The 60,948-nt window shown below is 35.3% G+C and overlaps 4 protein-coding genes across 6 annotated transcripts; 3 read left to right on the plus strand and 1 right to left on the minus strand.

Annotated features, from left to right (window-relative positions):
- Positions 1–8,650: 8,650 nt before the first annotated feature.
- On the plus strand, positions 8,651–12,089 carry LOC121252012 (peroxiredoxin-2). Its single transcript, XM_041151459.1, has 3 exons — positions 8,651–8,949; positions 9,236–9,315; positions 11,621–12,089. The coding sequence occupies exons 1-3, from the start codon at positions 8,795–8,797 to the stop codon at positions 11,872–11,874; spliced, it is 489 nt and encodes a 162-aa protein (XP_041007393.1). The 5' UTR covers positions 8,651–8,794; the 3' UTR covers positions 11,875–12,089.
- Positions 12,090–28,314: 16,225 nt separating this feature from the next.
- Positions 28,315–31,514, plus strand: LOC121253665 (rac-like GTP-binding protein ARAC7). Its single transcript, XM_041153668.1, has 8 exons — positions 28,315–28,648; positions 28,835–28,922; positions 29,096–29,205; positions 29,502–29,565; positions 29,647–29,711; positions 29,798–29,863; positions 29,953–30,059; positions 31,178–31,514. The coding sequence occupies exons 1-8, from the start codon at positions 28,547–28,549 to the stop codon at positions 31,206–31,208; spliced, it is 633 nt and encodes a 210-aa protein (XP_041009602.1). The 5' UTR covers positions 28,315–28,546; the 3' UTR covers positions 31,209–31,514.
- Positions 31,515–36,249: 4,735 nt separating this feature from the next.
- On the plus strand, positions 36,250–37,032 carry LOC121253550 (cyclin-dependent kinase F-1-like). The gene is made up of 3 exons (XM_041153553.1): positions 36,250–36,267; positions 36,372–36,635; positions 36,745–37,032. Exons 1-3 carry the CDS (start codon positions 36,250–36,252, stop codon positions 37,030–37,032), a joined length of 570 nt encoding a protein of 189 aa, XP_041009487.1.
- A 3,373-nt stretch (positions 37,033–40,405) lies between these two features.
- LOC121252592 (probable plastidic glucose transporter 2) lies at positions 40,406–47,892 on the minus strand. Of its 3 annotated transcripts, none has more exons than XM_041152306.1 (14): positions 47,589–47,892; positions 46,560–46,683; positions 45,981–46,092; positions 45,779–45,846; positions 45,544–45,676; positions 44,859–44,958; positions 44,641–44,753; positions 44,467–44,560; positions 42,306–42,459; positions 42,001–42,144; positions 41,838–41,911; positions 41,382–41,470; positions 41,114–41,228; positions 40,406–40,955 (listed from the first exon to the last, which is right to left on the minus strand). In XM_041152306.1, exons 2-14 carry the CDS (start codon positions 46,648–46,650, stop codon positions 40,773–40,775), a joined length of 1,470 nt encoding a protein of 489 aa, XP_041008240.1. In that variant the 5' UTR covers positions 46,651–46,683; positions 47,589–47,892; the 3' UTR covers positions 40,406–40,772. The 3 variants fall into 3 exon arrangements, with proteins under 3 accessions (XP_041008240.1, XP_041008239.1, XP_041008241.1); XM_041152305.1 differs by having other exon boundaries at positions 46,560–46,726; XM_041152307.1 differs by lacking the exon at positions 42,001–42,144 and having other exon boundaries at positions 46,560–46,726.
- Positions 47,893–60,948: the final 13,056 nt, after the last annotated feature.

The following is a 60,948-nucleotide window of genomic DNA, read 5'->3' on the forward strand; positions in this document are numbered from 1 at the left end:
GATATATGAGAAACAATAGAATATTACAACACTTCATTCTCGATAGGAACTTTTTACAAACACTTGTTGCCCATGGTCATTTGATAATTAATATTTGAGTTTGCTTCATGATTATGATAATGTTGCATGGTCCTTTGACAATCTCGATGTACATTATGCCTCAATTTGGATCTGTGTTATGATCTTCCTCTAAGAGGCATCAATTCTAATGCAACTCAAAAAATTAGGGACTTTGTGGGGCTAGTTGAAGATATGGATTGTAACACTCAGGCCCAAGGCCTAGGTCTAGATGAAGCCCAGCCTGGAGGACCCTAAACGGCATCGTTTTTGGTAAGTCCCCTACCCTTTTGTATTTCCTTCTTCCCCCCGACAGTTTTTTTTCTTCCTTCTTTTTCTCTCATTTCCTTCCCAGTTGCTCTAGTTTTCGAAAATCCCTCCATCCCGTGCACCTGCTCCCCACGTCTCCACGATTTATGTTTCGTTTTCACACATGAAATTTTTCCCTCACCACATTTTTGAACTACTCAGACTCTTCTTTCCTCTTACACAAATCTTAGTTCATCCTTGCGAGCACTGCAAATTCCTCTTCCTTCCGTGTGTCCTCGGAAACTGGTCGCTGTTGACTAGGTTCCTCGAAGGTGAGCCATCGTTCTCTTTCTTGTTCTCTGTTTCTCTTCGCCTCACAAACGTTTTCATGATTTTTCTTTGGGTATTGGCACTGTTCAACTTCCTGGTGGGTCTCGAAATCTTAGTGCCGTCATCGAGTCCTCTCATCGGGAGTACTTTTGTCGGTAACTATCCCTCCCACTCAATGATCTCACTCTTAATTTTTTTATTTCTATCCTCTGCTTTTGCACACACAGACCCTCTTTTACTTTATTTTCTTCGATTTGTTTTTCGCACACATCCACTCTATCTTGGCTTGCCGTGCACACACTTAAACCCTCAATCCTTCTTTGTGCAGACCATTATCTTCTTCACTAGAGATTTCTGTGAATTTTGGGTGTAGACTTCAGTGGGTTGCTTTGATTCGAGGTGGTTCGAAGCTTTTGTGACTCTTTTAGGTAAGTCTCTTCAGAAGCTTTTGGTAGTATTTGGATATTATATAGTTGGATTTTGAAATATGGATAAAGTGTTGTTGATATGGTGGTAGTGTGGAATTTTTAATTACTTGGCGGATGGGGAATAGCAGTGATCAAGGGTGGAGTGGAAATTTTTGTTGTTGGCTGTTTTCTTTTGATTAAATGCATGTCACCAAGAGATGAGATGTAGGAGTTGTATTAGCTACTGCGTGGGGATTTTAGTGGCTGTGTTGGGGTCTAAATGCTAATGGTTTGAGGAGGGGACTATTCGGGTTTAATTTTTATGTTAGTTATTGTGTTAAAAGGGACTGTTTTGGATTATTACACAATAAATAATAGCTTTCTAGATTGGTTTATTAAATGTTGGGTATATGTTTTGTTTAGGTGGTATTACTACTAGAGTTCCAACTCAAGGCATTGATAATACACGGAAGTCAGGTAAGCGGGGTTCATATATTAGTTTTGCATAAGAAATGAAATGAAGTTGCGTTTGAAATAAGCATGTTTGTTTTTTAAAAGAAATCTGAAAACGACCTCAGATGTTTATTCTGCATATGCATAAATTCTATATAAGAGAATGCATTTTCTATCATGACTGGTGTAGACATTAGCTAATTTTGTGCGTTTTTATTTCTGAACTATGCAAAAGAGCGAATATGAAAATCTAAAAGTTTTTGTTATGAATAACTGAAAATATTTTGATTCTGTCTATTTCGAACATGTGAAATGATTTGAAGCTATTCAGTATTTTGTTTTAATATGATGTGTCATCTGAAAATCTTGGCATGAAGTTCTGATTCTATATCTGAATGTGATATGATTTCGATAATGTTCCGTTCTGTTTTTGTTTAAGGCCCAACCACGGGTATAATGGTGGTTTATAACCCTACCACGGGGTGAAACATGGTATACGGCTCAGCCACGGGTATAATGGTGATTTATAATTCTACCACTGGGGGTTAAACATGGTATTTGTCCCGACATGATGCTATAAGATGATATGAGTATATTGTTTCAGTTTGGATATGCTAAATGATTTTTTTTTTTGGAACAAGTCTGTTTTGTTGTTCTGAAAATTTCGCTCTAATATTTTGTACCAAGTTTTGTTTGTGTATTTTGAAAGTAAATATGTTGTTTTTGCATTCTGATCGTAAATGTGTTGTTTTGCATATCGAACTTTATAAATGCTCATGTTTACATGCTAGTATATGCTCTCTGCTTGCTGACTTGTTGATAATTCACCCCTTAATCTTCATAATATTTTTAAATGATATTGATGGTTCAGCTGAGGATCAGTATTAGAGTTTGTGGATAAGATTAGCTGTGAATAGTTATTAGGTATCTCACGGTATTAGTGCTACATTTGGATGTTATTTATTTATTAAGTTGATTTCAATGGATTTAGACGGTTTATGGAGACTTATGTCAATTTTATTTTATTCTAGTTGGTTATTTAAGGCATGAAGAAAAGTTGATATTTTATTTGGGTTGTTGTATTGAGGATTTGATATGTGAGTATGTATGATTTATTAATTTGAAGTATTTACGTTTGATTTGAAGTTTTGGAAGTATATATTCTTGGATTTGGAAATATATTAGTATTGTTGGAGTTGATTATCAGGTTATATAAGTTAACTTTCTGGACCCTTGGGGTCGGGGCATTACATGGATCTTGGAGATGAGAAAGGAGTTTGGTGTGAGTATTTACTTATCCTGGTTTGGTAAAAAGATCTCATTGGGGACTATAATCGTATTTGAATTTGATAGATTAGATTTTGGATGTGATTTGCTGAGGTTGATGGAGTCATTTTTTTCCACCTCAATGCTTTGGTTGCTTATAGATTGAAGAAAGTAAAAAAGCGTTTGAACTATTCTCAAACACTAAATTTCGTTTTTAGGATTATTGCAATTTCCTCTTATGGTTCGGCAAGTAAAAAATCTCTGATACTCGTCTTTGCGGTCTCTTTTGCTTGTTGTTTTTGTTGTGTTGTTGAGTATAGTATGCTTAACAGCTCCCCTCAAAATAATATGTTATTTAATATTTATCTATCTATCGATACCTTTGTTTTGGGGTTTACCTAGACACTGCAGAGTATAGTATGTTTTACCATTTGGTTGGTTATAAATTAATGGATTGAATATATAATAAGTAGCTTATAAATTAATGGATCGAATTATTTTTGCAGCAATATGGAAATTAGTGGAGGAGACACCATATTTAGTTTACGGTCTATGAGGGTAGGAGATGAAAGAATCTCGAGAAAAAGATCGTTATGTTATTGCGGCATTCCCTCCAAAATGCGGACATCAGGCAATCCAAGAAGTTTTGGTCGACGGTTTTTCAATTGTCCAAATTATAAGGATAAAAAACAGTGTAGTTTTTTTGAATGGATTGATCTTGAAATGGAACTACCAGATTGTTGTAAACGAACCTTGAAATTAGCACACTGAAGAAATGAAAGGATAGTATCTGAACGTGCAAGAATTGAACACATGAAATTTCAATCGATGAAGAAGAAATACAAATGTGCTTTGATTGCATCTTGGATTGTATTTATTGCGTTATTTCTTAGTTTGAAATTTAATGAGCCTTCATGCTCTGTAAATCATTTAATGTTACATTAAGATGTACTTGGCTTATCGGAGCAAGCTGTATTTATATTGTTTTTTTATGAATATTATTTGTTGAATGGAGTGCATTTTTTGTGATTCAAATATTAAGTATTATTGTTATATGGAGTCCATTGGAATGTTGCGGCTAGCTTGCAAATTAGGAAGAAAATTAAATACCAACAAATCAGATGGGAATTGCCAACCACAAACGCGGGGTTGAGGGCATTCTGCCTTAACCAAAGCCAAAATCCATTTTGAAGGCATGTTATTTACAACATTGATCTATACAGAATCACAGATACCCTAAAAACCCAACCCTACATCCATTTTAAGGACATATAGAAGAATTGTTGGAGCCACTGACAATTTAGTGCATCCTTCTGTAAGCCATCCTTCAATTCCTTAACTTGTTGGAGGACCTCCTTGAAATTCATTTTGTCTCATGGGAGATCAGAGAACTCTTTCAAAAATCGGTGAGCTCGTGCAGCACCTCTAGAGATCTCATCAGGATCATTCTCCCTCTTTCGTTTTGATCCCACCTGTGGATCATAAAAACATATTTAAATGTAACAAGAGGCAAATAAATTACAGTCAACCACAAAAGTGTCACGGCTACAAAAGTGAATGGAACAAAAAAAATTTCAAGATGCCCAATAATTAATTATAAGCTGCTTCTGAAAAGTGAAAATTCCAAGATGCCCAAAAAATATCATGGTTACATACAGCCAACTTACAACCAACATATGGCTACAAAAAAATATTATGGCTACATGTAGCCAACATATAGCTACAAAAAATATTGAATGTCAACAAAATATTGTCTACAATGCTCCATCTAAAAAGTGAAAATTCTACGATGTTCCATACTCTTCATCTTGTGATATTGTTGGAAATTGCATAGTCCTACAAACCAAGATAAATTTTCAATTATGAGATGACAATAAATGACCAAATTAAACATTTAAATATAAAATAAATAAGATAAGATTAGCATTCATACATATCAAATGTTGTGGACATAGTTGCCGGGTTTGGTGGTAATGTAGTTGAACTTGGTTCACCCATACCACTATAAAAAAAATATATTTCATCAAGTAAAAAGCTCTACACAAGAAACATGCGATATAATTAGAAACATAATTAAATCATTGCAAGTACCTATGTGATGAACGTTTAGTTTTAACATACACTTCTTATTTACAAATGTTGCATCGTCGCTTCTTTGTTGGCATATTTTCCTTTGGATTCTTTTGTCATAATGTTGAGTCTTCATATAGAAACAATGATTGGATGATCTTGCAATGAAAAGTTTGAGACTATTTGGCTCTGGACCGCACTTCCCTCCGTGTTATTTATTGCATCATCATCATCATCACTCATCAAGAGAAGCACTTGATGAATAGTCTCTACTCCCTGTGAAACATACTCATATTTCTTAATAGATAGTAACCTTGTCTCATAAACTATATAAAATTGTCTCATCAAACGATATTTCTTATCAAATGCAGGTGAGATTGTCTCTAATGGCCTCTCATCGACACATATCCCATGTACCATGCAATTCTTTGCATTGATCGTCTACCTCTCTAACACATGATTGCAGTACATGATTCAAAATATTTTTTCTTATCAAAACTTGTAGGATGTGCCAGTATAGAAAGCCAATAAATTCAAACTTAAGACATGTGCAAGACACAACATTTTTATCGTTCTCAAGTGTTACTTCATATGCAGGCTTTTCTCTCCCAGGAATGACCACCAAATAAATTTCCCTTCCATCTTCCTCGTGTGTTTTGTGTGCCTTGAACCGTTGGCTACTAGGTAACTCTTCTTAAAAGATTAAAAAAAAAAAAAAAGATTTCTTATATAGAGCTTGGCCACTTCCTTTTCAATACTGTAAAAAGTTTTCATAATTGGCCTCAATGTTTTTGTCTTAACATCATCTTTCTCACTTAGATAACGGACATTCAAAACTTTATCATATTGATGGACGAAATCACTTACCATCGTACTTGAACGAACATAGTCTTTACAAAACTTGTTCATACTCTCACTTCATTGAGTTGTGGACATTCCAGGGCAAAATGTAGATCTCAAGTAAGCGGGCACCCATTTTTCTCTCTTGACATAAATAGTTTGCAACCAACTGTTTTCTTCCAACTTGTACTTCACTAACATTTCAGTCCACTCCAACTCAAACTCCTCAATTGTGACCATGTGATGAATATAGTGGTTAAAATCATATTTAAATTATGGATATCTGTTATAAACATGAGCTAGATGTTTAGGGACTTTTTGTAGGATATGCCATAAGCTTAATTTGTGAGTTTTATTGGACAATATCTTCACGATGGCCTTAGCCATTGAAGTGTCATAATCAATTATGATTGTAGAGGAAGCACGACCAAGCATCGCTTCTAGCCATGTTTTCAATAACCATGTGTAAGAATTGGCTGTCTCATTTATCAATAATGCAAATCCAAACATCACATATTGATGATGATGGTTAACTCCAATGAATGGAACAAAGGGCATCTTGTAGCAATTTATTAGGTATGTAGCGTTAAACGTAACGACATTTCCAAAATATTGATATGTATCTCTTAATCTACCATCTGCCCAAAAGTAATTTTTCATCGACCATCTGCATCAACTTGGATCGAATATACAAAACTTGGATTATTACATTCACTTTCCAAAAAAATACTTATATAACTTTTGTACGTCTCCCTCTTCGAGAACTTGTTTCTTTCGATTGCCCAAATAATTATGAATGTCCTTAGGAATGCGACAAATATATAATCACCACCTTGCTCCTTGCTCAACACGAACATTATTTTCTGTGTTGGTATTCCCGACTCATTTAACGTGTCTATCAAATTTTTTTGTCCACGGAGCAAACTTATACTTCTAGGTGTCATCAGCTCATGATTATGTTGAAGTACAAACTTGTACACAATCCATTTGTCTCCATTCTTCTTTATTGTATCATTACCTTACAACCACACTTTGTTTCAGGAGCCTCGGGTCTTGCTCTCTCTTTAAGTTTTAGATTATACCGACAGAATTCTTCTTTCGAACACACATACTCTACACAAATTAATAATTTGTCTATGCCTGACAACTACGTATGATTTGTTCGAATGCTAAAATCAGTTCGTTTAGAGAAGGCTTTATAGCAATTAAGTGCATTCTCTACATCGTCAAACTCTAACCCCACATACAGCTCCACATATGAAAATGACGTTGTATGGCCTTCCTTGGACATGTTCATATCGAGTTCAACCTCACCATCCTCTTCAATCATCTCAACTTCATTGGCGCTAGAATTAGAACTATCTAAAATCTCAACATGATCTTTTGATGTACTCATCATTCATGCAACCTGATATCATTTACACGACAACGATATCTCAATAAACAATCAAAGAAAAGAACTTTCACCAACTATAACACATATAAAGACAATTTGGTGTTCACATGCTTATTTATTGCTTAGAAGTAAAAGAATGGGCGGCTCTCTATATGAGCAATAATACCATCTGTTTGATGTCACTTTCACTAAATTTGACTTTAAAAAAAAATTGTAGAAACGCAAACTTAACAAGAACTCTACTGGGAACTAATGAAAATTAATAGCCGCTTGACAAAATGAAGAACTTAATAGCCGGAATAATGAAAGATGACCAATGACCAATGACTTAATAGCTGGATCAATGACTTATCAAAAAAAAAATGGTTGATTTATTAAAGCAAACCATTCTCTCCTATATGGACCTTGTCAAAGCAATAAACATACACTGCCAAAGCCCACGAAAAATCAATGACAAGCACCATAAAAACTCTGTATTGTGGGGCTTCCGTCAGCTTGAGGAAGGGAGAGGGAGAGAACTGGCGTCACGTCTGGGTTGGTTGGCTTGAGGAAGAGAGAGGGAGAGAACGTCTGGGTTGGTAGCGTTTCTGTGGGAGAGGAAGGGAGAGGGAGAGAATGAAGAGAACGTTGGTGCAGGTGTAGGTTTGATGTAGTGAGAGGGAGAAAACGGAAGGGAGGGGGAGAGGTTTACGTGTGGAGAAAGGAAATAGAAGAGGGGATCGGGTGTTTTGAGATGCAGCTTCTCTTTTCTTGGATGGCTTACGTGTCGCGCTACAATTGGCTGGTGTGAAAAAAGATTTTAAACCCATCTGGCTGAAAGCTTTTCCCTTTGAAAAATGAGAGAAAAAAAAGTTCAACAAAAAATATTATAAAATTAAAATATTTTTAAAATATAGTTTTAAAATATTATTTTATTTAAGAATTTAAAAAAGTTGAATTATTTTTTATTTTTTATTTGAAAGTTTAGAAAAGTTGTAATAACTAATTTGAAAAAGTTATAATTATAATTATTTTAAAAATTTTATATTTAAAGAGTTTTGCTACACAACCTCTACCACACTCCACATTTTTTTTAAATTTTAAAATTTTTTAATATTTTTTTAATTTTTTTTTTTGAGTTTAATCTTTTTAAATTATTTCAAATTTTTTATTTATTATTCATATAATAAATATTTGATAAAAGAAAAAAATAATAAAAATTAAAAAAAAATATGGAGTGTTTGGAGGATGTAAAGATTTAGGCTTTGTTTAGATCTTCAACTCTTCTTAACTCATCTCAACTTATCATTACAACTTTTTCAAATTTCAATACAAAATATAATAAACAATTCAACTTTTTTAAATTTCAAAATGATAATAATATTAAAAAATAATATTCTAATAATATTTTATCATCTCAATTCAACTCAACTCATTTCAACATCTAAACGCACTATTATTCTTTTTACATACAATACTCTACGTGAGATTAGTTGGCACAATGGAGGGTAATTCCGTACTTTCACGTGGCGAACTTTTAACCTACTGCACGCGTGGCACGATTTAATAAGCAACGAGCCGGACACCACCGGACTCCAAGGTTTTCATCAAATCCAGCTAATAAACCGATCGGCCTATGTCTCTTCTATATATGCGGCTACCGCACCAGTTCGACACCGCACCGCTCTCTATCAGTGTCTGATTTCTCCCCATCGGTTGTCCCCACCACTGTCGATCGTTAACCGCTATGGCTCCTATCTCCGTCGGCGATGCGTTACCGGATGGTACGGTCTCCTACTTTGACGACGAGGACAACCTCCAATCGGTCTCCGTACACTCCCTCGCCGCTGGTAAGAAGGTCATCCTATTCGGTGTCCCCGGTGCCTTCACCACCACTTGCAGGTGATCATTCTCATTTTCAGTTTTTCAAAAACTTGTTTTAGGTTAACATGTCAACTGGCTATCAAGAATTAAGGAAAAAAAACTACCATGAACTGGAATCAATAGCACTAGATTTATTTTGTTGGCCCAATATAGTATGATGATGAACTCACATGAAATTGCTGCTGAATTGGTATAGTTATGAACTGTTTCATAAAAATAAGATAGTTGATAAAAATGAGTGGTGATAAATATTGCTTTAATCAATATTTAAAGTTGATTGCTTTTGTCTGTGGGCGTTACACAGCTTGAAGCATGTGCCGGGGTTCGTTGAAAAAGCAGAAGAGCTGAAATCAAAGGGCGTTGAAGATATTCTCTTAATTAGTGGTATTATTCATAATCTCTAATCTAAGTCTAAATATGTTCCCAAATCCGATGTTTATATTCTATTTTTCTTGTGGACAATTGAGTCGAAACGTAAATAGGTTTTGTAAATTTCGGTAGGTGTTTTGACTTGAATTTCTAAACGAATGTTGGAAGGAAGGTTGACAGTGGAAACCATAATTCCATACGTTGTTTGTTGCTATTTGCCATGGGGACACACCCATTTTTGTGGCTTCCAACTTCATGTCGAAGACTGAGGAGATGCTTCCATTTGTGTTTCCTAAAGTTCGTATTGATTGAGATCATTATTTAAGCGGACTAGGACGTGTATTCTTCCAGGATTTGTTAATCTTAATTGATCTACCCGATATAAAGTCCCTTCAAATTCTTATCATGTCTTGAAGAAATAAATCTTACATAATTTTATGAGCCTCTCCAGCTCTTGGTTTAAGTTTCTTTCGTTAACACCAAGTAACAAGTATGGTACAAGTTTAGCATTTCCTTGGGATATAAAAATGATAAAGGCCCTCCTATTACACAACTCTTGCACAGCTACCTAATTTTTAATTTTTTTAAATTTTCTTGACTTTGATGTGTTTGGATAAAAAATATATTATTTTATTATGGAAATATGAAATAGTTGTGAATTGATTGTATTTATATCACTTCTCGGATATTCATAAGTGTGTGACTGCTTGATTCCCCTTGAGGCTAGACCATCTCTTGTCTTGTTTTCAGTGATTTTTATGAGATAATAAACTCCTAGGGTTTGCTCAAGTGGTAAGAGTCTTGTTCTTAGTGGTATGCTCCATCCAAGTCTAAGGTTTCGAATCCTTGGGTGCAAACAATTTCTAAGGGCCATTGAAGTGGGAAAATTTCCTCTTGAATTACCAAGGTGCATTTGTGGGTTCCTCCTTGCTAAGGAGCTTCTAAACCCCTGGGATTAGTCGGGAGTTTATTCTTGAACACCTGGCTGCCAATCGAAACAAAGTTTTTGTCAGACAATAACTGTCATATCAACACTGTTAAGAATTGAGAGAATGATATTTTTATTACACTTGATTTACTTTGATAAAATGGTGATATAAATAGATGCAAAGAATTAGTGGATGCTTGATTTGTGGAAGGATTTATGGATATGTTATTGTGGAAGACAAACTTGCTTGATTTGTGGAAGGATTTGTTGAAGTGATGTGGAAGACAAACTTGGACGTGATTGTGTTGCTGCAAGGAGGATAACTCATGCTTGAGATGCTAAATTCTAGCATTGTTGCCATGACAAAAACGTGATTGAAGATCAAGCCACTCTTCTTGGGGATCGGTATGAAATTCAAGGGAGTTGGCTATGGAGGGGCTGATGGAATTAAGGAGCCAAGTATGAACCATATCTTTTGTTTGGTTCCATTGGGTATAATCGATAGAGGTGGGTTCGGGTGGAGTAAGAGTGTCATCAACAAAAGCGATTTTGTTTTTGGCGTTAAGTGCATGGGTCATGGAGGAGGTATGGGGAGGAAGGAGGGTTTGAGAAAGAGGCCACGGGAACCTGAGGTAGAGGGACCGGTTTGCTCTGATGCCATGTTAAAAATTGAAAGAATGATATTTCTATTACACTTGATTTACATTGATAAAATGGTGATATAAATAGATACAAAGAATCAGTGGATGCTTGATTTGTGGAAGGATTTGTGGAAGTGCTATGTTATTGTGGAAGACCAAGCTTGATTTGTGGAAGGGATATGTCAATAAATACTTCCCTTGTAACTGGAACATCTCCAAATATTAGACTGATTTGAGACGATATTACTACTATTATGCAAGCAATTTCATATATGTATATCTTGATTGATTTTGTGATAATTTCCTGTGACTTTTTTCTTCCTTTTAGGACATAGGACATAGATTCATACGTGATCTAGTTGTTGAATGAAATTTGAAATCCATTTTGCACTTTAATTCCCATGACAGTGTTTGGAAAGAGTAGAAGTTGAGCATGTACACCTCTAAAATTTGATCTCAAAGTTCTTGAAATCATACTGGTATTAACAAAACCTTTTCTTGTCCTTTTTTCGCTAAAATGTAAGACTTCTGAAATGATTTTAAATCTCGGTGACTGAAGCAAAACAAGTTTTGTATGCATCTTATTCCCTTTTTCCGAGGGATTAAGCAAAATCGCTGATGGTTTCAAGGTGTGAGGGAATATGTTGCATTGGATAATTTTGTTGACTCTCAAAATATGTAGAGGCTGGACAAACTCAATTTTCTTTCAAAATTGGATATTTGACTTTCTGTTAATGTTTCACATTTGCAGTCAATGACCCCTTCGTGATGAAGGCGTGGGCCAAAACTTACCCTGAGAACAAGCATGTCAAGTTCCTTGCTGATGGCTCGGCAAAATACACTCATGCTCTTGGGCTTGAGCTTGACCTTGCAGAGAAAGGACTTGGCACTCGTTCTAGGAGGTTTGCTCTCTTGGTCGACAATCTCAAAGTGAAGGTTGCAAACATTGAATCTGGGGGTGAATTCACGGTCTCCAGTGCCGATGATATCCTCAAGGCACTTTGAATATCCTTTTTCAGGATATGCTCCCTTTAGCCCCGAACTCTCTTTCTGCTCGCTTAGGTTGGGTCTAAAGTAGAATGTGATGGGAGCAAAAATAAAGATGTTTGTTGCTACTTTTTGTTGTTGATTTTGGATCATTATGCTTAATATCATTACTCGTGTCTGTAGATTATGCCTACGTGATGGATGTGGAATTAAACATGTGGTTTGGTTGTGAATCTTGGAATCATGAAGATGCTAGAATGATGTTAGTAACAGCGATGGCTAAGCTAATGCAATATCACTGCAAGAATCCTAGACAAAACTCCCGTGCACTCTGCCAGACCAAAACCTCCTTTTAATGAAATGTATTGGCCTTGAATATCCTTATTGCGCCACCAGCAAGAAATAGACATGCACTTAGTCCTTAGATTGTTTTCACAACTTATCCCATTTAATTATTACAATTTTTTTAAATTTTCACACAAAATAAAATAAATAATTTAACTTTTTCAAATTTTAAAATAAATATAATATTAAAAAAAAATTTAATAATATTTTATTTAATTTTTAATTTTAATCTAAATTTATTTCATCTCATCTGTGAAAGCAAACAAAATCTAAAGTTCTTGCTCGATTTTAAAGTGGAAGAGAAATAGATATAAAATAGGATTTATACAGTATTTATCATTGTGTAAATTTTTCAATCAATATTAAATACTAAACAAATATTATACGATTTTATGTATCTATCTCTATCCTATTTTAGATTCTAAAATTTGGACAAAAATACTAGGGAATTCGAATCCTGAATTTTCAGACTTTTCGGTTGAGGAAAAAAGATTTAGTTATGTAATTTTATATTAATAATATATGAGAGTTAATACAATTAATTTTCAAATTTGCCCTAATTTAGAGGTTTTCTAAGACAAGTGCGTTTTGCATGAATGGGAAAGGAATGTACAAGCTACCATGTGGCATGTTGCCACGACAAGTCGGAGGAGATATTGAAATTGTAATTCACGTCAATTGAGCATTGCTTTAATCGATTGTCGCTGGGGAGCAAAAAATAGAGGAGAGATGAGAAGATTTATCCAAGAAATTGGTTTGCTAAGGCAGCACAAGGGAGTCAAACAACCCTCATGGACTAACGGCTCCGTTTGATTATTAGATTTAACTGAGATCAATTTAATTTAGTCTAATTTTAAGCTGAATCTAACATTCAAACACTCAACTCTCAAATTATTAAATTCATCTTAACTCAAAACCTATTTATACGTGAGACCTATAACTTTTCTCAATTCAACACTTATTTACACGCGAGACCCACAATATTTTTTAACTTTCAGTAAATACATCTAAACTTATCTTAACATCCAAACATATTTAAATTCATTTTAGGTGGACTCCACAAAACTCACTCCACCATCTCAACTTACTGCTATTTATAAAAAAAATCAACTCAACTCAACATGCAAACATAGCCGAATGGCTAGTAATAAATAAAGTAGAGAAAGTCAAGGAAATAAGAAAGTAGAAAATAAAATAGGGTAATTAAGCTAAAGCATGAAAATTAATTTAGGCACCTACTTGAACTCAATTTAGGCATCTAAAGTAAAGAAGATCTAGCTATGCAAATATCATATTAGTAATAAATGAGAGTTAATACACTTAATTGTCAAATTTGCCCTAATTTAGAGTTTTTCTTTATGAGCTAAAAGTCCAAAGGCAAGTTATTTCGGCATAAATTAAGATAATGTTGTCACAACGAGTTGGGACTACACAGAGATCCTGAAAATATAAGTCGGCCTAAAAAAGAAAAAGAAATTATAAATCATGTCAATTATGCATTGCAACAATAGATTGTTGTTGGGAATTAGCCACAATTAGAGAAACTTTTAGAAGATGTGTCTTCAAAATTGGTTTGAAGGCTGAGGTTGCACGGGAGAGTTGTGTAAATGAAGTTGCTAGCTGCAACAGTAGATATGGAAGGGCAATTCTTAGGCTGTGTTTGGCAAGCAGTTCACAAATTACTTTTTTTTTTAATTACTGTTTATTACTTTTTCACTACTATTCATAAATTATTTAGATCAACTCAACATCTAAACGTAATCTTAAAGGGAATGAATCAAGGTTGCGTGATGGCCAGTAATAGTTGAAAGGATCCTCATTTATAAATAATTTAGAGAGCTAAGAAAATAAAATAGTGTAAGCTAACTATCTTGAAAATAGCACTACTTAGCTTAGGCAAATATTTAATAGTACTCAATTTAGGCATCTAAAGCAATGAAGATCTAGCTGCGCAAATATTACATTAGTAATATACTAAGAATAAATACAACTAAGAGTTCTGCTACATTTAGTGATTTTTGCATACTTTTTATGCACTCTACTGTGTGACTAGCCAAAACAATTATTTTATATTAAAAAAAATATTGTAACCAATCACATTAATAGAGTGTGTAATGAATACGTAAAATTGACTGTAGATAAAGTTTTTGTGTCAAATTTGTTCTAATTATTAAGAGTTTTTCTTAATGAACTGAAAGTCCAAGACGTACAAATACTTCTATCATTAATGGAAAATGAATGTTTAGGAAACAATGTTGCCACCATGAGTTGGGATCATACAAAGAGATATTAAAATTGCAATTCATGTCAATTGTGCATTTCGACAATATGTTATTCTTGAGAACTAGCATTAAAAAAAAAAAATGATAAAATGTGAGAAGACTTAATTTTGAAAGTTCATTTACAGGCTAAGGCGGCACGAGAGTCATCGATCTGACCCTCACGCCCCAACTGAAGTTGATGCAAAAACCGTAGATATGGAAGAGCAGTTCTAGAAGATGATAAATCTAGGGAACGTGATGGCTACTAATAGTTAAAAAGAATGAGATGTACAAAATAAAGTAGAGAGAGCGAGGGAATTAAGAAAGAAGAAAATAAAACTAATAGGGTAAGCTACCAGCATGAAAATAGCCTTGCTTAGCTTAGGCACATACTTGTACTCAATTTAGGCATTAAAGTAAAGAATGATTTTCTATGCAAATATTATATTAGTAATATACTGAAAGTTAATACAATTAATTGTCAAACTTGCCCTAAGTAAGAGCTTTTCATAATGAGCTTCAAGTCCAAGACAACTACTTCAGGCATGAATGTTGAGAAATGAATGTACATGCAGGCCGAGATAACATTGCCACGATGAGTTGGGACCATGCAAATAGACACTGAATTGAAGTTCTTATGAATTGTGCATTTCAACATTAGATTGTTGTTGGACATTAGCAAAAAATAGAGAAAATGTGAGAAGACTTATCTTGGAAGTATAGAAAAAGGAGAGTTTGAGAATTTTGTCTCACGATGATGAGAATAGAGAGAGATCTTGTATTGCATATGTAGAGAAGATACAAGGTTGAATTTACATGTAAAAGAAAGAGTGTCATGTACATGCCTAAAATAGGAGATTACAGAGGATTTCTAGGGATATAATGAGCAGAGTATGGAAGTTATGCAGTAATCATGTAGTTGGTGGTTCTCTTGATCTGCTATCTTCGGATGCAAGGCTGTCATCCCCCTTTAAACTGAGCCAAGAATTAACACAGAGGCCAAGTTTGGTGCATAGTTGGCGAAAGAGAAGCTTAGCAAGTGACTTTGTGAAGAGGTCGGCATGTTGAAGTTGAGAAGGAACAAATCTGGTTTCAAGGGTTCCAAGAGCAACTTGCTCACTTACATAGTGAGAATAAGGGCAATGTGCTTCGATCGTGCATGGAAGACATGGATAACAGATAGGTTCAAGGCACTAACTTTGTCACAGTGAAGCACAGGTTGATGAGGAAGAGGGATGCGAAGTCTTGAAGGAGGAATGTGAGCCACATGAGTTTAGAAGCAGTGGATGCCATGGAGCGATACTCAGCTTCAGCACTTGAGCAAGCAACTGTGGATTGATTTTTGGCATTCCATGAGATGCAATTAGCACCAAGGAAGGTGTAGAAGTCAGTAGTGGAGCGACGGGTGAGGGGGTGCATCTGAAAAAGCATATAAGTCGAGGATGGATGCTAGGATACGAAGGACAATTGAAATGGTCCCATGGGCATATTGTATGATACGTTTGACAAGCTAAAAGTGAGCAACAGTGGGTGCATGCATGAATTGTCATACGAAATTGACGTTGTAGGAGATATCTGGCCTAATGAAGGTAAGGTACTACAAACCACCAACGAGACTAGGATAGTGAGTGGGATCGGCATAGAGTTCAGTAAATTGTGTAGCTCGGCCCTTGGAAGGCATGGAAGTGGCAACGGGTTTACATTCACCCATGGAAGCTCGATCTAAGAGTTCACAGGCATAATGGGTTTGAGAGAGCAAGAGGCCGTGAGGAGATCAATGGACTTCGATGCCAAGAAAATGGTGAAGGAAGCCCAGATCCTTAAGAGAGAACTTTGCTGCAAGTTGTGAAATGAGCCGTTGAATCTGAGAGGGACTATCACCTATGACCACCATGTCATTGACATGTAGAAGCAAAACAAGAAGTCCATGGTTGGAGTGATTGATGAAGAGGCTCGGATCAGAGTTGTTGCAACACAAACCAAGTTGAAGAAGGTAGGTGCTTAGTCGATCCAATCATGCACGAGGTGCCTGTTTTAACCCATAAAGTGCACGACTTAGTTTGCAAACATGGGATGGGTGGTTTGGATCGATGAAACCAGGTGGTTGTTGCATGTAGACAGAGGTGGTGAGGAAGCTTTGTAGGAATGCATTATGTACTTCAAGTTGGTGGATTTCCCATCCTTTAACCACAACAATAGTAAGAACAAGTCAGATGCTGGCTAGTTTAATAACAGAGGAAAAAGTTTCATTAAAATCAAGGTCATTCACTTGATGAAAGCCCTTGGCGAATAAGCGGGTCTTAAGGCATTCCATGGTACCTTTAGGTTGGAGCTTCACCTTGTAAACCCACTTACAACGTACAACATTCATGCGTGGTTGATGGGGTACAAGAGACCAGATGTTATTTTTTGCAAGAGCATCTAGCTCTTCATGCATGGCGACAAGCCATCCGGGATGTTTTTGGGCAACAGTGATAGACCGAGGCACAGTAGGAATATCAAGGCAAACAACATGAAGAATGTATTTCGGGGTTGGTTTGCAGATCCCAACTTGAGCAGGAGTGAGCATATTATGTCGTGGAGTAGGACCTGGAGTAGCAGGTGTTGTAGATGAGACAACATAGTCTGGAGTCGTAGGTTGATCAAATGGCACAGTTGAAGCTGAAGATCCAAGTGCAGGAGAAGTTGGAGCAGACATGGTGAGTTGAGGATCCATAGGTTCCATCAAGGGAGGGCCATGAGCAAAGAGTGGAATGGCAGGCACAGGTGAGGAGTTTGTGCTTGTGGAAGGAGAGGAAGACTCCCAATCCAGAAATGATGAGAGCTCACCAGTAACTGTGTCATGGCCATAGAGATGTGCAGGAGATGAGTAAATGAGCACAGACTCATTGAAAACCATGTGCCAAGAGAGGTAAACTTTGCAAATTGGGGGGGGGGGGGTACATACATTTGTACCCTTTGTGTTTGATGTTACCTTATGAAAACACAGGGCAGTGACTTAGGCTCTAGCATGTGAGCACGATAATAACCAAGAAAAGGGAACCAACAAGAGAGCCCAAAACTCTAAGACTGGTGTAGTCTGGATAACGACCATAAAGGCGAAAAAATGAGACTCCATTTCCAAGGCCTTGGAAGGCAAACAATTGATAAGGAACACAGTAGTGGAGAAGCAATCTACCCAAAAAAGAGCTGGAAGATGGGCATGGAACATCATGATGAGTCCAAGTTTAGTGATATTGCGGTGTTTTCATTCAGCTTTGCCATTCTGTTCTGGGTTCTTTGGGCAAGCTGATTGATGATGAATCTCGTGTGAATGAAGATAGTTGATGAAGGAAGCGGAAGAGAATTCCCCACCTTCATTGCTTTGAAAATCTGAATCTTAGTAGCAAACTGACACTTGACGTGTTTGTAGAAAACTTCAAAGCAATCAAGTAAGTCAGACTTGCAGTACATCAGAAAAGACCACATGAAGTTAGTGAACTCATTAACAAAAATAGCGTAAAAGCAAGATTTTTCTCTAGAATTCACAAGGGCTGGTCCCCATACATCACGGTGAACCTTTTGGAAGGGAGCTACTGTTTTATTATCTTTTGACAAAAAATTAGCCTACATGACTGGCCTAATTGACAACTAACACATATAGAAGAAACAATAGGTTGTGACACATTAAAGAAATCTTATTATTTGAGTGCAGGAAATCCAAAACTTGCTAATGAGGGTGGCCAAGACGAGAGTGCCAGTAATAAGGGTCAACCTTGTGAAACCGAGAAGAGAAGCAAGTTGATGGTGCTCCGTCAAAGGCATATAAGCAACCACGTCTATGCCCCTTAGCTAGAATGTGTTGCATCACTTTGTCCTTAATCACAAAACCATCACCATCAAATGCAATCATGAGAGGATAGTTAGTGGTAAATTTTTTAATAGAAAGCAAGTCCTTAATGATTGAAGGGACAACAAATACATCATTGAGATGATTATGGGAGCCAATAGAAGCTTTACTAGTGTGAGTGATGGGAAGAGTGGTGCCATCACCTACCACAAGGCCATCAGATCCATGATAGATTTGAAGATCTTGAAGATTACCTGGATTTTTTGTGACATGGTTAATAGCTGCAGTATCAAGAAACCATTTATGGTGACATGGTTAATAGCTCTTTAGGATGTCAGCATCTGAGTCTTTCATAAAAGGAAGTTAGTAGTTGTGACATTGAGAGAAACGAAGTTGGTAACGTTCTGATTGACAGGGTAGGGATAAGCAATAGTGGTTGTGGATGGGGTAGAGGAAAGGGAAGAAGAATGGGTGGCCATAAAATTTAAAAAAAAAAAATCTCTCTGACAATCACCATAAGGTTCCATGTGAAAATCACTACTTGTCCCAAAAGGTTAACCTAATGAGAAGAGGTAGATTTTATTATTTATTTTATATCTTAACACTCCATCTCATGCGTGGACTAGACTCCCCCTCAATGGGTGGCCAACATGTGAAATATTTAACTCAATAGAGTAGAGTGTAGAGTCAGGATTTGAACTCATAACTTCTGCTCTGATACTACATTAAAAAAAGAGAGTTTGAGAATTCTGCTTCACGATGAGAATAGAGAAAGACCTTGTATTGCATATATAGAGAAGATACAAGGTTGATTTTACATGTAAAAGAAAGAAATAAAGAACAAGTGTATTACACATGCCTAAAATAGGAGATTACACAGGATTTCTAGGGATACAATGAGTAGAGTACGGAAGTTATGTAGTAATCACTTAGTTGGTGGTTCTCTTGATCTGCTGTCTTCGGATGCAAGGTTGTTAGGAAGTTGGTTCATAATTGGCTTAGATGTCATAGGAAAATCATTTGGCCGCGGTCACATGCCAAATGAAGTTGCTGCAAAAGCAATTCATAATATAGAAGAACAATTCTTGAAGAGGATGAATCTATATATGGTCCATGATGGCATGTTATAGTTGGAAAGAACCAAATCTACAAAAATAAAGTAGAAAAAGCCAAGGAAATAAGCTAGGAAGAAGAAAATATAAAAGGGTAAGAGGAAGTCAATGATGGGAGGATAGATCAATAGAGGGGTCATGGTGTAAATGTGAAAAGCTCGCAACATGCATGGCTGTATATTTGCATATATATATAATTTATAGAAATCATGCACAGCTTTGTTGTTAGTTTTTTGAGAAGTATGCATGGAATGTACAACTAGACTATTGAATATGTAACGTATATGTACAACGAGAATCATGCAAAAGCAGAGGAGAAACAGAGGGTGATGGGAGTAATTCATGGGGATTTTCTCTTCATTCCTCTTCAAGCTCGAGGCAGGATAGGACCAACGAAGAGTTTGCTCCAATTGCGTTTGAACTTGGGATTGCAGAGCGGCTTGGTGAAGATGTCGGCTACTTGATCATGCCCAGAAAATTAATTAGACCTCGTGCAACTTGTTCTTGGACAAAAAGGACATCAATTTCATTGTGCTTGGTGCGGTGAAGAAAAATTGGATTCTTGGCCATACTTAAAGCACTAATATTGTCAGAATGTAAATAGGAGAAGGAAGCTCATAACCGATGCTCTTCAGCAAGTTCATATACCACATGAGTTTGGCCATTGTTGACACTAAAGCTTGGTATTCTGCTTTGGCTGTAGAGCGAGCAACTATAGCTTGCTTCTTTGCACTCCAAGAGTGCCCATATAAATAGCAAAGCCAGTGGTGGAGCGTTTGCCATCTCTTGAACCCGCCCAATCGGCATCGCATAAGCCATGAAGTGCCGAGATTGGAGCCTTTTGTGAAATGAAGGCCTAGATTTATGGTGCCCTTAAGGTATCGAAAAATTCTTTTAACTGCAAGAAGATGAGGAGCCCGTGGAGTTTGCATAAACTGACAAACGAAGTTTATAGCATAGGCTATGTCGGGCCTCGTCAAAGTTAAGTATTGTAATGTTCCAACCATTTGTCCATAGTGAGTTGGATCAGACAAGAGTTAGCCTTCATTAGCTAAAATTTGAGCACCTGGTGTGAGTAGAGTAGACACGAGTTTGGCCCCTGCAAAGTTGAATCATTGCAGCAAAGTTAACAAATACCATGATTGTGAAAGAGTTAACGAAGTGGAATCCCGTGCAACCTGCACTCTAAGAAAATAATGTAATTTGCCAAGATCTTTCATATGGAAAATAGTAGACAAATGAGATATCAATTTGGCAATGGAGGAAGTTGGATTTCCCGTGAGGATTATGCCGTCCACATAAATGAGCAAAACAAGAATGTTCAATCCTTGGCGGTGAAAAAATAATGAAGTATCATATGGGCACTGTTGAAACCCAATTGTTGAAGGTAGGTGCTAAACTTGAGATACCACGCTCGAGCCGCTTGCTTTAAACCATAGAGAGCCTTGTGAAGATTACAAAGATAGTTGAGATGAGTTGAATCCTCAAAACCTGGAGGTTGAGTTAAGTAAACTTTTTCTTACAAATCCTCCTGTAAGAAAGCATTACTCACATCCAATTGTTTTAAAGATCATCCATAAGAGAGAGCCAAATTGAGAATCAACAGAATGGTTCTAGGTTTAACGAGACTAAATGTTTCATGTAATCGAGCCCTTGAAGCTGAGTGAAGCCTCATGCTACAAGGTGGACCTTGTAGTGTTTGATAGAACCATTGGCTCAAGTTTTAATTTTGAAAACCCATTTACTGGTGACGAGGTTCATGTTCGATGAAGGAGGCACAAGGGTCCAAGTCTGATTTGCATGAAGAGCATTAATTTCATATTGCATGGCCTGCTGCCATTTTGGGTCTTGCAAAGCCTTCTTGTACGTCTTAGGCTCAATTGGATTCATATGCTGATTTGCACCCGTGTCTGGGTACCATGCCTCATCAACAGTGTCACCAACCTAAACTTCAAGAAAGGCTTGGCATTGCTCGGCTTCCTCATAAGATAACAATTATCCGCTTTATGATTTGGACCACCACATTGAAAACATGTGATTCATGAAACACAACCTCCACGAGCAGAGCTATGGCCACCATTACCACGATTTTGACTGCTGGCCACATCTAGTAGAAGAGCAATCGTGAGCCTTGCCATCGCCACGATTTCCTTTGGAATATGATGAAGAATGATAGCCATATTGCTGACCACCATAAGCACGATATTGCTAACCACCTCATGCTTTAGAAATAGAAGCACAATTTGTGTAAAGAGCAATGACAGAGGATGAGTCACGGGCTGAGGAAATGCGAAGATCCAAATCTTGAAATTTGCTAATAACATTTTCAAGAGGTAGAAATGTATCTCCAGCATTGATGGCAGCCACGATTGGATCAAATTCGGAACCTAGTCCTTGTAACAAGCAGATAACAAAATCTTCATCGTCCATCGGTTTCCCAGCACCCCTAAGAGAAAAGGCCAAAGCCTTGGCCTTATGCAGATATTCTTCATTGAAGAGGAGCCTTTGGTGAGTGCCTCAACTTACAACGCATTTACTAAACACAATCTCTTGTATGTCGACCATATAGAGTTTTGAGAGCCTTCCATGCCTCATGGGCCGTTTTATCGTTTATTGCTTGTGAAAGAAGAATGTCTGAAAGTGAACTATTGATCCATTCGAGAATCAACTGATCCATACGCAACCATTTTGTTGTTGTTAGGTTCGGACTCATAACACCATTGTTGCCAAGAATGGTGGGTGGAGGGCAAGGCACTCCATTGGTAACGTAACCAAGTAAACCATGGCCACAAAGAACTGGAACCACCTGAGCTTTCCAAAGAAGGTAGTTTGTGGAAGCTAATTTGATAGAAACGTCAGGCAGGTTAGTTTTTGTGGAAAACAGATCAAGAGAGGAGATTTCATCCATAGGAGGAATCGAAGAGGTCGATGACAATGCCATTTTTGTCTGAAATCTTGTGTGGCTCTTGATACCATGTAAATGTGAAAAGCCCGCAACGTTCATGGATGTATATTTCCATATATATAGAATTTACAAAAATCATGCACAGCTTTGTTGTTAGCTGTTTGAGAAGTATACATGGAATGTACAGCTTGACTATCGAATATGTAATGTATATGTACAGAGAGAATCATGCAAAAACAGAGGGTGACGGGAGTAATTCATGGAGCTTCATGGGGATTGGAACTGTCAACTCTATTTTGTAGTAACGATAAAATGCGAAAAACTTTTAAAGGAACTTCTCAAGTTAGTTGTTCTTGGAAATAGATATTTTTTATTAATTCGCAAGTGATTATGGAGGGAAAAGTTAAAAACTAGTATGCAAAATTTGTAGGGGTATGAAGTGTAAAATAAGAGAAATTCTATAGACTATACTCTCATTTCACTCTCATCCCACTATGATAAGGTCATATTGTTCATCAACATGTAGATTTTTTAAAAAAATAAAAAATAAAAAAGATGATCCTAGGGTGGTAAGAGTGCCATATTTTATATAGCGAAATGAAAATAAAATGAAAATGTAGTTTATAGCATTACTCGTAAAATAATATTTACTCTTTCAAAGATGTTCACGAGATTAATACACCTTTTTATGTTCTAAATAATGGCACGTATTCAACAGTATTTTGATACGTTGAATCACCCATGCGACAATATTTTTTGAGTTTCATGTGTGGCGTTCTTGCTAATTTTAGCGATATCATCTATGCAATAGATCATGAATATCATGATCTTATGCAATAGATCGAAGACAATAAACTAAAGTGATTGATGCAACAATACTGAATATTTAAAAGCAACATTAGATTATGGTATCTTTTTGAAAGTTTTATATTTTACCCCTTTCAACTCTTTTGCAACTTAACTAACCAACAATCAAGATTATCGTTTTACATCCAAGCTATCACTAAGTTTGCAATTTCTCTTTAGATCTACCCATTAAGATCATGTCACTCTATATACTTGTCCATCTGAACGATTAAGAGTAGTGATAGGTTTACAAAAATAACAGCCCATTTACAACTTTTAATAAAATAATATGTTTTTTAAAATTTAAACACACTAAGTCAAAATAAAATTCAAAAATAAAAATAAAAAGATGTTATTTTAATCCATATAAGTTGTCTAATAGTTGTTGCTTTATATTTTTAATCAAATATAAAGAAACTCAACTCGAGCTATTGTACATTTACATGATGATATATCATTTTAGAAATCAAAGTCGTAAGTAGCAAACATTAATTCAATACTGCATAGATAGCTTCTTCTATCTTTAACTTTTAAAGGTTTGTTTGGATAAGTGGAATATTTCAGAATTATACGAATTGTATTGAAATTATTTGAGCTAAAATATTTTATTAGGTTTTGAGAAAACATAGAGAAAAATTTTATAAAAATATTATAAAGTTAAAAAATTATTTTAAAATTTGTAAAAGGTGTATTGATTTTTGTGTTTTATTTTGAAATTTGAAAAAGTTGTGTTGGTTTTATGTTTGGATAATGATCAAGTAATAATTATATAAAAAAATTGAAAATCCTTTGTATTTGAATGATATTTGAGAATGAAATTATGAGAACTTTTAAAAGTCTTGAGAATTTTATATTTTATCTCTATGTTTTGACGTCTCCATAACTTGGGATTCCAATTTAAACTATCATCTATATCACGTTGAAAAATATTTTATTCATAAAGAGATTTTATAAAAATAAATCTATAAACAGACGTGATTTGATATCGTATGTTAAATTATAAAATTACTTTATTATAAAATAAATTTAACGTATTATATAAAACCATATCAATTTATAAATTTATTTTTATAGCTTTAAATACTTCTCTATTACGATATCGTTATCACGTGTCGGCACGATCTACATTTTCCACTAATTTATAACTATATATGTCTTGTTCAAATATTAGTGGTTAGCCGTTGGATGCATGAAAACTAATATATATATATATATATATATATATATATATATATATGTTGAAGTTATGTATAGGTTTGGCCCATCTTACGAAAGCATTTTTGTATCTAACTTGATGGTTTCTTTCTGATGATGCTTAAAAAATACTCATGAATTGATTAGATCATTAATTATATGTTAAGTTTTGTTTTTATCTCCACAGAATTTCACTAAACTCTCAATTTATGGTGGAGGGTCGGACAATATATAGATTAACATAAACTAAGGATTATAATTAAGATGGTTTCTAAGTTTATCGATATATATATATGTATATATATATATATATAGAGAGAGAGAGAGAGAGAGAGATTGTTATAATTTTCCTTGATTTCTATGCCTTGTGAAATACTTTGTTAATAGTGTAGCTCATTTTCTTATAAAATTTTCTTTACTTGTAAATGGGGAAAAAGAATATGGATAGAAGAAGGTCCTGAAGGCATACAGTATTATGTTCTAAAGGATAAAATTGTAACAATTGAAGAGGAATGAATTAAAGATACGATGTTTTGATTCAAAAAAAAAAAAAAATGAAGAATTCTTTCACGCAATTTTGAGTGCTTTTTTTAGATGAATTATGTTATTTATAAGTTAGCGCTTAAATAAATAATTTATAATGAGATATATTACAATTATAAAAAAAAAAATACCAATATTTGTTATACTAGTGATCAAAGTCTTCTACATTAATAATTTGTTGGATGCGTCTATAAATAGAGTTACGGATAATTTCTTTTCACAATCATTCTCAACTCATCCCCTTTAATTATTACAATTTTTTTAAGTTTTTACACAAAATAAAATAAATAATTTAATTTTTTCAAATTATGAAATAAAAATAATATTAAAAAAATATATTCTAATAATATTTTATTCAACTTTTAATTCTCATCTCATCTTATCTCATTTATAAAAACAAACGAGCCGAATCTATTCTTCTATTTAGATATAAGACCTTGTTCTATCTGATCAAACGACATGTTCATGTAAAAGTATTAATAATAGACTCAACAAAATTAAAATTTAGCTAAAGTTTAGTTAAAGTACACAATAAATTATTATAATAAATTCAATAAATGAATAGTAATTATAACCTAAAATTATTTAGCCAGCCAGCCCAAAAAGCTGGCTAAATATTATTTTGAGAATAAATAATTCCCGCTACCTCTGCTCTTCCGCGCAAGACGACCGTGCTCATGTAAAAGTTTTGAATCCGCTTGTTGTCGTCGGTTTTTATTTTTATTTCTTTACCAAACTTCTGAGAGTATTTAATTCCTTATAATTGCAGACAGTCTGAGAGAGCTGCAATGGGTAGCATGCGTTAGAGATGTGTGCCAAATGGGAAGCAGAGTCGGCAAGCCATCTCGGTGGGTTTTTTTTTTTTTTTTTTTTTTTTTTTTTAATGCATATAGCGACAACGTTTAAGGATAGAGACAACGTTTAAGGATATTTTGGTCCATTTAACGTCTAACGGTTGCATTGGAGGTTTTCAAATTTTGAATCGACATCAAAACACAATCCTTCTAAAATCCAAATGTGTTGTAAAAAAAAAAAAAAAAGTTTTATTACTATTTTCAAAGTTTATAAGTTTTTTAGGATTTTACTTTTTAATTTACGGTTAAGAGAGATAAAGAAAGAATTTTTGTTTTCTATGTACATATATGTGGCACACATAGAAGGTCAACAACATTTATTAAAATAAAGCTCACATGAATTATTGCTCAATACTTAATAAATACCGCCAAAGGTATATGACTTGATGGCATAACACTCAAACCTCTAAAATATAGGTATTGAGTTCGACCACCCTCCTCAAATTAAAAAGAAAAAAAAAAGCTCAATAAATATCGTAAGATTATTTAAATATATATATATATATATATACACACACATTTTAAATCCTAGAATTTAAACAAAAATTTTAGGGAGTTTTTATATTTTCTATGAAGTTTTGTTAGTTGTAAGTATGGTGTATCCATACATAATTTGTAACTGTTAATAATTTCCATAATAACTGTTTGTAGAAGAATATTATGCATCAGCTATTATTTACTCTCACACTCCACGTCCTATAACTTTTTTTTTTCATAGGATGTAAAGAAGTTTTTCATAGAATGTGAGGTGTGAGGTAGTAAATAGTGGTTGATGAGAAGAATTTTTCCTACTTATAACTAGCAAAACTGTATAATAGAGTCGATCCAAATTGACTGATCCAATCAAAGCATAGAGTTTTGGACGGATGGATTGAAAATTAATGGTATAATTAAGATTTATATCATTCAACAAGAATTTAAGTGATAATTAAAAAAAAAAAAAAAAAAAAAAAACCCTTTCCAAACTACCAATCATCTCAAATACATTAAGAATTATGACTTGTAACGAATCGTTCCTATATCGAAACTTTTGTCATGAGTTGCCCCCTTAGTCGGATTAAGTATTTAAATGAGATATAAAATCACAAAATTACCCTAACTTATAGTAGGTTTAAGATACTTGCCTTTCACAAAATAAACTTGAAAAAGAAAAAAGAATTGCAGGCTGAACCAATCGAGCAGAATTATCTTTTCATCAAGAATTTTGTGATATATTACTCTAGCCCAGCATCCATTGGATGAGTTATCTTGAATTATCATTAGTTTGAGAGTATGTGTGAGACTTAGGTTACAATTTATTATTATTATTATTATTATTATTATTATTATTATTTACCCAATATTTAAAAACTACGTTAGTAAAATTTTAAAAATAATTATAAATTCAATCTTAAAATATGCAAATCTAGGATGTTTCTTGTGTAAATCTTTTGTGTAAAAAAAAAAAAAAAAAAGGAGGAGGAGGAGGAGAATGAGGAAATTTATCATTAAAAGTGAGTCTTTTCATATGAGCGAAATTTACATATAAAACTTATAAGACTCCGTTTGGATATAGAAATACTTTCAACCCATCTCATCTCATCATTATAATTTTTTTAAATTCCTATACAAAATATAATAGACAATTCCATTCTTTCAAATCTCAAAATAGTAATAATATTAAAAATAATATTCTAATAATATTTTATTTAATTCATTTAAAATTATCTTATCTCATCTCTCAAGCTGAAGTTTGGCTAATTCTAACATAACGATAATTCTGAAAAAAAAAAAAAAAAAAAAAAAAAAAAAAAAAAAAAAAAAGATCTTGATAATTAACTTGGGTAGTGATAGGCTTACTATCTTATTATTACTCATCTACTACCTAAATGTATTTCAAGTTTTTTTTATTTTATTATTATTTTTTTTTAAATATTTTTTTAACATCCTTAATCACTAAGAAAAAATTAAAAAAATATATAACTTTATTAATACTCACTTCTTTAGTCATTATATAAAATAAAAAATAAAAATAAAATAAAATACAAAAAAAAATAATAATGGATAGTAATCTTATTATTGTTCAATTAACTTGTGTTACCTCTCTGTTTTTAGTTATTGTTTGTTCTCTGTTTCTAGTGCTTGACAGTTGACATCCCAACGTTGGGGTCATTAATATGCTACAAGAAGGGGTCAAAAAGTACGGGATGGGCATATGCAATATCCAAGAAAATCATAGCTTTTACAACAACAAACAAGAAGATTCGTGCATACGCATTGCTAGAAATTCTCATAATGTTGACAAAATGAACTGCCTGGGAATAATTGCACTGCAAGTTTATCTTTAATTGAGACTATTGTATAGTCTATGATATCTAGCTTCTCACCTTTTGCAATAAATAATGGGAATGCTTGGTTGGAAACCAGGTTGGAAGGAACTCAAGTAACTATAGTGCCCGTTTGAGAGAGGGACCCATTATCTTCCTTCATTTCAAAAAAATCCTTGTGTTACTAGATTTGAAATCTATCGAGAGGGATGAAAAAGACAAGTGAGAGAGACAGAGAGAGAGACACAGTTCTTGTTTGTAGTCAAAGGTCTCGCTTGTCTTTTTTTAACCTTTTCTTGAAAGGCAGAAGAGGCTCTTTATCTTGTCACTCTTCCATACCCAGAGACCGTTCTCTTTCTTCCTCCTCTCGTTTCGTTAAAACTTTTTACCTGAAGCTTCTTGTTTTTACTTCAACTTTAAATATAAAATTATATTATATATAGCAGTGCTGTGGCTTGAGAGCTGCTGAACAAGTTGTGGGTGGGTTTGAGAAGGATGATGAGTGCTTCAAAGTTCATTAAATGTGTCACAGTTGGAGATGGAGCTGTTGGGAAGACCTGTATGCTCATTTGTTATACCAGCAACAAGTTCCCCACTGTAAGTATTTCACCATTCATGACCCCTCGGACAAAAAATCTTTCTTTTTCTTGTTTGTCCTCCATTTATGGACATTTCATGAGATTTCTACTTGTGGCCTGTGGGTCTTTCCATTTAAACGGTACATTAGAGCGCCAGGCTAGATCTCTCTCCAAGTCTCTCTCAATCTGTGTTGTTTTTTAACAGGATTATATACCCACAGTATTCGACAATTTCAGCGCCAATGTGGCTGTGGATGGGAGCATTGTCAACTTGGGACTCTGGGATACTGCAGGTATTAGTCTCCACCGTAGAAAAGCTTCTTCTATGATTCTCTATCTTTCTCTCTTAATTATGTTCTGTAATCAGAATCTAGCATGCTACTACATTCATTGCTCGATAAAGAGTTTTAGATTAGGATTTTGGTTTGTGACTCATTCTTGATACTCTTTTCCCTCTGGTTTAAAGGCCAGGAGGATTATAGCAGGTTAAGACCACTGAGTTACCGAGGTGCAGATATATTTGTCTTAGCTTTCTCATTAATCAGTAGGGCAAGCTATGAAAATGTTCTTAAGAAGGTACTGACTTTATTGCTTATCCCTTTCTCACTTTGTCCTGTTTTACTTTATTTTGCTCTTTTTCCTTTACTTTTCTTGTTGCTATTTTAGATCATGTTTGGAAAAAGTAGGCCGCTAACTTAAAGCCTGCAGAGTGTTTTTCCCCCTTCAATGACATAGATACTTGTACTCTTTACTTTGATCTACACGTCATAACTGAGCTATTGTCAGTTGGCATGGTGCTCTTGTTTCTTCTTGTGCCAGTGATTCAGTATACCAGTAACTGAAGTTATTTATTTGTTCTAATTTCCCAACAGTGGATGCCTGAACTTCGTCGATTTGCACCCAATGTTCCAATTGTTCTTGTTGGAACAAAGTTAGGTAGGTAACTTTTTATATTTTCATATTTTAGTTTTTACTAAGATGTGAGTAACACTAAGTTATTGTTTTTATCTATTTTAGATCTTCGTGAGGAAAGTAGGCATTTAGCTGATCATATGGGTTCTAATGTCATAACATCGGCTCAGGTAAGCTTTATTTATTTTCTTCAAATTATATCTTGTAAATATTTGATTTATCTCGCTTGAGATTGGCTCATTCGGACAATAAACAGGGAGAGGAACTAAGGAAACAAATTGGCGCAGCAGCTTATATAGAATGCAGTTCTAAGACTCAACAGGTAGATTGTTCAGTCTATTTCTGGTGCATTCTGAATGGTTATCTTGTTTGGTTAAGGCTAGTAGACAATGACTTCCATCTATTGTTTAGAATGTCAAAGCTGTATTTGATACTGCTATTAAGGTTGTTCTTCAACCTCCAAGGAGGAAGGAGATTGCAAGGAAGAAAAGGCGCAGAAGATCTGGATGTGCAATTGCGTAAGTACAGCTTTTCACCTTAGGTGTTTTTTGTTGCTCGACTGTATTTGCCGATAGGTAGCTCCTTTAGCTTCACACTAGCCTTTTGCTAGAGAGGTATTTTAATTGGTAACTACAATCTAATGGTTTTTATATAGAGAGGTGATGTGAAAATGTCAGCTGCATGCTTAGAATTGTTGAATGCTCAAATGGCTGCAAGTCATTAACCATGACCGCCCAAATGTTTCTTTGTTTTCTTATTTTCCTTTTTCTAGCATTGTCATGCAAGCAGAACGGACTAAAACTCCTTTGTGAGAGCTGAAGCCCATGAGTGTGTAAATAAAGGACTAAGAAGAATGAGCGAGCTGAAACTCAGTGCAGACGATTTATGTTTGATATTATATGACATGCTTGCAATGGTAACTTATATGAACTGTACTTTACCCACGAGGAACCAAGAGAAAGAATTTGATGGTATATCTCCCCCAAAATCTGACCTAGTAACATGGTCATTGAACAATTAGTTTATAATTTCTTAGTCAGGGAAGGATTTTGGTATGTTAGTTCTTTCAACCTAGGAAAACTTTCTTGCGCCAACCTTAAATCATCCAAGAGAATTTACCAACATCTCATGCTCCAACTTATCGAATACAGTGTACTCCGTGATTGTGAGTAATGGGTTTATAATTTTTTTAATTCATAAAGGAGGTTTTGGTGTATTTGACAGTGAAGCCTTCTCAACTAAGAATATAAAAAGAAGATGTGGGATGATTTTACCACAAAAGGTCCTCTTTTTATCTGCTTCTGTTTACTAATCATGAAGGTTATACACTTCTTTAAGGAGCAAGATCATGTGATGTGTTGCTTATGGGAACCATCTCATAGTTAGGATGAGTTAGGGACTCGGTATTTAATTGGTCTCATTGAACCCCCCCAACCCCCCCCCCCCCCCCCCCCCCCCCCCCCCCCCCGGGACCCACGGGGCATACACATGCAAATTCTTTCTCAAACTCTTATACCTTATCTCTAGGAGAGATTTTTTTTTTTTTTCCCCTTGGTATATCATAACTATTCAAGTCTGTGCATGAATATAGTCTATTAGATATGACTTTTCATTAAATATTTTTATTTAACTGCAGGAGTATTGTCTGTGGAGGCTGTGCTGCTTAGGGCATGTTGAAGCTGCAGTGGAGAGTAGCCCCACTTTCAGCATGCATTGTTGTTTTCAAATGCTTTTTGTTGCTGGTTCCTGACAGCCGTTTAGATGTCTAAATTGGCTAATGTAATTTAGGTTCATTCCAAAACTGGCCAGAATAGAAGTGGGAATTGTTCATTCTCTCATGTACTGTTACTAGGTTAGGTTAATTGTGTTTAATCTGGTTTTTGCTAAAGTGAGAGCTGCTTGGTATGTACTAAATACATGAAACTGATATCCATCTTTAAGCTGAAAGAAAGTTGAAACCCTTTGTTCATTTAGTAAAGTTGGCCTGACGGTTCAGCATCCCACCGCATGTCTTTCTAAATTCAAACCTTCCATATTGGTGAAGACTTTCTTTTGTCTTTTAGGCTTCGATTGTTTTCGCAGATGAGATAGATGAGATGAGATAAGTTGAGATTAAAGTTAAATATTGAATAAAATATTGTTAGAATATATTTTTTTAATATTATTTTTGTTTTAGCATTACAAAAAGTTGAATTATTTATTTTATTTTGTGTGAGAAATTGAGAAAATTGTAATAATTAGATGAGATGAGATAAGAGAAATTGTAAAAACAAACGAGACATCTTGTTGGTTTTCAAGCTACCATGGTTAATTGGATTTAAATAAACATGGAAGCAGCTTTTTTAGGATCTACACTCTTGGTTGTACACACAACCATGTGTCATGTGATGTGAATGCATCCCAACTTTCTCAAAGCTGGATTTAAAACAACCATTTGAGTTTGGTTGATTGCATGTTAGAAGTACTCTTGATGCTGAGCATGAACCCCAGCCAGGACAAATTTTATTTTAATGCATTATTAAATTTATTATCCAATATTGTTTTTATTTCTTCAAAATCCATCCCTTGCATTTCATAAAAATTCATTTTCATTCGTCTTTCCAAGTTTACAATGGAGAAGATTAGAGTTCGAAATTATTAATCTTCGATTAAATACAATATACTAAATAAGTGTGGAATTGGTTAGAAGATCCCAAGCATGATCGCATGCTCAGTCTCTAAGATGCAAATAGCTGGATAAGCAAAAAGGGAATAGACCCTCATTTTTTATTAAGACCATGTCCCTGTTTGTTTAATAGAGAAATGATATATATAAATCTTAACAAAAATGCTATATACAACCACGTAGGGGAACCCCCGTGGCATCATATCCAATGTGGCATTATTGGAACGTCGTCGTTTGCCACGAGCTCGAAGACAGAAGGGATCGTACTTTCTTTCTTCAGTCTTTCCTTTTCTTCTTCTTCACTCTCTCTTTCTTCTTCCTCCTCCACCTCTTCTTCATCCTTGTGCTCCTCTAAAAATTCGTGTATCAAATCCAAATAATTCGTCATCTTGCCCGCCATTTTCCTTCTCCACTTAGCCTTGACCCGTCTGTCCCCACCGCGGCATCATCTCCCTCCACAAAGACCCACGTCTCACGACTTTGTATCGTTGTAAGCCAAAAACCATAGAAACCACTCCTCCTCAACCCACGTGAAAACTGCCTAGGAGCCGCCGTACCTCCTCAAGGTCATCACCACTCTTATGTGGAGTCCAACAACCCACGTTCAGGGGCTCTAGCAACCAAGTCGCGACCTAGCTCCTCCACACCGTTGCCACCCTGCACCAAGCTCCCGATTCCGTTAGGTGCCACTAGCCTCGGTAAGGTGAAGTCCAGCTCGCCGGCGTATTCACCTCAGCCACCTAGCTCCACCCGAGTGCCCCATGCAAGCCTCCTTCCCTCTCGGTAAGCCCACGCCAAACTCCCCCATTGTCGCTCTCCTTCTCTCTCCTTCACGCAGTGCTCTCTCTCTCTAATCACTCACTCACTCTCTCTCTCTCTCTCTCTCTCTCTCTTCCTCTCAGTGCTTCGCAGTCACGAGCACTATCGTCCACCGCACCTAGCCCTGTCGCGGCTCCTTCGCTCTCGGTGAGTGGTGGAGTTTTGCCCCGGGTCACACGTTGGCTCCTCTCCTAAGCCACATCGAATGGGAAAGGGGGGAACGAAGGAAATTGAAGCAAAAATAAAACGACGCCGTTTTTGTTTGCCACATGGGAGATGATGCTGCGGGGTTCCCTTGCGCAGTTGTATATAGCATTTCTGAAATCTTAAATGTATAAGTCTCGTGTAAGTCTTTTATAAAAAAAAAAAAAAAAAAAAAAAAAAAAAAAAAAAAAAAAGTAGACTCCACTATAGAAAAATGTGAAAAACTCAAAGCCACCCTCCGAGATTCACTTATAAAAAAAGTAGTTCTACGTGGTTTGTCTAATATGTTTTTATAGGGATAAATCTACCCACACGAGAATTTCTCCCATGGGGTCCAAACAAAGGAAGAGCATCCGTATTGACATGGCAAAAGCACTAGAAGGCCAAATCATGCCTATTTTAGCTCAAAATAGATCGGAATTGAATTAGCTATACTATATTCATCTTGGCTTTTAATAATAGTAGTTCAATATATATACCATGATAAAGTAACTTAGGCATTATTTTATTAATATTATTCTTTGTATGCACGCTGAATGATATGATTATTATTAAAAAATATTATATTTCATATGTATTATTTTCTTCCTACCCATATACAATATATATGATATGCATTATTTTCTCACTCTATAGGTAGAATGCTAAATTAGTTTTAATGTGGTTGGATAAAATCATGTTATGTTATTGACTATAGTTTTATTTTGATGTACAGTTTGTTGTAATTTTAATGTATTTACAACTATAGGCACAAACATTTTACAATTTTATTGTTGTAAAGATTTGAGTTGAAGTAAATTTGTTTACAGTCCATCGAATATTATTCGTAACAATTTATTTTGTTTACAAGCCAGTAAAAATGTAGATAAACAAATCATAAATAAAAGTTTATGAGTAATACCATCTCATCATAGTAAGATGAAAGTGAGATAAAAATGTGGTATATTGAATTTTCCTACCGTATAGGTAGTTAAAAATTATGAAAATGAAAATAAAAGTTATTTAAAAAAGAAATAAATAATATGCATTAAAAATATATAAAATAATAATAATATCTTATAATTATAGAAATAAGATGGCTAACCTAACATAGTTTTAAATCAAATCTTGAGTAGATAGTCAGTAGCTACAAAGTGATATATTAGCAACTTTATCTAAAACAATGCTAATGCTCTTTAAGCTAGATAAAAGGTCTCACACTCTCGATGTTGCATCCTAATCGCACGCATTGGATCCTTGCTAGGAAAAACTAATCTCTACAATTGATTCTAGGAAAGTCCTATATAATCTCTACACGGACATTCAATCTTTGTTATTAAACCTGTAACTATGTGCATTATTCTTGCAATAACACTTTACTTTGGCTAACCTTTGCGCCAAGGAAAATGCTAGTGGAGCCCCTCAAATTTACCGCTTGATTATTGAAATGTGTTTAATGATTGATTATTTAATGATTAATGATTTATTATTAATTGATATATAGCATATATTATTTTATATTTTATATGGTCAATGATAATAAATTAGATAAAAATTACATCTTTATAGTAAATTTCAGTTAGATTTAACGCTGCTGGTAGACGAAATGGGGGATTGAGAAGTTTTAAAAGTTCGAGGAGATAAAGTGTAATTAACCCTTAATATTAATATTTGGATTGTTGTTAGTGTGGAAGAAAACTACTACAGATACAAAGAGATTACATAAAAATAAACTCATAAACTGATGTGACTTCATGTAATGCGTTGATCTACTTTACATAAAAAATAACTTTACAATCTGACGTACTGCATCAAGCCACGTCAATTTGTGGATTTCTTTTTATATAGTTCTTTTATGACTAAAGTATTTCTCTAACATAAATACTAACGCCACATGTGTGGGGCTCCCCACAGGTTTTTATTTTTATTTTTAGTGATTAAGAAATTATTTTTTTAATAATGTTGTGAATATTTTTAAAAATAATGAAAAGAGTTAAAAAAATACTTGAAAAAAAAAAACAAAAATTAAACTTTTGAAACCCCTTGTGTGACTGTGGAGCCACTCTTTCAAAGAAATGGGTTCGTGGATTATGGTGAATTAGAATTGATTTCTACGAGCAATGGCTTAAAATGATTGTGGTAGTCATTGATTGCCCTGAGAATACGAGTGCTCTGAGTATTGGCATTGGTTTCATCAAATTTATCTTTAAAATTTGATAAATAGTACATAATTTACATAAATCTAAAACTCTCATAGCCATATCTCCACATTAGATTAACCATTAGATTAGTCAAAATAATAATATAATATTATTTTTTTAATAATAATATTTTTAATTTATTTTTTTCATATTTTACAATTGCACTAACTATATATTAATTAATAATTTAATTTGATACTTAAATTATTATTTCCTAACTTAAATATATTGTGGCTCAAAATTGAGAAACAATAATTTAAGTAAATAAAATAATGGTTATAGAGTGTGAATAGTAAGTCTTCAAATTTGAAAATGAATTGGAATGCACTGTAACTCAATAACAACGCAATAAGCGAAAGTTATTCAGATTTTAATGTTTGGTGAATCCAATGCAATGATTTTAAACATATATTCATCAAATTTTGAAAATTAGACTCATTTGATGAGTCCAATGCCAATTTTCTAAGTTTTTAAAAGTAAGTGGTTCCATGCCCATTTTTATGGAATAAGATTCTCTCTATTTCACTTGAAATGGATAGTATCTATTTAGTGAAAATCATGGAGTATTTTAGTCATATTTCATGAAATAAGATCTTCTCTATTTCACTTAAAATGGATATTATCTATTTAGTGAAAATCATAGGGTATTTTAGCCATTCACATTACGTTGACAATAAAATGATCAAAATAACTCGTATTTTTACACTTGAAATGGATAGATCCTTTGTTGCATTTTCGTAGTAATTCCTTTGGTGGTTAGCTATATTTTTTTAGTATGCTGCTTCTCCAATATTTCAATTGTTCTTTCTTACATTTTATATTTCAAACAGAAGACTAGTCATGTACATACATTTGGATGTAATTGGGACCTTCTGCAAGTATATGATCTTTTGAATGAAGCTTTGGTTCTGGTTATTTATTCAAGATTTGAAATGTTCTTTGTTGTTGACTCTTGAGTTTAGGCGAGGATACTCCTGGAACCTGCAGGATATGCAGCTGCCTACAACAACGACCCACAATTTTACGAACAAAACTTTGAAAATCTGGAAAATACCTTCAAGCCACCTGAAGATTCTCCTGAAATACACATTAATTCATCTTGTCTTGCTACATGCTCGAGAAACGACATAGAGCTGGATGGTTCTTTCAAGAGTTCATTCTCTTATGTGGGTGAAGATAAGGCCGGTGGAGATGTAGACAAGGTTGTTGTTTCACATACTTGGCCGGTACTCGTGGGTTCATGGCTCCTGAACTACTCTATGGATCGACAGACTATGGTTTAGAGATTGATCTGTGGTCATTGGTTGCATATATGCGGAACTTTTTACTCTGTAGCCCCTTTTTCCTGATACTGCTCATATTGATCAACTCAGCAGAATTTGTAGCATCTTGGGAAACTTGACTGAGGAAGTCTGGCCAGGTTGTTCTAAACTTGCTGGCTACAAAAAGATTTCAATCAATAAGGTAGAAAATCCAATTGGCTTGGAAGCGTGCCTGGCCAACTGGTCCCATGAAGAAATCTCTCTGGTCAAAAGACTTGTCTGCTATGACCCGGCTAGGAGAGCCACGGCAAAGGAACTGCTCCATGACATGTATTTCAGTGAAGTGCCTCCTCCTCCTTAGGTTCCCTTAACTGAGTTTCTTTTTCTTCTTCTTTCTTCTTCTTTTTTTATTTTTTTTAATTTTTTTATTTTTAAAAAGAGAACGGTATCCCAATTTTATTCATAGCCTTCACTTGTGGCGGAGGAAAACCGTAGTTACAACCAGACACCTCAACGATACAAATAAGCATAAAACCAAAACTCAGGTATCAAAAACCTAAACAATCAACCAAAATAAAACCTTGATTACCATTGTTCATAAAACAATAACAAATAGAGGACCAACCCTAGAAACTAACCAACACCTGCAAGAAAGAGCACACAAACAAATAATAATATCCAATGAATAAAAAACCATAGAAAAACCAAACTTACCAAGAACAAACTTACGAGGTGCGAAAATAAGGAAGCTCAATCCTATCCGTACAAAGAATCCCTCTTAACTGGGTTGGCATATCACTATCATCCACCCAATCTCTATTTAAACCCCCAGCACCCCACTTAGCAAGAAAATCAGCCATAGCATTACCTTCACGAAAAATATGACGAATACGATATTCCATGCATATAAGATACTCATGTAATTCATCCCAAAAATCTTCGAAATACCAGATATTACAAGTCCCCTTAATAATCCAATTGACAAGCAACTGAGAATCCATCTCAATCTCAACGCGAAAAAACTGAAGATGATAACACCTACGAATCCCCTCCAACACACTACGCATTTATGCAAAATTATTAGAACTCTGACCCAAAGACACAAAATACGCCATACAAAGCTTACCACTATGATCATGAATAACACCCCATGTACCAACTAGCCCAGGATTGCTTAAGCTACTACTATCAGTATTCAATTTCACACACGCACCTGCTTAGGTTTAGGGGCTAAAATTGAGATCTCCAATCTATTTAAGATAGCAACATCCTGATTAGAAATCTTAGAGACTTTCATAATCAGCTGCATAATCCTGGAAAATATGATAACATGTCAAACCGACTCCGCATTAAATACCTTACCTTCATACCGAGCTTTGCAACACCAATCCCAAAGTTTCCAAGAATATTGGGCAAAATGGGGGGGCTCTCCTGAAGGATGGTATGACTACGATGAAATGGGTTCAGATTCTATTTTGAGGACTTTGGCCATGTGAATGTTACTACCAGCTGTGGTGGAACCAAAACTTTGACTTTGGGCGGCAATTTCGATCTATACGATGACGACTATGCTTGCATTCATGCGTAGATGTATGTATATGTTTATATTATACACTTTGATGTTTGTAATTATAAAAAAAAAAAAAAAAAATACATTATAGATGTAATTTCATTTCATATTCCTTCAATTTATAACAAACGTTCTTTTTTTTTTTTTTTTTCGAACTCGCTAATTGGTAACATTAAAATTTTTAATTCAAATGAAATAAGAAACCCCACGTTATATTTTTGTTCATGTATTTTTCATGAAATATAAGATTGATTCATTGATTGAAGGAACTTTGGAGAGAATATGCAAACGTTTGAAGATTATGGAAAGACGTTTTAATTTTTTTTTTTAAATGAATGACTTTTAGATTTTATAAAAGAAATATATATATATATATATATATATATATATATATATGAACGCATATAGATCTATAAATTCATAATTTAGCAACGGAATTTTGAGTTTTTTTTAACTCATATCTTTAAGTTTTTAAATTTTTTGAGGTATATATATATTTTTAAATTTTTTTTCTTAATAGTTAAAAAAGTAACTATTAGTGAATTTGTATTTTTTTAGTTTTTCTTAATGGTTAAGGATGTTTGAAAAATAGTTAAAATAAAGAGAAAAATATCATTTGCAATAGTGTTCACATTTGGTATGTACCCTAACATTGTCCTTTTATAATTTTGAGGCAAAACTTATGAAAATATAGAAATTGTTTTTTCATACTTTAAAGAGACTCAAGAATTTTAGATGAGATTAGAATAAAACTTTCATATGTTTGAAATATTTCAAGAAGTTTACATATTTTTTGGGATCAATATTATTTTTTTACCAAACTTTATTTGAATTTAAATAATAATTATTAATTAATTTTTGGCAAGCTGGGGGCCATGCCCCTTCTAGGCTAAACGAGGTTCTGCCAATGAGAACCAGTGCTGGTTTTTCCATACAGTAGTTTCCTGGAGCTCAAAGGTACTTTGATTTGTTAAATTACTTGGTTTGTTTGATGAGATGTTGGAAAATCATAAGTTTATATGAGAATGAGTAATGTTATACATTACTCTCATCTTATTTTGATCATACTAAGTGGCATGTGGTACATTTATTACTATTAGATGATAAAAAAAAATGTAATAAATGATTATTTAATGGTGATAAATGTGCCACATCATACTTAGTGTAATGAAAATGAAATGATAGTATGGTGTATAGAATTTTTTATTTTTCTTTGCAAATAGCAATTTTTTTTTTCTCTTTTTGTGAAATGAACATGGAGGATTGCAAGGGTATTTTGTGCATTTAAATAATGGTTGAAGGCAGATGAAGGTACCTTATTTTGTATGTTTATTTTTGTGTAATTTTTTTTTTTATTTTTTTTATCTAGAACACTTCTATTTTGAATAATATGCCTCTAAAATAAAGAGGGAGGCATGTCTTACTTTTGGAATAAAGGTACATCTTCCTATTAATTTAAATTTTGTAAATAAATAATAATTTCACGTAGTATTAAAGTAAATGTCTGAACTTGAATTCTTATTCTACATTTCATCCTATTAATTAAATATTTCATGTGTAAGTTCACTTATTAAGAAAAAGTCCATGAGAAAGTGTTAATATAATATAAATATAAAAATTTACTTTTTCTCATTAAGTGTTTTAGATAAGTCATTACTCCACAATTACTGAAATTCCATAAATTACGGGCCTACTTGTGATCGAGAAAGGGCACTTAACTAATAATCACTCATTAACGCGACATATTATGAAATAACCAAAACCCTTTTTTTCAGAGAAAAAAATAAAAAAAAATAAAAATAAAAAGATCACAGAACTTTGAATATAAAAAGATTAGCTTACGTATCTTGTACGACTATTTTATATTTCTAAATAAAATTGAAGATAATGCATTGATTATGATACATTATAAAATAATTATACGTGTATCACATACTCCTTGTGAGATTTGGCAAGTAGAAAATAAAAGGAAATCACAACAAAATAAAAAAAGAAGAGGAAAATGAATGTTATCATCAATACTATCTTTTAGGTTGCGTTTTGAGAGTGAAGTGATGTCAGATATTTTGTGAATAATAATAAAAAATTAATAATAAAATATTAAATAATAATAAAAAATAGTAGAAAGTGAAAAATAATGATAAAATAATAAATAATAGTAGAATGTTATACCCAAACAGAGCCTTAATATGCTAAGCCTTGTTAAGATCAGCCACACCTTTTTCAAGGATCAAAATCCCTAATTTATTACAAACAATCCGCATAAATGTATGACTTGTAGGGGAGGGGGGTGACTACGAAAAAAGGACATGAAAACTTCCACAGCATGCCCTTTCTAACTGTGTAAACACCTCATCAACATATTGCTACCTACCAGTAACTCCCCAAGACGCGCCAATGATGATGTATCGATCACCAAAATCTGACCACTCTTAACTATATAATCCTTCAGAACATATTACTGCAACTTTGGCTGAAACTTGATACAGCGAACGATTATTCCTTCCCCGCTAAACAAGGGCGTGCACATTTTAGTCTTGAGGAAGAAGTGCTATCTCAATTTCTTGAAGCGATTTTCCTTTGGTTTCAACCACATTTCGTTTGACAAACATTACGGCAACTAAACAAAAGGTAGTAAAAATCGAGTATAAGAGCTGTCGCCCAAGTTGCTCCAGCAATTGCAAGAACAGCAACCCCACAAAGAAATTGATCACCTGAAGAAAATACAGGCCAAGTAACCAATGAGAGTTCAGAACCTAGGAAGCTGTTCCAAGGGCTATGCTATGCTATGCTATTCTGACATAGGATCCAGAAGCTAGCTCGCGCGGATATAAAAGCAAAAATGAAATCGAAGGAAACAGGAGATAATTACCCAATGAACTGACATACAGACTGCCATAGCTTTTGCCCTAATGCGGCTGGGGAAAATTTCGGTTAGGAGGAGACCTGGAACTGGACCAGCTCCAAGAGCAAATGTAAAGACAAACCTGGACAAAGAAATTCATTATCATGCTACAGCAGTTTATTTTTCAAACTTAACATGTCACGGTCTTGGTGGTTTTGCATTTGAATATATTTATAAAAAGTGCATCAATCATAAGTTCATCATCAAAATGTATGTGCTAAAAGATTATACTCACAGCAGCATGCCGCCAACTGATAGATACAAAGCTCCAGAGCCTGATACATATGCACTTGCTGCAGTGACTTGAAGGGCCATCGATATTGCCTGTGCAGATATAATGCAAAATGTCAAGACCAGGCTCCTAGATTATTAACACAGCCCCTTTCCTCTGAGATGGAAGATTATACAGTTCACTTTTCAATACAACATCACTCTTCTCTCACTTTAAATTTGAGAACCAATATCCAGGAGCTCCTTCTTAGTACCATAAAGATTCGTGTGCATTCTTGAGCAAAAAAAATTCCAGGATACATTTTAATGGCAATATCTAATCATGGTCTGTCGAGATACATTTTACTTATCATTTTCTTTTCCGGGATTTCAAAATACATGATATGCAGATTTTCTGCATATCATGTATTTCCAACGTTGATACCGTCAAATGTGGAATGTGACTGGAAATACAATTTACCATGCCAAAAAAGCTCCACAGGAGGAGGACCCTTCTTCCAAGTTTATCCATCAAAATCATAGCAATAACAGATCCTGGATAATAAAAAAAAAAAATGTATTGTCACTAGACAGAATGTATCATCCTAGATACATAAGCGGGCTACCATGAACTGAATTAATACCTGTTAAATTTGCAATTCCTATGAAGACATTTGCAAGGGTTGATGGCACTCCCGCACTTTTAAAAACAGTCGAAGAGAAATAAAAAACAGCATTTATACCAGATAGCTGTTGTAAAGCAAATAGGGTTGACCCAATAAAAACAACTGCAAAAGGAATGCGTGAATAACAAAGCACTTTTGGAAAGCCCAAAAAGAATAAAAGACAGGAGAACAAGCATGGTGACGGCAGCTATGGATGCTCCAACAAAAGATACAAATATACTTACAAATTCCGAAGAAGTATACAAGAAAAGTACCATATCTACCTCTAAAATGGCGACCATAAAGCAACTCTGACATCTTCACAATATCAGAGTCACCATCCCTGTCTGACTTGGATAATTCAGCCATTGCATATTTGACATGTGATCCTCCTAGAAGCTTCTCAAATGCAGTTTCAGCTTCCTCAGTTCTTCCTTTCTGTATCACAAAAATGAGAAACTGTAAGTGTGTCTTCAGTAATAGTACTTGTTGGGGTATATGTGGAGACTAGTTTTAGAGCTGAAAAAATGTTTGCTGAAAGTTGGCTCGAGCCAAAGTTCGCTCGACGTCGCTCTGTATACCGCTCGAGCGAAGCTCAAGGCCGAGAGCCCCGCTTGACACTTCACTCAAGTGACGTCAGAAACCCTAGTGGTCGCTCGACACTCCGTTCGAGCCAATGTTCATTTGGTTGTTCACTTGAGTGAGCAAAATTTTGGGAAAGAACAATTGTCTAGTGAGTGCATATTATGTGAGAGAGCAAAAAATCCTAGAGAATGTGAGTTGAGATTGAGTGATTGTAATCTCCTCTGGTTAATAAGATTTCTGCAGCTCTGTGGACGTAGGCAATTTGCTGAACCAAGTATATTGTGTGTCGTGTTCTTGATTGTGTTGCTTTTACTTTATTTGCCATCGTTGATGTGTGTGTTTTGCATAACATTTCACAACAGTACTTAAACAACAAGTATACAAATTTAGGGTCCATTTGATTCAATATAAAACAAATAATTTATGGAGAACTTTTTCAGCAAATTTTACAAGAAAACAAAAATTTTCTGGTGTTTGATTGTCACTTTAAAATATTTTTCAGTAAACACATTTTTGTGATTTGGTGCATATAATCTTTTACGTAAATGTAATTCATTTTTTTATAGATGTTATACTAATGCGTCAATTTATACTTCTATAATAAGCTTTTTATGAACTTGCTAAATGCAAAATTAGTCTTTGTAGGTTGTCTTAAAATCAAATTGCTCTTTGTGATGTAATCAAATTTTGTTAATCCCTGTGCTTTTAAAATTGATTTAGTTGGTTTTTTTTAAGAACTAAATTCTTGATATGTTGGTATGGAATGCCACGTGTAATAAAATTAAGGAAAAGAAAAAAATATAAAAAGAAAAACTAAAAACTTAAAAAATATGTTAAAATAAAATAAACCAAAAAAGAATATTACAACTTAATAAATTAAAATATCTAAATATAAAATATCCAAAAATATTATATTTAAAAAAGGTGGGAAGGTGGGGAAGGCGAGGAAGATTAGGGAGAGAAAGGAACACAAGAGAGAGGGAATTGGGGAGAGGAATAACGGAGTTTTATTTGAGCTTCAAGAGTTATCGAGCAAGAGTGGAAATTGATTTCTGGAATTTTTGAGCTGAAACCAATTTTCAAAAAGGGAGGCTCGAATTTTTCATTGACTGAAATAGTTTTCTGTTAACGGGCTCTTCGAAGTGTATCCAAACCTAATATAACTATTTACAGAAAGCAAGTAAGCAAAGAAATTGAGAATTTATCCCAAGTTATATAGTATGAAGACATACCAGCCCAACTTCCATAGAAGAAATTTCTTGATAATTAAACAAAACTTTAATTAAAAGAATGCAACAGGTGGACTTGCATAGAAGGAAAAAAAAAGTGAAGGAAAAAGGGAGACAATAAGTTTGGTAACTAATACAGTAAATAGAACTCTATCTTTGTGCACATTTATGTTCATCTTACTTATCAAAAAAAAAATCATTGTGCACATTTATATTGACAATCATGAGAGAGAGAGAGAGAGAGAGAGAGAGAGGGTGTTTCCATGATTTTAGTCTGCCTAAAAGAAAATGCCAGAACTTTGTTTGCATGTCTATTTGCAATTATGGTATAAAGAGAGCACAAACATGTCAAACGGAGGAGGAAGTGCATATAAGAGAGAGAAATCAAGAGTTCAGTGGCCTCAGGAGCATTAAAAGAGCACTAAGTTCTTTCATGTAGGGTATGAAGAATCAGTCGAAAAGGACTGTGTTAAGCAAATAGCTTTTGAGTTAATGTGATTGCTGTTCCAGTGAGTGATTATAGCTCATCTTGCAATGTGTTTTCAATTTGATTTAAATAGGAATTATCTAGTTAGGAGTTCATTCATTCTGAGTTACAGAAAGCAACTACTGAATACAAGGAAAAACAAACCTTATACAGCCAATGGGGACTCTCTGCACAAAACATCACAGCAACAAGTAGTATTGCAGCTGGAATTGTAGACATCCAGAAACAGATGCGCCACCTGAGCACATGAATTAAGAATGATATCAAACAGTCAAAAGTGAAAGGCAGATGCTGAGGAATCTAGAATGCATATTTTACCAGCCAGCAATTTCTTTAACAGGGATTCCAATAAACAGAGCTACAATAAGTCCCAGACATGTCGCAATTTGAATAAAGCTTCCATAAGTACCCCTCACAAATGCAGGAGAAACCTACTTCACACAGATGGGACAAGATCAGAGAAGAAACAAGCACTCCCTAACATCAGCAACCAATAAAATTTATCCTAGAATCAATGAGACAATAATGAAACAAACCTCTGTCACATAAAGAGCAGCAACAGGGGGGCCCAAGCCCATTCCAGTCCCAACAAATAACCGTCCCAAAAGCATACCCGCAAGATTTTCGGTTGATGCGCTGGAAACTCACATTATTGTTTATTATTGATCTCTAATAATACAGTTACAATAAATAGAAGTAAAACATATCCAATGTGAAAGAGACTATCAGGAAAGAATCTTTTTTTTTTTTTTTTGATAAGTAACTATCAGGAAAGAATCTATAATCATTTATATTTGTAGACTTCGAACAAGTGAAAAATAAGAACCAAAAGGCTATCATCTGCAAAAATAAAATAAAAAAGCATGCAGCAACTTAAGGGACATTAAATCTTAAGTGTTGCAGATGGGACTATCAATGTGATTTGATTTTTTGAAAACCCATCTGCAATGATCCTCCATATACAAAGAAAAAAAAATGTATGCTAGCTATAATCCAGGAGTGTGAAACCAACAAGCCCCTTTTATCTTTAGAAAATAACTGTATTCTTGCATATCCAGAGAGGTCCAGAAGGTTGAGATAACTACTATAAACTAAACTTAATGTACAAGAATATATAATATATGAGAGGAAAAAACCAAGATTGCAACACAAAACTCCATTTAGCACTCAAGTAGGATTATTAGAATTTATGCTAGTAGTTTTGTTAAGGCATCGGCATACCTCATAGAAGCACCAATAATCATAGGCAAAGCACACAACTGAAAAGCTCTACGTCGCCCAACCCCATCAGCAATCCACCCACTGAGAAGAGATCCAACAAAGGCACCACCCAGACATGTACTCACAACCAGACCTTCATTTTAAATAAATGAAAAAACCTAATATATTAGAGAGCTAGATACAGAAATCAGACATCGGAGTAGAGCAAGTAAGCAAAGAATTGACTCGATGTCACCTTCTGCCAAGGCATTGCCACTGAAACCAAGATCTACACAAATGCTTTCAAGTGGCTCATTGACTACTCTGTACAAAACAAGTATAAAGGATAAAAATTGCAAAAGAGAGAGAATTGTTTGCCCGTGTCATAATCAAAGAACACTGAGAAAGAAACAAAGAAAAAGAAGAAAGGACTGAAAGTTCAAAGACAGAGCACCAACCCCATATGGTATCCAAATAAGAATGAAGTTATGGTTGCAACAACTACATGCGGGAAAGAAAGCCTCCATGAAGGGCTTGAAGTATCTGGAGACGTACTACTCTGTAGAAGAGCTACAAGATCAAGATATGCACGAGTAAGCCCAACAGCAATTTGCTAGGTCATGTTAATGCAAATCGGAAGTTTATGACTAAACTACACCAATACTACTTTCCCAAGATAGGAATCATATACTCTAAGAGAACCTATACCACCTTCTCCATCAGCTTTTTCATCTTACATTTTCAATTGCATATACCAAATTACAGATACAAAAGGAAAGCATAAATGAAAATTGGCCTCAAACCCCACGGCCCACACTGCATAATTTGCTAGAAGTATGTTTAATACGATGACGTAAAGTTCATTCCACTCGGAAATAAGCAATTCTTCACAGCACAAAATTCAAGCTGAAGTTATCTGTGTTCAGTACATTAATTCCACAACCAAATCCAAGCAAACCACATTAGCATATGACGTTATTAGAATTGAAACGAATCTTCGCCAAGTTTAGTTTTAAATGATCGATAAGATGAACTACCTGAGTTTTCTTCCATGTCAACTATCTTTGCAAAATCTCTCGACGGTATGCGCTTGTACATCAAGTAAGCTTCACGCTGACGTCCCCGCATGCCAGACTTCGACCAACCCTTTTCTTAGATTTCCTAATTTGGGGAATTTAGCAGCAACACTATTATGTTGCATCCACTGTCGATCAAATTAAATTAAACTATTATGTGCATTAATTAAAATAATTACTCAGTATAATGAGACATCTAAGCAAACCTATAACAAGGTCACAATTTTCCATTCTCAACCTATGTTTTCTGAGCAACTAGACTTGTCCTCTGCTTAACTACACGAAAAATATAGCCGAAGAAAAGAAACAAATTTAAAAAAAAAAAAAACAGCAATGCACAAAGTTGATGTGATTGCCCAACCCGTATCACAAGGCCGAACACTATCTTTGGCCCAAAGAAACCACATTTGGAGAGCTGTCATGTCATCATTTTGGTAAAACTTAGTTGTATGGTTTTTTTATTTGTATACTCATTTACCATATTTAAAGTACAACTTAGGACTAGGTACACATCTGAATTGCTAAATGCGATCACTTCAGGTATCAACAACTAAAAATAAAATAATACCTAGCTATACACAACAGCTAGTAAGCTTTTGTCCTGACATAAACTTCATTGATTCACCGAGATTATGAAGAGGATTACAACACACTGCTTAATTTCCGAGAAGATGCAAAGAATTAATATGATTTTAAGCCTCCGGTTGCAGCGATCTACACCACACAACAAATGTGCATACGATTATGAAGTAATGAAACAAATAAAACACGTTCTAGCAGAAATTAAAGTCTTGAAGAAAGAGTGAAGTAATAAGACAAGCTGTTTTTTTTTTTTTTTTTAATCAATGCAACTCAGAAGCAAATACATACGACTCGAACCAAATGAAACACTTCCAGAGCCAAAACTAAAAAAGATCGATACAGAAGGCAGTGCAGTAAAATATGGAAGAAAATGGCTTGAAATAAAGGAAAACAAAGCTGAAAACGTACCGATCGACTAATAATTGAATAACAGATCTGAAAATATGAGAGAATTCGTTAGCAGGCTTGCGGCCCAGTGGAGTTCTGGAGTCTCACTCCGAGAAGCTGACGGTGACCGAGTCGAGAGTGAAAAGGCAAGAACGAGAATTCTAGATTGTATCGGAGGAAAAAGCAACCATGCGCGATATCGTGCAGCACGGGGTCCGGTGGTTCTAGACTTCCAGTGAGGGAGTTCAAACTAGAAGCCAGGATTCCTATTTATTTACGGAGAAGCAAGGACAGAGCCAGTGATGAGCCACCACGTTTTTCTGTACAGTTCACATCACGGAGAGGAAAAATTAAAAATGACTCGAAATGCTTGTAGATTGACGGGTGTCGCCACCTGAATTGCTTTCACTTCTTCACTGTCGCAGTTACTGTTTTGTCTTTTAGTGCCCGCAGAGAGACGCGTGTCACCACCACCTGAAATGGGCCCCATTCTTTCCCAGTCGTTGTTTTGTCTATTTCCTGCAGCAGTATATCAACCTGCAGTAATACGGCTATCGAAAAAGTAATCCGAGTAAGTATTTTATTTTATTTTTTTATATTTTTTTAATTATTATAAATATTTAAAAAAAAATAAAAAATTTATAATATCATTAAAAAATATTTTTTTAATCATTAAATAAATAAAAAATAAAAAACTATTCGAGACACTATTTAAATCTCAAATTTGAAACCCAAAACATTTCTATATATCAAATAGTAAAAGATATGTACGGCCTGATCGTACTGCTAGTGAAAAAAGTTTTATTTTTTAAATATTTTTAATCATTAAAAATAAAATAAAATAAATACACAACTTCATTCATAATTATTTTAAAGATTGAGATTGAGATTGAAAAAAATTATAAACAGATAGAAATTTTGAGAGTAGGATTTTATTATAAAATAAATCGAATCTCTTCCTAAAACTCACAAGTCGGGCTTAAATAGCTAACAAAAAAAGTTAAAATTGTAATTAACGCCAAACAATAGAATATGAAATAAGATAACTATGGTTAAAATCTAGCTTATGAATCCGGAATAAAATCGTTATCAAAGATAAATTTTACCATAAAAGAAAATTGACCAAAAATTGAAGAATTAACCAAAAGTGAACGATTCAAAAGGAAAAACGGGTATTTTGGGGTCGACAAGGCAAAAGCATGGTGATTATGACATGCGCACTGAAGAAAACTTTTCGCATTAGGGTCATATGAGCGATTCTGACACCTGTAGCCAAAGTTAGAGTTAAATAATGATATCGCCACTTTTCATTGCCCAATCGAGAGATAAGTCTCATCGCCCAACCGAAGAATAAGTCATTCCTCGCCCAAATCTAACGAATACCACTTCTCGCCCAAGTCTTAGGAATACTCATCATTGGACCTGGATCCTTTATGCATCACTATTTTGATCTAGAATCCTGTATATTTTTTTTTTTAGCAATAGCTCATGTGGCATGCATTTATTGAAAGGGAGAAGCTAGGGACCGGATGTGGTGAATAAGAGAGATTTACACCCTTCAATCACATATGCACATGTCTGCATTTCGAGAGAGGCAAAATAGAACTGCACACAGGAAATCAAATCTTATACAAACACCCTCCCCATCACTGCTCTCTCTCTCTCTCTCTCTCTCTCCCCACAAGCCATCGCAGATCTCCCCATCTTCCCATTCCAAGCATTCTATTTTGATTACTTGTTCACTGCTCTTTGCAATTCCATTTACGTGTTAAATATACCTTTTTCACTTGGTGTTTCTGATGCATTCGATTTTTCAAAAACTTCAAATAAAAAAGTAAAACACAACAATTTAAAATACTTGGAATGTTTAAAAATTATTTAGAGCAAAAGTTACACAAACATTTTCTCGAACACTTTGTACACAAGATACTGGCAGCTTAGATTTGATTAAACATGGTTTTCAATACACAAAGACACGCGTATAGTCACTTCCCACTTCTATGTTTTATTTTACAAGGCATAATTATTAGTGAAAAAAATGAAAAAAAGCTCAGTGACACAATACGGGAAATGACCCTTAAAGCTTCATCCTGACATTTCAATGGCCTTGGCGTCTGGTTTTAACCCGAAAATCGAAGGCTTGGAATGGGTCGATGGGGAGATCTGCGATTTCTTGCAAGGATATATATATATATATATATATATATAGAGAGAGAGAGAGAGAGAAGGGAGAAATAGATAGTAGCGATGGGGGAAGGTGTTTGTATGAGATTTGCTTCCCTATGTCAATTCCATTCTTTCCCTCTTGAAATGCAAATGTGTCGAAATGTGATTGAAGGGAGTAAATCTCCCTTATTCACCGCAACCAATTTGAAGTTAGATCCTTATTGAAATTATGTTTATCTATCCATCATCTTAGAAAAAACTTTCCATCTTTTCAAACCTTACCAAAGAGGAGGAAGGAGTTCTAGAACTTTCCTTCCTCTCATTTCACCTTCATCCACTCTTTCTCTTTGTTACTTAGTTTTTCCTCTCTTTTTTTCTCTTTTTCTCCAAGTCAAAATATGTCAAACATACTGCTTTAGAGCACATCATAGCCACACACACCACATCATGACACTCTTTAAAGAGTCATTTCATTGTAGGCAGCACAATTCAAGTCTCACTTTCGGTTGAGATAAGTTCTAATATAATTTTAACTGCCAAAGAAAAGCCCAAGAAACATTTGGGTTCATACTCAAAAAGAAGTGGTCAGTGGTACAACTAAAGCTTATTGGAACCTTTACATAAAGCAAGAACTATACCATCCCAAAAAATGTGGGATCTCATGCACTACCTATGCTCATAAGTTTGTATGAGGTATCACACTATGTCCCCCACCCTCTACCCCAATCTTAGGACTGCAACGTCAGGATGTTGGCTGCTTAAGTTATATATGTAACGCTCCAATGAAAGGTCCAAACCACATAACTTATACTCTAAAATGACTAGTCAATGATATAATTGGCGCCCCATTGGAACCTTATAAAGAGCAGAAAAATTCCCTTCTCAAGCAATGTGGGATCACATTCACTACCGACCATTATCCTTACCATATGAAGTATCACAATCTCTCCTCCTTAAATTCCCGACGTCATCATCGAGTTTGTCCATTGTAGGTGGCACAGCTCAAGTCCCACATTTATGGTTGAGATAGACTCTGATACCATTTGTAATGTTCAAATGGAAGGCCCAAACCACATGACCTACACTCCAAAATGACTAGTTAGTGAGTTTTTTTTTTTTTAAAAAAAAAGGATGAAACCTTCATAAACTTTATTAAGCCTCACTTATGGCGAAGGAAAACCCTTTAACAAATAAAACCTCCCTTTACAAGCCAAACTTGGAAACCCAACAATGAACTATGACCGACACCTTATATATGTCGTACCCATTTTGTCTAACTTGTACAAACCTCTTACCTCATGTGGCAGATCAGCAACATCTAAAAACAAAGAATCCTCCTCTAACGCACCAGCTCTAGCCAATTCATCAGCCACTTTATTCCATTCTCTAAAAAGATGCTTGATAGAGAAATCAAAACCCTTCAACAAGTTCATCAATTGGTCCCAAAAATCTCGTAAATATCACACTGTACAAACTCTATTCAACAATCAAGAAACCACGATTAAAGAATCACATTCTTATCTCAATAAAAGAATAGCCCAATTGTCGGCAGAATGTTGTTCCCTCTACAACTGCTTGAAGCTCAGCTTCATTATTAGTGCAAGAACCCAAGAATTTTGAGAAAGCAAACACAAACAACCTCTCTTCATGATTTCAAAGGATTCCCTCTCCCCCAGCAGGTCCTAGATTCCCAAACGAACTGCCATCTAAATTCAGTTTCAGCTTCCCAAAAGAAAGCCTCAACCAGCGGACTACAATTACGTTGGAAGGCCTCGGTTCTACAACTGGAATGTCTAAGCGAAGCAGCAAATGTAAATCCCGATCAGACAACTTAGTTACCTTTGAGATTTCGACTGCAAGGACCTTAACCCAGTTTTTAATCAAACACCAAAACTGCTGTACAGTTTCAAGTTTTCCCTCATGTGTGTAGCACATCTCCTTTTCCACACTCTCCATATAACCACAACAGGAATCAAGCCCATCAAAATACCAATTTGAGATTGTCTAGTAGCTCTAGCAAACCACAATTGAACTCTATCAATCCAAGATTGTTCTACCAAGTAAGGAACGCCAACCTCTCCCGAGACTTTTTTCCAGATTTCCAATGCAAAGTCTCATTTGCCAAGAATATGTTGCAAATCTTCCTCATGACCCTCCACACAATAGTTACACCGAGAAGCTGTAGGAATTCCCAATCGACGCACCTGGTCATTCACACTTAAACAACCAAACATAGCTTTCCACATACAAATTGATATTTTTTTCGATAAAGTTTATGCCATATCTATCTTGCCCAAACAAACCTTGGCATCTTAATTCTTAGGAGTTCCCATGCCGACTTTGATGTAAAAACCCCATTTTTTTCAGGTAGCCATATTAACACGTCTTTCTCATTTCTTAAAGAGCCCATTTGCAATATAACATCACTTGCTCTTTGTGTCCTCAACAACATCTTAAGATGAGCCACATCCCACCGATCATTTACAAACAATTCTTTAATTTTAATGCTCGATTCTACCACCTCATCAGCTTCTTCGCACAGCAGCCATTGTTCTATAAACTTATCAAACCATAGAGATATTGTTCCCTCACGCACCTTTCATTTTGAATTTTGCAAGAGTAATGAGAACCCCTCCACCACCCATCTCCAAAACACCAACCCCTTGACATCATCAAGGCACAAGGAAACCATGCCCCATTTTAACATATTTAGCTTTAAAGAATTTCGATCAAAGCGACTCTTGCGTTAACAAATTCAACCCAAATTTCAAGAATAAAGATCTTTGTACCTCTTCCAGATTTTTCACCCCAATTCCACATTCCTCCACTGGTAAGCACATCTTCTTCCATGCTCTCCAATGCTTCTTACTTCTACCACCTTGCTCCCCCTAGAAAAAATTAGCAAATAACCCACAACTTTTGAATGATAGCTTTAGAAACCTGCAATACCGAAAGTAAATAAATGGGTAAGCTAGAAAGAACATAATGTAATAAAACCAACCTTCCCCCTTGTGACAATAATCTACTCTTTAATCTCGATAATTTCTTTTCTACTCTCTCCAACAAAGGCATAAAATGTCTAATTTGTAGTCGACCTTCCACTATCGGAGCACCTAAACACATGAAAGGGAAATGACCTTCTAAAAAATCAGTTTCAGCCAACAATTCTCGAGTTCTACTACCAGACAGATGCTTAGAAAAAAATATTGTAGATTCATCATAATTCACTATCTGTCCTGACCAGCATTCATAGTGTTTTAAAACACCCATCAAACACCTAACCGACTTTTCTACTACCATTCAGAAACACCACCACATCATCAGCATACAATAAATGATTAATTCTTTTAGCAAAAACTGAATGAGAAAAAGGTTGAATACCCGTATCTGACATTCTCTTATTTAACAATCTTTAGAACACCTCTTCCATGATGATAAATATATGGCGATAACAGATCCCCCCGCCATAACCCCTTCTTAGACTTGAAAAAACTCATATACGTGTCATTCATCATAACAGAGAACAAAGGTGTAAAGACACAATTACCAATCAATTTCTAAAAACAACCTGGAATCCCAAGAGTTCGTAAAACATGAGCTAGGAACCTCCAGTCTACTCGATCATACACCTTACTCATGTATATTTTCAACATAATATTCCCTGACCCCCTAGCTGTCCAGTGTAATAACTTCGTCATCTCTTGAGTGAGGGAAATATTCTCAAACTTCCAAACATCCCCTGTTCAGGCGAAATAATACTTCCAAGTAACACGGAAAGTCGATTAACCAGCAACTTAGAAAACACCTTATACATGACGTTACATAGACTTATTGGCCTGAACTTATCAAAGCTATGCAGGTTTATTACCTTAGGAATAAGAACAAAAAATGAGGCTGTATAAAATCTAGGAAGATCAATACCTTGAAAGAACTCCTTCATAGCAAGCATAATATCATCTTTTACTAAATTCCAACAAGCCAAATAAAAGGAGGACCCAAAGCCATTAGGCCCTGGGCTGTTGTTCCCGTCAATAGATGAGAGTATCAATTTCACTTCCTCTTCCGAAGGTTTCAATATCAATCCCCTCCTCTCACACTCGACTAAAGGTTGTGGAAATAAACCGTTCAGATTTGGCAACTCCCCCACTTCTTCATATGAAAGAAAGGCCTCAAATTAACGAACAACTTCCTCATGAACCCTTTTCAGTGAATCCAGGACCAACCCATCTGAAAGTCGCATTTCCTTCACACTTGAACTCTTCCTCCTTTGCGCAATAACAACAGGGAAGAACTTTAAATTTTGATCCCCTTCTAACGCCCACTTCTTTTTTGCTTGCTAGGCCAATTGGACTTCATCTCGCCTTACCCAAATATCAAGTTCAGCCTTTGTCACCAAATAATCAACTTCCACCTCCTTAGAGAAATTAGATTGAAGCACCCCCTCGAGTATCTCTAATCGTTCCTCCAACACCCGAATAACCCTATCAACTCTTCCAAATACATTTTTATTCCATTCACGTAGTTTATGTTTCAATCTCTTCAATTTTTCAGCCAAAACAAACAGACACTACTACACAAATCGATTCCTTTCAAGAACTTTCTACTACCTTTAAAAAATCCAAATGAAAAATCCACATATTTTGAAAGCGAAAAGGAGCTGCCCCATACCTCCAAAACCCTGAGGATAGTTGCAAAACAATGGGTGAATGATTGGAAGATTTTCGGCATAAGAGCTATGCCGAAGCATCTCCAAACTTCGCCATAAACACATTGTTCACAAGCACACGATCAAGTTTGGCCCAACTTCTTGCCAATCCGAGTTGACCATTACACCATGACATTTGTTTGCCTTGCAACATTAAATCAACCAGACCACAACTGTTAATACACTAATTAAATTCTTCCATTGCAACAATAGGCCTCGGCCTTCCACCAACGCGCTCATCGTCCAATCTGATGATATTGAAATCACCCAACACCACCCAAGGAACTCCCACATTCAAGATACCACTCAAATGTTTCCATAAATCTCTACGTTCTAGCTAAGAACACTTTGCATAAACAAATGTCCTTAACAAAACAACACCATTATCTGAAAAAAGCCCAGTGACAGACTGATTTGAAATACCAACAATATCCATTTCCACGTTCCCTTTCCAATGGACCCAAGCTTTGCCCCTAGCTTCCATGTTAGAGCTGAAATTTGGGAAACCAATAGAATGCGACCAAAGTTGAAGAATTTTCACATTTTGAAACGGCTCTGAGATTACCAAAATAGAAATATAAAATTTTCTAATCAATTTCCTTAATCTTCTTTTAGACGTACCCAGACCTCTAATGTTCCATACTAGAATATTATCAATCATAAATTTAGTTTTTAAGGATGGGCCTTCGCCCATCGAGACTTTCTTACCACTGAATCTTTAGCACCATTTGTCCCATAATCATCTGGCAATAATCTTGAACCTAGATCCGAGCAATAATCTTTCTACATCTCCAAGACATTATCACCATCATCTTCTGAAAGCACCTCAAATCTATTAAACTTCACAGTGTCAACATTGGAAACTATAGGGACACAATCATCTTTCACAACCAACGTACCACCCTTCCCTCCTTCTTCAACCACAACAACATGTTCCTTTAACACCTCAAACGAAGTAGAGCCTCCCATCTCACCAACATTGTGAACCAGAACTCGCACCTCCCCTTCCTCAAGCCCTTCTCCTTCATTAGTCTTTTCAACCCCATCATGTTCCACCCTTTCTTGATCACTAGCTCCCTCCCCAAAAGGCAATCCCCACTTTTATCCTTTACATTAATCGGCAAAACATCATTATCCTCTCCCTTTTTTTTTAGACCTCTTTATGTCCAACTTCCTTCCACACCTTATCCTACCCATCATTCCGCGGTGCCCTTGGCCCCTCTTTTCTCACAATCTTCATCTTACCCCTCTCCCCAGTTCTGCAAACCATAGCAGTATGCCCCTACCTAAAACATTTAATGCAGTAAAATTCCTTTTTTTTTTTTTTTTTCATAAAGCGCTTCTTGCCACACATGAATTTTATGGCAAAACACCAACAGAAAGCCCGCAATAGGTTCCTCTTTAAGATCAACCTCAACACACAATCTAGCGCCCGTGGCTCTCTTTCGATGCAAAGTTGCGTTATTAGTACCCAAAAAAGGACCAAACCAAGAAGCAATAATCTGTAAACAATCTAACCTGTATAAATGGAGCGGCAAACCAGTTAAGAAGATCCACTGTGAAGCAATGGATGGCTCCTTCTTGACATCGAAATCAACCGACCAATTGAAAAGCTGAAACTGACCTGTATAAATGGAGCGGCAAACCAGGTAAACAATCTCCCCTCTCGCGTCCATGCATGGAGGTAATCCTTCTCATTTGCTTAATGAAGCAATACATGGAAATCATCCATGAAACTAATCATCGGTACCTCTACAAAACCCCAGGATTTAATAATATGACGCCTTAAAACATCAATCGACAGCCTCGCCGATAAGAATTTCAAAACCAATGCAAATTTCATATCGTCTGCAACACTAACCATTTCCACATCCCTGAATACAAATCCTAAATTACCATCAATCAATTCCAGTTTCCTCATTGGAAGTCGAAACTTTGCAACTGGCAAAGGCCACAGGGCCTAAAGAAACGAATGAGAGACACCCCTACACCCAATGGCACCCCCTGCTCAACCTGGCCCTCTCCACATCCTCTTCTTGCAATCTCAGAACCACCCTTAAGAGAACCCATCCCAGATCTGCTAGCAACGAAAGGCCACCAGAGAGAAGAAGCAGAGTCGACAGGAGGCCAACCCCTAACCCACACGAATGAGAGGCAGAACCCAGTTTAGGTTTTTCCTCTCTAACTCTCTCTCTCTCTCTCTCTCTCTCTCTCTCTCTCGCTTCAAATTGTTTTTTTAGACTAATATTTGGTCAATGATATAATTGAAGCCCCATTGGAACCTTATAAAGAGCAGTAACTTTTCATTCCCAAGCAATGTGAGATTTCATTCACTACTTACCATTATCCTTATCATATAGGGTATCACAATATACCCTTCATACATTGTGATAATAAATGTGTGCTCACGTGCTCAATAAAAGTATACAGTTAATTCGTAGAAGAAAATAAAAAAAGATAGTCACAAGGTCTAAATAATAGTAATAGAAAATTTAATACAACACAACCCAAATATTATCCATAAGCCATATGTCTCCAAACATAAGTTAAAAAAATAATACAGCCATTCGGTCTTATAATAAAATTCAAATACGACAACTTAAAAAATAAAGAAAGTCCAATCCTTAATCCTCTGGCGATGCTGGATTTGCATGCTCATAACCACCACCAAACTTTTCCTCTGCATCAAAATCTATAATTTTGATAAACGAGACCATAACGGGAGTCCCATGGTGAGATTTCGCAAAATCTCAGTGAGTGGAACTAGCACTAACACTAAAAAGTGCATGCTAGTGGAAATAAAAAATATACAAGTCAACAATACAATGAAAGATAATGATTGATATTTCACATGTAATCAAAATAGGCATAACATAACAACAATCCACTTCACCCAAAAGTTTAACACTTAATGAAACTCTAGTACACAGCACAATTTCCATGCCAATGGAATACACCCAACAATCCTGTTTTTTAAAATATTCATTTAATCAATGTGCGCACTATGGTCTCCCCTATATGGATAATCCACACACCCTAGATCCCTTCACCACATCATGGGTAACGACGTGTGTGACTTCGTTACGAGCAATGCCTGGTTTCATACATCTTCCTTGACCACGACGTCCTCTAGCCTCCGCAATTAGAGAAACCACAGCTTCAACCTGAGAGCGTACCATCTTGCCCTAGCTCGTTGTCGCCCAACGACAACTCAGGAAATATCACTCAGTATTATATGCTTCCGAGTAATTAAAAGAGCTCCACTGAGATAATGCCTCATCTTTAATTGTGGTCGTGATACTCACACACCCACATAAAGCCATTTAAACTAGAAAATTTAAAAATATTTCATAATCTAGATTTACATTCATAAATCACAGTCCACTAGTGAGAAATTCAACAAATTATTTACATATCATACACAGCCAAACAATAAGAAGTTCATCAATAGCTATAAAATATAAATCAGACCAATGAAAAACATTCAGCAAATAATTACATTATCACGAATATTGCACGTGGGGAAATTTCAAGCAAGCACTCATAAGTTGTAATTCAGGGTAAGAGAGAAAATTTTTAACATACATTCATAGCTATGAACTAATGCAGAAGTGAAAAATTACAACACCCCTTACAATTGGAAGATAACATGAATGAGGGTAAAATCCCCACATCTTAACTTAATAATAACAATAATTATAACAAGAGATAGGGTTGTAAAAATAAATCAGAAAACCAGTCGGACCAATCGAATCAGTGGGTTTGCTCTGGTTTGTAGCCGGTTCAGTTCGATTTCTGTTTCTAAAAATAGAATCTGGTTGGAAACCGGTCTGGTACTGATTTTCACATTTTGAAAACCTATTTGAACCAAACTAGATTGGTTTATATATATTATATGCTAAATTTTTAATTAATATGTAAATATGATATTATTAAGAACATACATAATTCATAATATCGAAAAAACTGGACCGAAACTGGAAGTTCTGATTTTAGTGGTGAATCAGTCTAGTTTTGGATTTTGAATTTTTAAAACTAGTGTATACTGGTTCGATTCTAAATAATGTTCATAACAAACCGATTACACCCCTAACAAGAGATTTACAACACTATTTATGCTACAAAAAATAAACAATTGAACAGCAAGTGTAGGTTCTACCAAAAAATTACACAAAGTTCCTAGCACTTTACAGGGCACTCGGCCACAACACAGAACTATACAAATCATCCCAACACTTCATAAGGTATTTGGTCATAACATAGAACTACATAGATCATCCCAACACTTCACAGAACACTCGGCCACATCATACACAACAGAGCATCAACAAGTTTACAACTCAACACAACTCACAAAACCAACAACATTTCATAAGCATAGTCAAGAAGTCAATTACCACATAGCGGGGATAATCTCTAGGTGATCGCATCATCCTAAGCTATGTTGCTTCCCATTGTTATTCTCATCAACTGAAGGTGCAGTGGTCTATTGGGTGGGTGTAGGTGGTGTCTTAGACAAAGAGGGAAAGAGGGTGTGTGTGTGTGTGTGTGTGGTAGAGATAGAGAGAGAGAGAGAGAGAGAGAGGGTGAGGCAGAGAGAGACCAAGAGGGAGGGAGGGAGAGAAAGAGGGCTCATTTCTACAACATCAAATAGAGGAGCACGAAGGAATGGTAATGGGATGGCTGGAGTGTTGGTAATCTCTGTTTCAATAGTGGGTGAAGGTTTAAATGATGGGATCTTCGTTACCGTGGGTGGGCGAGATCGGCGAAGGGGCTTTCAGTGTAAGGGTGGTCAACGAGAGGTGGTATGGGTGGCCAGCAACATAAGCGAGGGGAGAGTTAGAGAGAGAGAGAGAGAGAGAGAGAGATATACCTATGGTTGGGTGCTGCAATATACGATGATGGGGACGGTTGATGTTGGGCTGGATGGTGTGCGGTGTCGTGTGGTGTATAAGGTTACGACAAAACCAATGCAATGACAGAGAACAATTGAAGTGAGGGAGAGTGAAGTAAAAGGAAAGCGAGACGGGGTGCGGCGTCAATGAGGTGTGGTGTACAAAGGCAGCATGAATATTGGGGATGAAAGCAAGTGATGAAGATTAGCAACACACGACGATTGTGATACAAAATATGGAGATGATAGACCGATCGACCGTCGAGGAGTGGCGAAGGCGAATAGCAACAAAAATATATATATATACATATATATATATAGAGAGAGAGAGAGAGAAATTTGAGGGAGAGATGAGGGTGGTAACGAGAGGGATAGTGATGGGCAGAAAGGCTTATTGGCGATGGAAGGGCTATTGTTGGAATGGTGTGGGTGGCAGCAGAACAAAAAACACAAAGAACAAAAAGTTAGTGAGATAGAGAGAGAGGAGCGAAGAGATACATGGAAAGAGAAAAGCCTAAAGGTGATGGAAGGACTACAGCTATTGTGCATAGCGCGGTGGAGCAGAGGACAAAACAAAAAGGTAGAGAACAAGAAGAGGAGAGAGAGAGAGAGAGATAACAGAATGTGGGAGAGATGAACGAGAGAGAAAGGGAGTAAAAAGAGAGACGACCGGGGGTTTCATAGCATAGGCATGCGGGGGAAGAAAGAGGACAAAATGATTTTAGGGTTTTTTTATGGACATTAGACTTGGGCCTTGAAACAGGACTTGGGTTTCGGGCCTAGGGTTAAATCACCCTTGTGCCTGAGTTATCACACACTTTCCATTCTTAAATTTTCAATGTTCTCGTCAAGTCATTCTATCATAGGTGGCATGGGTCAAGTCCCACATTGTTTTATTAAGATAGACTTTAATACCATCTGAGTCTATACTCTAAAAAGAATTGTCAATGATACAACTAGAGCTCTATTTGAACCATTATAAAGCGCAATAACTTCTCATTTCCAAGCAATGTAGGATTTCATATGCTACCTACACTCATAACTCAACATTAGATATCATAATCAAAGTTTTGAATTTCGTTCTGGTACCAGTACGTTTTATTATATTCTTTATGGATAGTCGTTATATGGATAAATTATATATATATATATATATATATTTATAAACTATATTCCAAAATAACATCAATACAAATCTTAAAAACAAAAATACCTTATTTGTAAGTAAAACAAAGGCACAACAATCAAATGAGTATCTTGTGCAGCATTGTATCTTTTTTTTTTTTTTTTTTTTTATAGAGGTAACTTAGTTTAAAATTTTAAGTTTTAAATGATTCCAAGAATCCAAACTATAAGAAAGACAAATTCATGATGAAGTAATGGTTGAGCTACTAAAAACAAACTATTAGAATTCTTGATTAATTAGTATGGTGAAAGTTCTAGAGAAAATAAATTTTCTAAATTAATTGAAGCTGAAGTTAAGTTATATATTGCTTAACTAATGAGTAAGAGTACGACTTTTTTCTGCTATTTGTTTACTACGAAATCTTCATATTACTTTGTGTATGTTGGATGCGTTGGATTGAGATGTTCATGGAGAGTTATGTTAACCAAAT

Source organism: Juglans microcarpa x Juglans regia, chromosome 2S (assembly GCF_004785595.1).
Source record: "Juglans microcarpa x Juglans regia isolate MS1-56 chromosome 2S, Jm3101_v1.0, whole genome shotgun sequence".
Taxonomy (NCBI): Eukaryota; Viridiplantae; Streptophyta; class Magnoliopsida; order Fagales; family Juglandaceae; genus Juglans; species Juglans microcarpa x Juglans regia.

What these genes read in the sequence shown, in the direction of transcription:
- LOC121252592 (XM_041152306.1), bottom strand. Translation starts at nt 46,650, where the DNA reads ATGCGGGGACGTCAGCGTGAAGCTTACTTGATGTACAAGCGCATACCG. An exon ending in TTATTTGGATACCATATGGG is followed by an intron (nt 45,847 to 45,980) that starts GTTGGTGCTCTG and finishes TGTTTTGTACAG; the next exon opens with AGTAGTCAATGAGCCACTTG. An exon ending in AGGAATTGCAAATTTAACAG is followed by an intron (nt 41,912 to 42,000) that starts GTATTAATTCAG and finishes TTTATTATCCAG; the next exon opens with GATCTGTTATTGCTATGATT.
- LOC121253550 (XM_041153553.1), top strand. An exon ending in TTGTTTCACATACTTGGCCG is followed by an intron (nt 36,636 to 36,744) that starts GTACTCGTGGGT and finishes TTTACTCTGTAG; the next exon opens with CCCCTTTTTCCTGATACTGC.
- LOC121253665 (XM_041153668.1), top strand. Translation starts at nt 28,547, where the DNA reads ATGATGAGTGCTTCAAAGTTCATTAAATGTGTCACAGTTGGAGATGGA. An exon ending in ATGTCATAACATCGGCTCAG is followed by an intron (nt 29,712 to 29,797) that starts GTAAGCTTTATT and finishes GACAATAAACAG; the next exon opens with GGAGAGGAACTAAGGAAACA. An exon ending in AGATCTGGATGTGCAATTGC is followed by an intron (nt 30,060 to 31,177) that starts GTAAGTACAGCT and finishes ATTTAACTGCAG; the next exon opens with GAGTATTGTCTGTGGAGGCT.
- LOC121252012 (XM_041151459.1), top strand. Translation starts at nt 8,795, where the DNA reads ATGGCTCCTATCTCCGTCGGCGATGCGTTACCGGATGGTACGGTCTCC. An exon ending in GCCTTCACCACCACTTGCAG is followed by an intron (nt 8,950 to 9,235) that starts GTGATCATTCTC and finishes GGCGTTACACAG; the next exon opens with CTTGAAGCATGTGCCGGGGT. An exon ending in AGATATTCTCTTAATTAGTG is followed by an intron (nt 9,316 to 11,620) that starts GTATTATTCATA and finishes TCACATTTGCAG; the next exon opens with TCAATGACCCCTTCGTGATG.